This window comes from Phascolarctos cinereus, unplaced genomic scaffold (assembly GCF_003287225.1).
Source record: "Phascolarctos cinereus isolate Bilbo 61053 unplaced genomic scaffold, phaCin_HiC Scaffold_9;HRSCAF=440, whole genome shotgun sequence".
NCBI lineage: Eukaryota > Metazoa > Chordata > Mammalia > Diprotodontia > Phascolarctidae > Phascolarctos > Phascolarctos cinereus.
Window position 1 is genome coordinate 136,682,953 of NW_027556402.1, and position 72,089 is coordinate 136,755,041.

The 72,089-nt window shown below is 34.9% G+C and overlaps 3 pseudogenes; 2 read left to right on the forward strand and 1 right to left on the reverse strand.

The window, feature by feature from the left end:
* Positions 1 to 9,188: 9,188 nt before the first annotated feature.
* Positions 9,189 to 9,801, reverse strand: LOC110217406 (density-regulated protein pseudogene; annotated as a pseudogene).
* Positions 9,802 to 45,135: 35,334 nt separating this feature from the next.
* LOC144455508 (5S ribosomal RNA) lies at positions 45,136 to 45,255 on the forward strand (annotated as a pseudogene).
* An 18,499-nt stretch (positions 45,256 to 63,754) lies between these two features.
* On the forward strand, positions 63,755 to 64,172 carry LOC110217450 (ubiquitin-like protein FUBI pseudogene; annotated as a pseudogene).
* The last annotated feature ends 7,917 nt before the right edge of the window (positions 64,173 to 72,089 follow it).

Genomic DNA, 72,089 nt, shown 5'->3' on the forward strand with positions numbered 1-72,089 from the left:
GTGCTAGAAATTTTCCTCTAAGCCTTTTAACATTTGGTGTATACTTTATAATAGTCATCTCCTCTAAGTATTCCCATGTGACCAGTTACATAATTCCCTGACCACATGTTTGAAAATATATATATTATAGCCCTTTCTTTATGCATCTTATATGTGAAATAATGTGCTAATATTCTAAAACATACTTATACTCACTGTTCATTTTTCCATCATTATTTTGATCTCTGAAAATGTTGATGCTATTCTTCTATGCATCTGTGTGTGTTTGAATGTTTGTCTGTCTGCTCTGCATGTCTATATATTTATATGTATTTGTATTGCCCATATGCTGGGGCAGCTATCCCAATTTCCACTCCTGTCAATGAGGACTTATCAAGAACGTGGCAATCCTTTGAGCCTTTCCCACTGATGCAGTGGTTCCTCTCAATCTGAAGGAAACACGCAAGCCAGCCATGTCTCTATTCCTCCCTGGTCTTTCCTTCTGACTCTCTATATTTTGTCTTATCTCTATGTGGAGACAGATAGATAGATAGATAGATAGATAGATAGATAGATAGATAGATAGATAGACAGATAGATAGACAGACAGATATACATACACACATACACTATATGTACATATATTTGTGTGTGTATTCCTATATATACATATATGCATGCACAGGCACCTATAATCACGTGTGCCTATATATGAATATAGATGATGAGTATGTGTGTGTGTGTGTGTGCGTGTGTGTGTAAATATAAACATGCATATAAACCTCATATTCCATCTCACTTGAATCTCATTATAAACTGGTTAGATTAACCTGGGTAGATTAACTTGAAGGCTGAGTATTCAATTCACCACACCATACTGCTATGGAATAACAGCCCAAAATGTTACAGATTTCTTGGTACATTACAGATATTGCAACTAAGTGAAACAAAGAAAAGTATTCCTGGACTATAGCAACAGCCTTCTCAATGGTCTCCCTGCTCCTAGTTTTCCCCCACTGTAAGTAACCTGTACACAATGGAAAACTTATTATTCCTAAAACATAAGCCTAATTATATTCTTGCCCTACTCAATTTACTCTAATGGTTCCCATTCACCTGCAGAGCAATAATAAGCTAACATTTATATAGTGAATTATGGTTTCCAAATACTTTATAAATATTAACTCATTTGATCTTCACAAGAAACTGTGGGTGGTAAATGATATTATTATCTCTATTTTGCAGATGAGGAAAATGAGGCAGGTAAAAGTTTAAGTGATTCACTCAAGGTCACACAGTGTCTGAGACTGGATTTGTGCTTGTCTTCTTGACTTCAGATAGAATTCTCTATCTACTGTTCTTCCTATTTGACTAGGATAAAATGTAATTTCTTCTGCTGAGCTTTTAAAGTTTTGCTCCAAACTACCTTCCCTCACTTATTTCATATTACTTTGTTACTGTTCTTTAATTAGATAGGTGGCAGAGTGGATAGAGTGCCAGACTTGGCCTACTTGTTCCCTACAAATCCCATTACCTATCTCTGTGCCTGTGAAAAGTGTCCCCTCCCCCATGCTGGGGCTATACTTGCGATGTATTTCCCTTTTGACCTCCAAGTAGCCTTCTTTAGAGCTCAGTTCAAGTGTCATAGTCTCTGGAAAAATAATCATTTTGTCTATGTTTTCTATTTAATTTTCTATGCATTTTTTTTTATTGTTTCCAATAGAATAAAAACTTCTTGAGAGCAAGATTCATTTGGTTTTGCTTGTTTAACTCTAATACTACCTAACAAAGTACCTTATAGTAGTAGGTACTTAACAATGCTTATTGGTTTGAATTGGATTGCATTGGATTCCAGTTTATTAAGCACGCCTTCTACGGAAAATTAAAAGAAAGATGTGTATAAAATCAAAAGAATCTACTTCATAATTTTCACTAAATAAAAACTTAAAGATTGTGGGGCAGATTAGTGTAGGGTTATGCTGTTAGTCTTCTGATATGTGCAGCTGGTTAAAAGGACAAGGGAAGCTACAGAACTTTGCCCCCAAATTTATGTAACCAAGCATAATGTAACAATTCCTTTGGCCCCCTTTTCTTTACCTGTCTTTCTCTTGATTTCTCACAGGTACTATAATTGTTACATTACTGTCTTGGCATTACCCTCAACTATTTTTCAAATTGGACTCAATATTTATCTAAAAGCACTCTATCAAGCTTTTATTAAATAAATGTGGGGGCTATGATGCTTGCTTGCCCTTATCAAGGTGAGGTTCTAGTCATTATACATTAATCGGTGAAGCTGAGATGCTTTGGGCAACCCTGAAGATATGATCCCAAAAGAAAGAAGCAAGGAATAATGCTCAGAAGAAACTGCCTACATAGTAGTTACAACAAGAACAAAGGGGACTAAATGCTCAGTCATAACCTTAGGACCAGATGGTGCCAGAAAAACCCAGCAGAGTTTCAGGCTCAGTATAAGTATGAGGATGTCATCATAAATCATGATGACCATATACCTTGGCAGATTTGAGTTGCCACTTAAAACACATTCCTTATTCATAATCCTTATTTTTCACTACTCTTAACATTAATGAAGTGGTTATTTGTAGTCGAGCATGATCAAGATTTGGGGACGTGATAGGATGAGGGGACAAAGTGATGCTATCATTAAATTCCTTTGTATTGAAGTCTCTTCTACTAGATTAAAGGAGGAAAGGCTCAGAATCTCTAGATTTGGGTCCACTGTACCTTGAAACTTGGCAACTATCCTGGGGCTCAGTGTATGAGAGGGGTATACTTGAGATGCTGCATTAGAGAGTTAACAGAGTCCCAGAGAACTTAAGTAATTCCTTGCAGGTCACACAGGAAATATGTGACAGAGCCACAATTCAATTGTGACCCCTCTAACTTAAAATTCCTTGGCATATTTTTTTCCCTTACTGTACAATAGATTTCCATTTTTTTACAAAAAAATATATTCTTGCTTTATTTGTAGACATTAGGAAGAATTTTCCACCTCTCTCAGTGGCCTATTTTCTTTTTTTTTTATTAATTTATTATAATTTATCAACAATCACTTCCATATGCTTTTGAGTAGAAAATTTTTCTCCCACTTCCTCCCTCACACCCTCCCAAGATGGCACACAATCTGTTATAGGCTTTACATTTACATACCCATTAAACATATTTTTCACATTAATGGAGTTGTAAGTAAAAATTAAAACTGATAGGAGGAACCATCAGAAAGATGAAACAAAACTCAACAGAAGGTAAAAATAAGTGATAGTGATTCAACTTCCATAGTTCTTTCTTTGGATGTGGACAGCATTGGACATCCTGAGGCCTCTGGAGATGTCTTGTATCCTTGTAATTCTGAGAACGGTACAATTTAACAATCTTAGTCACTGCATAATGTGACTGTTATTGTGTACAAAGTCCTCTTGGTTCTGCTCACTTCAATTGGTGTCAGACCATGTAAGTCTTTCCAGGTTTTTCTGAAGTCAGCCTATTCATCATTTCTTATAGCACAATAGTATTCCATTACATTCATATACCACAACTTGCTCAGCCATTCCCCAATTGAAGGGCATCCTCTCAATTTCCAATTCTTTGCCACCACAAAAAGAGCTGCTATGAATATTTTTGTACATGTGGGTCCTTTTCCCACTTCTTTGATCTCTTTGGGATATAGCCTTAGAAGGGCTGTTGCTGGATCAAAGGCTATGCACATTTTTGTAGCCCTTTGGGCATAGTTCCAAATTGTTCTCCAAAATGGCTGGATCACTTCACAACTCCACCAACAATGTATTACTGTTTCAATTTTCCCACATTCTTTCCAACATTTATCATTTTCCTGTTTTGTCATGTTGGCCAATCTGATAGGTGTGATGTGGTACCTCAGAGTTGTTTTGATTTGCATTTCTCTAATCAATAATGATTTAGAGCATTTTTTCATATGACTATAGTTGGCTTTCATTTCTTCATCTGAGAACTGTCTGTTTATATCCTTTGACCATTTATCAATTGGGGAATGGCTTGTGTTCTTATAAATTTGTCTTAATTCTCTATATGTTTATAAATGAGATCTTTATCAGAGAGACTGGTTGTAAAAATTATTTCACAATTTTCTACCTTCCTTCTAATCTTAGTTGCATTTGCTTTGTTCGTGCAAAAATTTTTCAATTTAATGTAATCAAAATTATCCATTTTGCTTTTCATAATGTTCTGTATCTCTTGTTTGGTCATGAATTCTTCTGTTCTCCATAAATCTGATAGGTAAACAATTCCTTGTTCTCCCAGTTTACTTATGGTATCAGCCTTTATATCTAAGTCATGAACCCATTTTGACTTTATTTTGGTATATAGTGTGAGATTTGGGTCAATGCCTAGTTTCTGCCATACACTTTTCCAGTTTTCCCAGCAGTTTTTTTCAAAGAGTGGGTTCTTATTCAAGAAGCTGGGGTCTTTGGGTTTATCAAATAATAGATTACTTTAGTCATTGACTACTGTGTCTTGCATATTTAACCTATTCCACTGATCCACCTCCCTATTTCTTAGCCAGTACCAAGCAGTTTTGATGATTGCTGCTTTATAATACAAATTAAGATCTGGAATTGTTAGGCCTCAGTGGCCTATTTTCAAAATGAGCTTTTAATGTATTTATGAAATGTATTTTGTTGCTAACCAAAAAGTGAAATCTACAACAAATCTAAAAGCCTTCTTATAACCAAAGGAAGTATATAACACATGGAAGACTTAAGGGAGAAGCAATGATCCAGACTTTGGAAATAAGCAATCCAAATTTTTTTTAATTGTTTAGTGAATGGAAATAGCAACAGATGAACAGGGGTAGCAATCCTGATCTCAGACAACAAAAAAGCAAAAATAGACCTAATTAAAAGAGTTAAGGAAGGAAATTAAACCCTGCTAAAAGGTACCATAGACAATGAAGTAATATCATTACTAAACATATGTACACCAAGTGGTATGTCATCCAAATTCCTAGAATAGAAGTTAAGGGAATTACTGGAAGATATAGATAGCAAAACTATACTAGTAGGGGACATCAGCCTATCCCTCTAAGAATTAGATAAAATAAAATAAATAAGAAAGAAGTTAATGAGATGAACAGAATTTTAGAAAAGTTAGATACAGTTGACCTATGGAGAAAATTGAATAAGGATAGAAAGGAATATACTTTTTTTTTTTTGGCAACACACTTACACAAAAAATTGACTATATCCTAGAGCATAAAAACCCTATGCTACAATGAAGAAAGACAGAAATATTAAAGCGTTCTTTTCAGATCACAACACATTAAAAATTATATGTAATAAAGGGCCATGAAAAGATAAACTAAAAATTAATTGAAAACTAAATAATCTAACCCTAAAAAATGAGTGGGTCAAACAACAAATAATAGAAACAATCAATAACCTCATCTAGAAGAATGATAATAATGAGACAACACACCAAAACTTATAGGATGCAGGGAAAGTGGATCTTAAGGGAAGTTTTGTATCTCTAAATGCTGACATGAATAAAATAAAGAAGAGATTTACAAATTGAGCATGCAATTAAAAAAGCTAGAAAAAGAGCAAATTAAAAATTCCCAATTAAATACCAAATTAGAAATTCTGAAAACCAAAGGAGAGATTAATAAAATTGAAATTAAGAGTTATTGAACTAATAAATAAAACTAAGAGCTGGTTTTATGGAAAAAAAATTGAAACAAAACTCTTGATTAATTTTATTTAAAAAAATGAAAGAAGAAAACCAAATTATCAGCATAAAAAATGAAAAGGCTGAATTTACCACCAATGAAGAGGAAATTAAAACAATAATTAAAAGTTATTTTGCCCAATTTTATGCCAAAAAGTTTGACAACCTTAGTGAAATGGATAAATATTTACAAAAATGTAAATTGCCCAGATTAACAGAAGATGAAATAATATACTTAACCTCATTTCAGAAAAAAGAAATTGAACAAGTCGTGAATGACTCCCTAAGAAAAATAACGTACAAAGCCAGATAAATTTACAAGTGAATTCTACCAAACATTTAAAGAACAAATAATTTTAATACTATATAAACTATTTAGAAAAAAAATAAGTGAAGAAAGAATCCTACCAAAAAAAATTTTTTTTATGATACAGATATGATGCTGATGCCTAAACCAGGAAGAGTCAAAATGGAGAAAGAAAATTAAAGATCAATTTCCACAGTGAATATAGATGCAAAAAAAAATTAAATAAAATATTAGCAAAGATATTACATCAGCTTATCTCAAGGAAAATACATTATGACCAAGTAGGATTTATGCCAAGAATGCAGGTATGGTTCAATATTAGAAAAACTGTCAGCATAATTGACCATATCAACAATAAAACCAACAGAAATCATATGATTATCTCAATAGATGCAGAAAAAGCTTTTGACAAAATATAGCACCAATTGTAATTCTTACAATTCCTATTAAAAAAAAATCACTAGAGAGCATTAGAATAAATGGAGTCTTCCTTAAAACATTAGGTAGTATCTATCTAAAGCCATCAGCAAGCATTATATGTAATTGGGATAAGCTAGAAGCATTTCCAATAAGATTGGGGGTGAAACAAGGAAGCCCATTATCACCACTGTTATACAATATTGTAATAGAAATGTTAGCTTTGGTAATAAGAGAAGAAAAAGACATTGGAGGAATTAGAATAAGCAAAGAAGAAACAAAGTTTTCACTCTTTGCATATATGATGATATACTTAGAGAATCCTAGAGAATCAAGTAAAAAATAACATGAAATAATGAATAAATTTAGCAAAGTTGCAGGATATAAAATAAACCCATATAAATCATTGGCATTTCTACATATTGCTAACAAAGCCCAGCAGCAAGAGAGAAAGATAAATCCTATTTAAAGTTATAATAGACATTACAAAATATCTGGGAGTCTACTTGCCAAAACAAAATTAGGAACTATATGACCACAATTACAAAACACTTTTCACACAAATAAAGTCAGATCTAAAGAATTGGGAAAATATCAGTTGCTCATGGGTAGTCCAAGCTAATATAATAAAAATGACACTTGTACCTAAATTACTTATTCAGGGCCATACCAATTAATCTACCAAAAACTGTTTTATAGAGATATAAAAAAATAGCAAAATTCATCTGGAAGAACAAAAGTTCCAGAATATCAAGAGAACTAATGAAAAGAAATTTAAGGGAAGGTGGCCTAGTTGCACCAAAATTTAAATTTTTTTATAAACCAACAATCTTAAAAACTACTTGATATTGGCCAAAAAATAGAGTCATGTGTCAGTGGAATAGGCTATGTTATGCAAGACACAACAGTCAATGATTATAATAATCTACTATTTGATAAATCCAAAGACTCCAGCTTCTGGGATAAGAACTCACTATTTAACAAATACTGATGGGAAAACTAGAAAATAATATGGCAGAAACTAGGCATAGACCAAAATTTTATGCCCTGTACCAAGGCAAAATCAAAATGGGTACAGCATTTAGATACACTACAAGCAAACTAGGAGATCAAGGAATAGTTCACCTATCAGACCTATGGAGAAGGGAAGAATTTATGGCCAAACAAGAGATAGAGAATGGATGACTTTGATTACAGTGAATTGAAAGCTTTCGCACAAAACCAATACAACCAAGATTAGAAGGGAACCAGAAAACTCTGAAACAGTTTTTACAACCAGTATCTCTGAGAAAAGCCTCATTTCTAAAACATATAGAGAACTGAGTTGAATTTATAAGAATACAATCATTCCCCAATTGATAAATAGTCAAAGGATATGAACAGGCAATTTTCAGAGGCAGAAATTAAAGCTATCTATAGTCATAGGAAAAAAATGCTTTAAATAACTATGGATTAGAAAAATGCAAATCAAAATGACTCTGAGGTACCACATCACACCTATCAGATTGGTTAACATGACAAAACAGGAACATGATAAATGTTGGAGAAGACGTGTGAAAATTGAAACACTAATGCATTGTTGATAGAGTTGTGAGCTGATCCAACCATTCTGGAAAGCAATTTGGAACTATTCCCTAAGTACTACAAAACTGTGCGTACCCTTTGATCCAACAATACAACTTCTGGGTCTGTATCCCAAAGAGATAATAAGAATGGGAAAAGGACCGATGTTTACAAAAATATGTATAGCAGTTCTTTTTGTGTTAACCAAGAACTGGAAATTGAGGGGATGCCCATCCATTAGTAATGGCTGAACAAGCTGTGGTATATAAATGTAATGTAATACTATTGGGCTATAAGAAATGATGAATAGACAGACTTCAGAAAAATCTGGAAAGCCTTCAATGAACTGATATGAGTGAAGTGAGCAGAACCAGGAGAACATTGTACCCAGTAGCAGCCACACTGTGTGAATACTGACTTAATAGACTTAGCTTTTCTCAGCAATGCAAGGATCTAAGACAACTCCAAATGACTCATGGTGGAAAAATCTATCCACATGCAGATAAAGTACAATGGAATCTGAATGCAAATGGAAACATAGTATTTTCTTTACTTTTCTTTGGTTGTTTTATTTTGATTCTTCTCTTTTGTGATTCCTCCCATTGGTTCTAATTCTTCTTTTTCATCATGACTAATGTGAAAATATGTTTGATATGAATTGAACCTATATCAGATTGCATACTGTCTTGGGGACAGGGAGGAGAAGAAGAGGGAAAAAATTTGAAACTCAAAATCTTATGGAAGTGAAAGTTGAAAACTAAAAATTAATAATAAAAAAGATAAAAAAAAAACCAAATAGCAACATACGAGTTAAAATGCTCCCCACAAAAAGTCTAGAATGTGATGGGAAAAATAAATAATAAATGACAATGCCATATGACCAGAATATTTTTTATTCAAGTAAATCTCTATTTCATGAATAAGCATTATGGATTTACCCAGTTTATTGGACTCTGCCAGTTTAAAAGCAAAAGAAACAAACAAAAAGAAAACACAAGCAGCCTTACATAGAACAGTGAAATGCCAAGGATAAGGGTAGTTTACAGCTTTACTATAGAACATACACACACACACACACACACACACACACACACACACACACACACACACAATTCTATGTCTATCTATTTCTATTAAAGGCCTCTCTCCTTTTGACTACTTCAACTATAACTTCAGGTTCTTAAATACAGAGAAATTTTTGAAATTATTTCTTTACTTCTCTAAGATCCTCAATGTTATCATCATCATCATCATCCTCTGGCCCTTTTTCTTGAATCACATCAATAATGTTATCTGTAAAATCTCCCTGAATGATGATTTCATCCTCCCCTATAAATGAGGCACCACAGAACAATTTCTGAGCAAATAATCTTTATGCTTCTTTAAGGTCAATCCCTAAAGTTGTGAGACCACATACTCTTGTTATCTATTTGTTCTTTGCTCTAGCAATTCTGGCTATGATAAATTTTTGAGGTACTGTCTTCTTTTTGTTTGTTTTATTTAACCCCTTCCAGCTCTCTCTTGTTTTTGTTTTTGTTTTTTTCTCTTCTCTTCCTCTTCTTTTCCTTTGCCTTATCCAATTCCAGGTTCTTGATCAGGTGAATTTTCCAAAGTTAGTTTTGAAAACTCATATGGAAAAATTCCTCTCACACTACTGTCTACATTTAGGGATATCGGGCATATATTTATAATATTCTTTTGTTAATGAACACACTCAAGAGTAAAAGACCCAAAGTGGGCAATGTATCCAACTTGGTGTTGTTCCTCAGTTTTCTTTTATAGGCAGGGGCAGTGAACTCAGGAAAGTTTGTAGTCATCTCATAAATATGAGAAGCCATCTCTGCAAGGCTGCATGCAGTCTGAGGCTTGTTGCTATAGCAGATTTTCAATGGTTAGCAAATATTTAAAATTGTGGAGTGAATGACTTTCCTTCCTTTTCATGATTTGTCCTTGATAGAAACACTTTAACTTTGTGAGGCTCTACAACTAATCATAGATTAACCTAGATAGATCTACTTACAAGTTATTTCAAAGATCCTAAGCACATTTACTTTGGCCTTTAATTGGGATGTGGAGAGGGTGAACAGCTCTTCTCACAATTTAAGTGACATGCAGGATTTCCTTATGAGGACACATTCTACCAGTGCAGGTTAGTGTTTTCTCTGATATTTAGAATAGAAAGGTTAAGTGACTTTTTCCAGGATCACATAGACAGTATGTACCAGGGCAGGTTCTGAACTCAAGTCATCATGGTTCTGATGCCTACTCTCTATCCAAAACTCATACTCTCACAGATATTTCAATTGTTATTCTTCAGTCTTTTCAGACATGTCTAATTTCTTCATGACTCCATTTGGGGTGTTCTTGGCAAAGATACTGGAATAGTTTCACATTTCTTTCTCAAGCTTTTTTTAGAAATGAGGAAACTGAGGCAAATAGGATTAAGAGACTTGCCCAAAGTCACACAGATGGTGTCTGAGACTAAATATGAATTCAAGAAGAAGAGTAAAGGCCCAGCATTATATCCATTGTGACACCTAGTTGCCCACCCTTGAATTAGGACTGGATTTGTATACCCAGTTCTAATTCAAGTATGTATGTGAGTGATTAAAAAGTCACATTGGTTGTATATTTTGAATCTACAAAAACAAAACAAACAAAAGAAAAAAAACAACTGTACTATGGTTCAAAAGATGGAAATAGCTAGTAAAGCTGAAAACTTATTTCCAAGATTAAAAGTATTCTATCTATTTAAGGAAAGGCATCATTCAGTTTTCATACAAATCTCCCTCCCCCATCTAGCTGGCTAGTTTTGTTTTATCCTTTCAGACTGGTGAATTGGCAGAAAAGAAAGAGCATAGCACAGTGGGATATGTCCCCAGTTTTTTAAAAGTCTATTAACAAAGCCTGATTCGCAAAGGAGAGAGTTTAATTTATTCAGACTGCCTATGCCTACAGCTTTTAGGTTCCACACAAGATGCTGATAATTACTTTCACTACACCTGACAATGTAAACAGAAAATGAACTTGAGCAGTGGCTTTTTAAATGAGGGTTAATGCACCCTTAGATATATGGGACTGGAAGGCTTTAAACTGAGGTTAAGCATGAGAGGTAGAAGATATTAAATATCCCCTCAGACAGGATGCCCCACCAGCAGGAGAAAAAAAGCTTTGCCTATCAGACAGTTAATTATCTGCAATGTATATGCAAATATCCAGGATTTGATGAGGTCTTTACATTTCACCTCTAAGCACTGCATTAGTAATTCATGAAGCCACTACTAATGCTGGGGAGCCCAGACAGCAATGAAAAATTAAGCAATAACGACTTCAAAGGTGGACGAACCACAAAATAACCCTGCACCTTTGAGGTCATTTTTACCATTTGAGTACAAATTATATGAGTGCACTTCATGGGTTTCTGCATTTGCTAAGCATTGCTAATGAATAGGGAGGTGATTTGGGAAATGGGAGAGCAGGAGGTAGCTATCTACCAGCACACTGAAGCTTAACAGTATTGATTCCAAATATAAAGAAACATTTATTGCTTAAAAATGACACCTACTCAAAGGCCACTGTTGCAAAGGACTTTGAGAAAAAAAAGTAAGGGATACTGTAATGATGTCTAATTTCTGGTGAACACTCCTCATGAATCTTGATTGGAAAGGAGGGGGCTCCCAATAAATGATTAATGTGGCCAAATTGTATCCTCATAGTTTCTAATCTTGTAAGGCTCTGAGGGATGCTGACTTAGAAAGGTAAAAAAAAGTGACTTTCCTCCAGTTGTTAGAATAGCAAATTGATTCTTGGTGTCAGAGATATTTAAAGAAAGCAACAATGGGTTTATGGAAAATAAATCTTGGTCAAAAACCCATCTCTTCCACTATTCATGTTATCATTTCAGTTTTGTACAACTGATGAGAAAAATGTTACCTTGCAAGGTTGCCAAGATTTTTAGAATTTGAAATCATTCTGCAAGAATTTTTAGAAATGCTAAATTCAAACAAGATCTTATTTTAAAAGTATGCAGTACTATTTAATTCCCTTCACTATTAATGTCATGATGTTAATTAAGCCTCTTAATGGGATGTATTATGACAACTTGCTTCATTTGCCACATTGTTCTGTCTCACATAGCAGCATTCTACATTAGCAAATTAAAAGGAAAAATAATAAATCCTGCTAACTGAAACCAGGAAAATGAGCTTAACATATATATTACTCCCAATCTGCTTATCACCCTGAGCTTGCACCATTTGTTATGCTTTTTTGTTCTGTTGAGTTTTATTACAATCTCTTAGCATCTAGCACTACCACTTAGGAGTCTATCAAACAACAACAACAACAGCAACACACACACACACACACACACACACACACACAGAGGACTAATTCTGAGGACTTTTATAATTCAATTGATTTATAATTTCCTTCATTAATATAGTATTCTGTCTACTGATATCTGCATATCCCTAATACAGACATTTCTACGTGTGTTTGTATTTTATGCAAGAAGAATGGATAAGTAATTCACATACTATGCTTGCATAAAAAGTAGTCATGATTAAGTAATAGAGATTTAATAAAAACCATGTACCTTTATCTGTGTATCCTTTAATATTCAATTGGAACTGTGATCTTACTTACCACCCTTTTAAACAATTTCATATTCTGTGACTCTTGCCTATGTTCTCCCAAAAGTTTACCAAAGGTGGATTGCTTAATAAGCTTCCCTTAACAGATTAAAACAAATACTAATCTCACAAAGTTTTGATCTCTAGGTGAAATGCAAGATTTCGGAGACTGGAAAAAATTCTGACATTCAAACATTTTCATTAACCATTGAACACTGAAGAAAGAAAAAGTTTCATACCTAAATATAATCATTGAAAAGAGTTTAAAATAAACAAGGTGTTCTTGTTCTTAGTTCTTTCCTGACATAGGCATCATTATTATTAGTAATGATATTGATGATGATAAACTCAGCCTCTTATATTAATGACTCATCTCTTCTTTCTGTACACAGGTACAGAATTCATATTCCTAAATCACAGATATGACTATGTTATTCCATTTCTCAAAATCTTTCGATGTTTCTTGATTATATATGGAACAATACAATAAAACCTGAATCTGTCATTTAAAGCTCTTCTAATCTGACTTTCACCTAACTTCCCTGCCTTATGTCTTATTACATAGATATTCTAATATTCTAGTTAACTTAGCTTACCAGTTTTCTGCAAATGACCTTCTATCCCTTGCTTGGTGCATGTATAAGTGGTCTACCATATCTGCAAGCTGGTATTTTGTCATCTCTTCCTCTTACAATACTCAGTTTCCTTTAAACTACAGCACAGAAGCCATCTTTCCTGATCCACTAGATATGAGCATTCTCTCCTTATTGAATACATTTTTGGAAACTTTGTGTATATGTTGCTTTTATTTGCTTATGTACATTTTGCATTCTCTTCGGTAGCATATAAGCTCCTTGAGGTCATTAACTGAGTCATTTTTGGGGGCTCTTTGTATGCTCAGGGCTTGGGCATAATGTCTTCTGCATCATAGGTACTTATTGAATTGAGATGAGTTAAATTTCTATAATATTACCGAGTGTGATTGATAGGAAGAGATATTTATTAAGTACTATCAAACACATGGATTTTCTTCTATATTTCTTTATGAATATAAATATATTTTGCCTTGGTCTATGATTTCATCACTGATGGGCAGCTCCTAATATGAATGATTCCTTCATAAATACAGTGAAGCAAATCACCTATAACTTGTATTAATAATAATAATAATAGCTAGCATATATTGATCACATATCATCTCATCTAATCCTCAGAATACCACTGGGATGTAGGTGCAAATATTATCCATATTTAGCAGATGAGGAAACTGAGACAAATAGAGACTAAGTGACTTGCTTAGGGTCACCCAGCTTGTAAGTGTTCAAGGTCACATTTGAACTCAGGTCTTCTTGATTCCAGGCTCAGAATTTTGTGATCTATGGCACCACGTAGCCCAACTGATTTGGAAAATCTCATCAGGTATTGCAAGAGACAAAGAACCTGTCAATGAGAAATAACTATCTCCTAGTGGTCAAAGCGATTCTCTCTCTCTCTCTCTCTCTCTCTCTCTCTCTCTCTCTCTCTCTCTCTCTCTCTCTCTCTCTCTCTCTCTCTCTCTCTCTCTCTCTCTCTCTCTCTCTCCTCTCTGTCTCTCTCATCCAGGTGCATATAAGTAGGAAGTATCTGTTTGCTTTGAACTGAAATCTTTTCTTCCTAACTTCAGATACAGGGCTCTAAATGCTCTACCTGCTGCACCTTGTGGTGTTTGACAGTAGCCTGAGGCACAGAGAAATTAAGTGACTTGCCCAAGGGTAGACATTGAATAAATGGAAATAAAAGTCAGGGTTTTTATTCCAGGTTTTCCAAATTAAAAGCTTATTTCTCTACCTACAATTGCATGTTAGGTTTCATATAAGAAAACATTCTTCTAGTAGCTTCTATGACATATCATTATACCTCTTAAAAATAAAACATATTAACGGTTTCTAAATAGAATGGAATTTGGTGAGCTCTTCTGGGCCTTGGGACCTCTGTTGATGAAACCATGGGATTGTCCTTGAGAAAAAAAGAGATAGTGCAAGAAAGTTCATACTACATACTCTCCTGTCAAAGTGAGAAGGGGTAAGGGTTGGAAAGATATATTGAGAGTATTGTTTGTTTCTGTGTATAACAGGAAATATTTAAAGTGAAAACAAAATGCAGTAATTTTGCTTAGCTCTCCTTGGCCTAATAGAAGGGCTTCCCATGGGAGATGTTGTTCTCTGCTACTCTGTCTTTAAGAAGAAGAAAGAGAAATGTCACTTAGGAGATACACTAGGACAAGCATTTTCATTGTGCAGTTTTCCTGACTTCTCTGATCTCATTGATTTACTCTCCTCTACCTCCCTTAGAGTCTGATTAAGGCTAGCTTCCCTGATGCAGCTTCCTGGCCTAGAGACATAAGAGTATAACACAGCTGTATGTAGTCAGTCCCTGTATGATTTGGTAGGTGACTGACCTACATAAGAGTTACCATACCCTAATGATCTATTGACTACACACATTTCTACAAGGAGACAAAAGGGGGCTTTGTACAGAGATGCTAAACATCACTGTATCTTTCCTGTATATATTTCTTGTATTTCAAGAAAGTATACCTCCTTTATTTGATTTTTCATGAATGCCTCATTTCATCCTAACATTGAACCTGAGCTAAGAGAGAGCTGAGGTTAGAGCTATGTCTATAGTGGTAGACTTGCATCTGTCATTGAGTTCTACTTTTGCCCTGTGGCCTTAGAAGTATTCCTTGTGTCACTTATCTTTGACTCTTCCTTAGCTGCCCTGAAGGCAAAAAGCAACATCAAATTTTTTTTGTGTGTGTGTATTTAAGGCTTCAGCCAGATCCTATAGTTAATGGAGTTATGTTCCTAAATTCTCAAGGGACAAGTCAATCTTAAGGTATTCTTATAAATAGCAGAAAGCCATCTCCTCATTGAAGAACCTTGAATTATGGTTGTAACCATATTGGGATGGGGCAATATAATCTCCACTCATACAGTGAGAAAATAACTGGGTATCAGTTGTAAGCATGCGTATTTCTAGTGTAATGGAGGATTGGTGTATGCCCAGAGTCCTTATGATGACCTCATCCATTTGGGAGATGCTGGAACATCTACACCTGAGAGCTTACCTTCAATGTGTTTGGGAGCAACCTGTTTCCACTGGCTGCAGGGATAGAACTGTGTGTATCTGTAAAATTTCCTAGAAGGTCACCGTTAAGCTTTTAGTGACATTCCTGTCTGAGAATGAAGGACTTCTTTATTAAACATGTAGTAAGTGGGAATAACCTTAGATCTATATACTTCCTCTTCTGCTCCAGGCCATATCACTTTATAAATGGATATAGGGCTTTGGATTTTTCATTTTCTTTTTTACATCTTAGTTTCCAGAACTGGAATACAAACCACAGAGATCTAAGTACTTCTGTGTTAGAACTGAGCATGGCCAGAAAAGCCTAAGGTATATATTTCACCCTGTTTGAAATCTGTAGTTCTGGCAAATAGGCAGGAATGTCTTGTCTAACACTGTGCTCATCTTAAATTTAGAATATGATCTATGGTCTCTGAGAAGGAATAAGTAATGTCTATTCACTTCCTTCCCTAGTGTCATACTGTAAAGTCTATAAATTGTATATATATGTATATGTGTGTATATATATATATAAACTTTTTTCCATCTGAGTACACACACTCTTGATTTCTATCTACTAATCTGTGGACCTCAGATTAAAAACTTCTGGTTTAGAGAGAAAATTAAATCATAGAGAACAGCTCTCCAAAAACACAGTAACTAGAATTACCAAAGAGTTAATACCCCTTGAACTGGAAAAGAATATAAATCATAAAAAATAGCCCTCCATGAATATAGAGTGCCTTGAATGCCACATAAATAAGGGTCTCTTGATCTATAGAGGAAGCTAAATCACAGAATACTGCTTTCCATAAAGATAGAATGGCTAGTCCAATTATGCTGTTAGTCAGAACTGTAAGAAATAGGAGCTTTATTTGTCATGGATATAGAATGTGGTTAGATGAAGAAATTGGTGTATTAGGGTCCATTGCAGGGACTAAAAAGGCTTCACAGAAAAAAAATATGACAGTCAGTAAGTGAGAAAAGAAATGCTGTTGTTGATGTTGTAATTACCTGGTAATGAAGTTAATCTAGAAGAGACTCAAATGTTAAATGACAGAGATACTTGGAATTAAGATAATAGCTTTGCAAAACTGCATCACTGGTAATCACATTGGTAACTGGTTGTGACCAAATTTTGTGAAAATAAGATAATATTTGTAAAGTGTTTTATTAACAATAAAGCACTATATCAATGGTAGTTATTAATACTAGTCACAGAGTATGTAAACATCATTAGATAGCATAATTTAAGATTATCTTCCCTTGCTTTAAGGATTCTATAGGAGTATAGAATCCCATCCTCCCCTAACATCTACCTTCAGTGCATTATTATGGCACGAATTTTGTCTGGCATCTCTAGGATTATACCAGTAGAGCATAAGCTCTGGAGCTTCTTAGCAAATTAGCAAACTTTTGGGTATGGGCCCAGGGTTAGATAGATATCTGTTGACCAAGGACCAACATCATCACTAAGTAGAGAGTAAAATGATGGTTTGATTGGACACAGTGGCTTTAGTAGCTAATAGTAACCAATCTACTAAAATACAGAGGTTATGGTCAGTTTCACTGGAGGGGATGACCCAAATAAATGAAATTCCAGATTCTTGAAATACTGAAACAATTAACCCCTTGGATATCCACGGAAATTACCATTTTTCCTTGTATGATGCAAATAGTCATTGAAGTGGCACTGTTCACTTATACAATACAACATATTGCTTTCCACTTTTCCATGTGTGTGTGTGTGTGTGTATGTCTATATGTCTATATGTATATGTATGTGTATGTATATGTACACTATAATTCCTTATTAAGAAACAGACATTTAATACACAAAGTCAGAAAGTATTTAGAAGAATTTACAGCATTTACCTGCATTATGAACTCAATAATAAGTGCAGAAACTGGGACATTTCCATTTCTTTATCAGGAAGATTTGAGTTCTTTCACATGTCTGATTATAAGGTAATATTGCTTTATAAATAATACAAGTTGAAGTATTCACTCTTGTTTTTAGCTCTTAACATAAAATAATGCATTTTTATATTCCGGGGAAAAAAGCAAATCCCATTAAAAAAATTAGTAAAGGCAATGAAGTCTTGCATTTCAAGGAAGACTGGATAGAATGCAATGCAGCTGGTGGCTACACAATGCCACATATGTTAATGGACAAAGAATTTGTAGTTTGCCTTTTTTTCTTCCTTCCTCTCTAAATATCCATCCAGATTCATGAATTTAAAAAAAAAACTCTCCACTGACTACCATAAGAATTTGCTACTTCAAATAGAATTTTACTAAACTGCTCTCAAGTTGTGTAGCATACATTACTTCCTTCTAGCAAAAGCTTTCATTTTAATTTATTGTCCAGACAATAAAGCTTTTAGCAATGGGATATAAACCTTTGAAATCCTATGAATATGTTTTTCACAGAGTGAAAAAGAGGCTATGCAAAGTTGCATTCTTTCAGTATAAATAGTCCTTTTTGCTAAGGGAGGGATCCTTTCCTCCAGAACAGTGGCTCTATTCATAATGCATATTTTTCAAATACAAAAGCATATATGCATATGTATACACACATGTAAATACACAAACATACATACCTAAGTTTGTGTATATGTATGTATACACACATACAAATGTGCATCTAGCATCACAAGATACACTATGAATGCATCAAGCACTTAATTCATGTCAGCAGGGACATAAGCAGTATAGAGTGCCCTCATCTGACAAATAGAGAATAGATCCCCATGTTTCCCTGTTTAGTTGTCTGATGCTAACACGAGTCAAAACAGAAAGAGGGAGCTGTTGGTATTTGGACTGGAAAAAATGCTATCGAATAGCAGATTAAATCTCTCATATTCAAACACTTTAAATATCTTAACATAACTGACATTGAGGAATACAGTACCTCATTTACTAAAGTTGATGAGAAAAAGCACATTTCTCTCCCCTCCATCTCCACCATTTGCTGGCAGAGTTCTAAGCAGCTTCAGCAAAGAACTCTTACCTGACTGATATTTTTAAACAGTATCTAAAGTAATATAAAATAAAAATATATCTCTAGAATCTCATTTAATTAATCTTTCATGCCAAAGTGGAAAGTCTTCTCCATGAAGACTGACTTGGTAAAATTTCAGAAAAGCCTTAGATCTGTCAGTGAAATCTGGTACATAATTATTTATTCCTTTCTGAAGAGATCATTTTTTATATTAGGGATGGTGTTGTGCAGTACATAAGGAAAGACACATGAAATGAAAATATGTTGAAATGAATAAAAAAAATTAAGCATATAGTATATGTATACAGCAAATTTAATAATACAGAAAGTAGAACCATGTTATTTGCATAGATCATCTAGCATAATGGTAGCCACATTATAAAAATTGTCCTGGTTCATATATATTTAGAAAGCTTGATAGTTTTCCAAGTGATTTGTCTGTAGCAATTCTGCTGTGTAAGCGATGCAAATATTATTGCCCGATTTTTACAGAAAGGGAAATAGACTCAGAAATATAAGAGCCTTGCCCAGAGGTGCACAGCTGGCCAATGTCAAAGCCAGTGTTCATATCCAGGTATTTTGTTTCCAAGTTGCAGTAAAGTGCAGTTGCGTGATTCTCAATCTCTCTCATCACAACTTAATGTTTGTCCTATTCTTTTCACCAAATCATATCCTGTTATAATTATATATTACTGAGGGGAAAAATGCTTCTTTTTTTGAAAATAATTTCTAAAAATATAAAGTCGAATCACTGTTTGATGTGACAGTTTGCTTAAAAAAGAGTTGAACTTCATGAGCTTATGATTATTTTTTTAAATATATTTTATTAATGTATTTTGATTTATCAACAATCACTTCCATATGCTTTTGAGTTTAAAATTTTTCTCCCCCCTCCTCCCCACTATCCTCCCCAAGATGGGGCACAATCTGACGTAAAGTATACATTTACATTCCTATTAAACATATTTTCACATTAGTGAAGTTGTAAGTAAAAATTAAAACCAATAGGAGGAACCATCAGAAAGATGAAACAAAATTCAACAGAAGAGAAAAAAAAAAGACAGCGATTCAACTTCCATAGTTCTTTCTTGGGATGTGGATAGCATTTTCCATAATGAAGTCTCTGAAGATTACTTAGATCCTTGTACTGCTGAGAAGGGTTAAGTTTATCAATACTAGTCATCGCACAACGTGGCTGTTATTGTGTACAACGTTCTCTTGGTTCTGCTCACTTCAATCAGCATCAAAAACACACAAGTCTTTCAAGGTTTTTCTGAAGTCAGCCTATTGATCATTTCTTGTAGCACAATAGTATTCCATTACATTCATATACCACAACTTCTTCAGCCATTCCCCAATTGATGGGCATCCTCTCAATTTCCAATTCTTTGCTGTCACAAAAAAAATTTGCTATGAATATTTTTGTACATGTGGGTCCTTCTCCTATTTGTATGATCTCTTTGGGATATAGCCCTAGAAGTGTTATTGTTGGGTCAATGGGTATGCACATTTTATATAGGCCTTTGGGCATAGTTCCAAATTGTTCTCCAGAATGGTTGGATCATTTCACAACTCTACCAACAATGCATTAGTATTCCAATTTTTCCACATCTTTTCCAACATTTATCATTTTCCTGTTTTGTCATGTTGGCCAATCTGATAGGTGTGATGTGGTGCCTCAGAGTTGTTTTGATTTGCATTTCTCTCTCTAACCAATAATGATTTAGAACAATTTTTCATTTGACTATAGATGGCTTTAATTTCTTCATCTGAGAACTGTGTGTTCATATCCTTTGACTATTTATCAACTGGGGAATGGCTTGTATTCTTATAAATGTGTCTTAATTCTCTACATATTTTAGAAATGAGGCCCCTATCAAAGAGACTGGTTGTAAAAATTCTTTAGCAATTTTCTACCTTCCTTCTAATCTTAGGTGCACTGGCTTTGTTTGTGCAAAAACTTTTCAATTTAATGTAATCAAAATTATCCATTTGGCATTTTGTAATGTTCTCTATCTCCTGTTTGGTCATGAATTCTTCTGTTCTCCATAGATCTGATAGATGCCTGTTCTCCCAGTTTGCTTATAGTATCAGCCTTTATGTCTAAATCATGAACCCATTTTGACTTTATTTTGGTATATGGTGTGAGATTTGGGTCTATGCCTAGTTTCTGACATACTCTTTGCCAGTTTTCCCAGCAGTTTTTTTTTTTCAAAGAGTGGGTTCTTATCCCAGAAGCTGGGGCCTTTAGGTTTGTCAAATAATAGGTTATTATAGTCATTGACTGCTGTGGCTTGCATATTTAACCTATTCCACTTACCCACCACTCTGTTTCTTAGCCAGTACCAAGCAGTTTTGATGATTGCTGCTTTGTAATACAATTTAAGACCTGGAATTGATAGGCCACCCTCCCTTGCATTTCTTTTCATTAGTTCCTTTTATATTCTGGACCTTTTGTTCACCCAAATGAATATTGTTATTATTTTTCCTAACTCTATAAAATAAATTTTTGGTAGTTTGATTAGTATGGCATTGAATAAGTAAATTAGCTTAGGTAGGATTGTCATTTTTATTAGATTAGCTTAGCCTATCCATGAGCAACTGATGTTTTTCCAATTATTAAGATCTGATTTTATTTGTGTGAAAAGTGTTTTGCAATTGTGTTCCTAGAATTCCTTGGTTTGTTTCAGGAGGTAGACTTCTAAATATTTTATAATGCCTGCACTAAGTTTAAATGACACTTTTCTTTCTGTCTCTTGCTGTTGGTCTTTGTTGTTAATTTATAGAAATGTGGATGATTTATGTGGGTTTATTTTATAGCCTGTAACTTTGCTAAAGTTATTTATTATTTGAAATAGTTTTTTACTTGATTGTCTAGGATTCTCTAAGTATATCATCATGTCATCTGCAAAGAGTAATAGCTTTGTTTCTTCTTTGCCTATTTTAATACCTTCAATTTCTTTTTCTTCTCTTATTGCTAAAGCTAATGTTTACAGTAAAATATTGAATAATAGTGGTGATAAAGGACATCCTTGTTTCACCTCTGATCTTATGGGAAGTGTTTCTAACTTTTCCCCATTACATACAATGCTTGCTGAAGGTTTTAGATAGATGATATTTATTATTTTAAGGAAGACTCCATTTATACCTATGCTTTCTAGTGTCTTAAAAGGAATGGGTATTGTATTTTGTCAAAAGCTTTTTCTGCATCTATTGAGATGATCACATGGTTTCAGTTAGTTTTGCTGTTGATATGCTCAATGATGCTGATAGCTTTCCTAATATTGAACCAGCCCTGCATTACTGGTATAAATCCTACCTGGTCATAGTGTATTATTCTTGTGATAAGTTGCTGTAATCTATTTGTCAATATTTTGTTTAAAATTTTTGAATCTATTTTCATTAGGGAAATTGGTGTATAATTTTCTTTCTCTATTTTGACTTTTCCTGGTTTAGGTATCAACACCATATTTGTATCATAAAAAGAATTTGGTAAGACTCCTTCTTTGCCTATTTAGTCTATATAGTATTGGAATTAATTGTTCTTTAAATGTTTGATAGAATTTGCATGTAAATATATTTGGCCCTGCAGTTTGTTTTGTTTTGTTTTTTCCCCTTAAGGAGTTCATCAATGGCTTGTTCAATTTCCTTTTCTGAGATGGTGTTATTTAAGTATTTTACTTCCTCTTCTGTTAATCTGGGCAATTTATATTTTTTGTAAATATGTATCCATTTCACTAAGATTGTCAAATTTGTTGGCATATAGTTGGGCAAAACAATTCCTAACTATTATTTTAATTTCCTGTTCCTTGGTGGTAGCTTCACCCTTTTCATTCTTGATACTAGCAATTTGGTTTTCTTCTTTCTTTATTTTAATTAAATTAGCCATAGCTTTATCTACTTTATTGGTTTTTTCATAAAACCAGCTCTCAGCTTTATTTAGTAGTTCAATAGTTTTCTTAATTTCAATTTTATTAATTTTTCTTTTGGTTTTCAATATTTCTAATTTGCTGTCTAGGTGAGGATTTTTAATTTGTCCTTTTAGTAGTTTTTTATTTAGTTGTATATCCAATTCATTGATCTCCTCTTTTTCTGTTTTATTTGTGTAAGCATTTAGAGATATAAAACTTGCCTTAAGAACTGCTTTCACTGCATCCTATAGGTTTCGGTATGTTGTCTCATATTGTCATTCTCTTGAATGAAATTATTGATTGTTTCTATGATTTGTTGTTTGACCCAATCATTTCTTAGGATCAGATTTTTTAGTTTCCAATTATTTTTTTAGTCTGTCTTTCCATGACCCTTCATTACAAATAATTTTTATTACATCATGGTCTGAAAAGGATGCATTTAATATTTCTGCCTATCCACATCAGATTGTGAGGTTTTTATGCCCTAGTGCATAATTTTTTGTATATGTGCCATGTACCGCTGAGAAAAAGGTATATTCCTTTCTATCCCCAATCAGTTATCTCCAGAGGTCGATCATACCTAACTTTTCTAATGTTCTATTCACCTCCTTAACTTGTTTCTTGTTTATTTTGTGGTTAGATTTATCTACTGCAGAGAAGGGAGGTTGAGGTCCTCCACCAGTGTAGTTTTGCTGTCTATTTCTTCCTGTGACTCCCTGAAATTCTCCTCTAAGTATCTGGATGCTATACAATTTGATCCATACATGTTATTAATGATGTTACTTCATTGTTTATGGTGCCTTTTAGCAGGATGTAGTTTCCTTTCTTATCTCTTTTGATTAGATCTATTTTTGCTTTTGCTTTGTCTGAGATCAGGAATGCTACCCCTGCATTTTTTACTTAAGCCGAAGCATTGTATATTCTGCTCCAGCCTTTAACTTTACCTTATGTGTGTCACTCTCAAATATGTTTCCTGTAAACAACATATTCTAGTATTATGTTTTTTTAATCTACTTTACTATGCCCTTCAGTTTTATGGAAGAGTTCATCCCATTCACATTCACAGTTATGATTACTATCTGTGTCTTTTTCTCCATCCTTTTTTCCCCTGTTTATGCTTTTCTTTCTCCTTTCTCCTTCCCCCCCCACTAGTGTTTTGCTTTTGATCACCTCCTTCTTCAGTTCGTCCTCCCTTCTGTTATCCCTTTCCTTTTTCTTCCCCTTTACCCTTACTGTTTCTTCCCTCCCTTTTATCTTCACTCCCTTTTCTTTCCCCTTTTCTCTCCTACTGCATATAGGGCAAGTTAGATTTCTATACCTAACTGATTATGTTATGCCCTTCTTGAGCCAAATCTGAGGAGAGTAAGGTTCAAACAATGCTTCCCCCCTCCTTTTTTTTCTCTGCTGTAATACAATTTTTTGTCTTTTCCTGTAATGTAATTTACCCTTGTCTGCCTCCTCCTTTCTCAGTACATTTTCCAAGATCAGACTAATCCACTTACTTGGATCTATTTAACCCACTTGATTAGATATTTTTTAATCATTACATCAGAGTCAACAAATATCCACCCCCTTTATGTATACTCCTTAAACATGGTGTAATAACAATACAGTTCTCAAGAGTTGGAACTGTCATCTTCCCTTGTAGGGATGTAAACAGTCTGCCCTTATTAAGAACATATTTTATCTTTGTGTCCCATTTACCTTTTTATGTCTTTCTTGAACCTTGTACTTAAAGATCAAATTGTTTGTCTTTTTATCAGGAAGGTTTGGAAGTCCCCTATTTCATTGAATATCCATCTCCTCCCTTGAAAAATCATGCTTATTTTTGCTGAGTAGCTGATCCTTGGCTTCAATCCAAGTTCCTTTGCTTTAGAGAATATCATGTTCCACGCCCTGCAGTCTTTTAATGTAGAAGCTGCAAGGTCCTGTGCAATCCTGAATGTGATTCTGTGATATTTAAATTGCTTCTTTCTGGTTGCTTGCAGCACCTTCTCTTTCATCTGGTAATTTTGGAATTTTGCTGTTATTCCTTGGCGTTTTCAATTTGGCCTCTCTTTCAAGTAGTGAGCAGTGTATTCTTCCTATGGTTATTTTATATTCTGATTCTAGGACTTCAGGGCAGTATTCCTTTATGATTTCTTTGTCCAGGCTCTTTGTTCATTATGATTTTCAGGTAGTCTGATAATTTTTAAATTGCCTCCCCTGGATTTATTTTCCAGGTTGGTTGTTTTAATGATAAGATATTTTACATTTCCATCTACATTTTTTTCCATTTTTTTGTTTCTGTTTGACTTATTCTTGCCCTGTCATAGAGACGTTACTTTCCATTTGTCTAACTCTAGTTTTTAACAGATTGTTTTCTTTTGCTAATTTTTGTACTTCCTCCTACAATTGGCCAATTATATTTTTAAGGGATATGTTTTCTTTAGTGTACTTTTTTTTTTCCAGTTTGCCAATTGTGTTTTTTAGGGACCTGTTTCCTTCAGTGTACATTTTTTCCAATTGGCCAATGGTATTTTTCAAGGACTCTCCTACCTCTCTCATTTGACTTTTAAAATCCTTCTTGAGCTCCTCTAAGAAAGCTTTCTGGGTTTCAGACCCGTTCATATTCCCTTTTGATGTTGCAGATGTGGGTTTGTTGACAATGTTGTCTTCTTCAGAATTCCTTTCTTGATCTTCACTCTCCTCATTATATGACTCTATGGTACATTTCTTTTTACTCAGCATTTCTTTACTCCCTTGCCTTTAAAGAGATTGAGCTCTCCTGCTGGGAAACAGAGGGCACTGAGCCAACCTTCAAGTGTTGGGAGCCTAGGTCTTGGTCACTGGCTTTGTGTGCTGGGGCCTCTTATGTTGGCAAATAGAGGCTGTAGGGTTCTGGCAGCTTGCCCCATGTTGGGCTGGAATTAGCAAGGCTGGAACTTTCAGGCAATTCTAGGCTGCCTGCTTTTCCTTTCCTTTCTTTAGCTTTCTTCAGCTCCTTTTAGATGGTTGCTTCATTGTGTTTATCTGTCTGGGGCCCTTTGCAGTGCTGTCTCCCTCTTTTCTGCTAATGTACTGTGAGATTCCTTTTTGGTAGAGTGCCGATGCACCTGGTGGTTTTCTGAGCTGATTTCCACTGGTTCTCCTGCCCTCACTGAGGCACTTGGAGGTCCATGTGTTGGTGTTTGCCTGTTCTACCACCTGGGCTTCAGGATCTCTTCCTGGTTGACAGTTGGAGTCTGTAGGGTTCTGACAGCTTACCTGGTGTTGGGTTGGAATCAGCAAGGCTGGACTTTAGGAAGACTCTAGTTGCCTTCTTCAGCTCCTTTCAGATGAATGCCATAGGGTACTTATCCTCCTAGGGCCCCTCCTAGTTCTGCCTCCCTTAGTTTTTCTGAGGCTCTGGGAGACCTGTTTGCTGGGCTGCTGCACTGCTGTTCCCTGTCTGTCTTCTAGTTCAGATGTTCCAGGTTTTTTTTTTTTCTGGGGTGATATTTTCTGGGTTTTCAGAGGTTGATAGGGGAGAGTGAGAGTGAGTACCTTTTTACCTGCCATCTTGGCTGCCAGAAGAGGAACTGAGGTTTTGATTTCTAACACACGTGCATTTATTTATTTATTTATTTTTAGTGAGGCAATTGAGGTTAAGTGACTTTCCCAGAATCACACAGCTAGTAAGTACTATGTGTTGAGACTGGATTTGAACTCAGGTCTTCCTGACTCCAGGGCCAGTGCTCTATACATTGTGCCAAATAGCTGACCTCTCTAACACATGTTCAGTTACACCTATTCTGAATAGGCAGCATTCTCAAACATAAACGCTCTTGCTCCTTAGAATCAGACACCAGCATTAAGACTTTGCCAATTTGTATTTTCTGGATTGCTGCATAAAGCATTTTTGCTAAGTTCTACTCCCCCAATAAATATATACGTTTCATTAATATTAAAGATAACATCCATTCTGGGTGCTAGCAAAACTTTCTTTTTTGTTTGCCCCAGGTAACAATCCCCAGAATTGTGGGATGACTAAGTGTGCCTCATTGTTCTTATGACAGACAAGGTTAATATTTAAACATATCAACTTTTTTAAAAAAAAAGAAAGTTACTTTAGACTCTGTTTCTAATTAACATTCAACTTGGTTTTAAGAGAGAAATTTACAACTTCAGAATCTCATCTAAGACTGTTCTTTCACTTAGCTTTAATACTTTGATTTATGGTCTGATTTGCAAGGGGAAATAGCACCTATTAAAACTATTAGAGATAATTTTAGCAGTAATAGCAAATGATATGAGTAGGAGTAATGATAGCAGTAATGATAAAAATTAATAACTATTCATTATTTTAATCATATGTAAAATAGAAATGAAAAATCAGAAAATAAACAGTTCGTTAAAAATGCATTTAATATCAGCAAAAGAGTGGGAGCTATTTAAATTGTAGTTGTCCAATTCATGGCTTCCTAATAAATAAATGAGCCCATAGATTTTAATATTCTTATTAAATATTGAATTTGTCTCACAATTTCAAAATCGGAAGAGCTTGCCAGAAATTGCGCAGGCTTAGTGCTAGGTGGAAAGCCAATGTCTCTGTTGGGACCCAAGATTATCTCTTTGGATGCCCATTCATAATCTGACTGAATCTTGCCAGTTATCTTAGAGTTCAGCAACTGGTCCTGAACTACAACCATCACAAAAACCTGATCTCTAGGGCACATTGATCTGCCTATCTCAAGTTTTCTTTTTTGTTTTGGCACTGGGTGTTGGAGGGTGGGGTTGGATCAGGGAAAGTGGTTTCCATGTAGTTCAATAGAGATGGAAGCTCTTGGGTTTATAATTCCAGGTTGTCTCCATCAGGTAGACAGAGGAGACATTTAGATAAGGTGGTGGTAGTGATTTTACTTGTTTGGCATATACTCCCTCCTCTCTCTCTCTTTCTCTCTCTCAAGTTGCTTTCCTGCTTCAACTACGTAGGTTTGTCTGCCTTGTTATAAAAATGAAAATATTTCCTAGGGCTTGAAATATCTAATATCTACTTGCATATTTTCATAATTAAATGTTACTTTTAATATTACATGTGGGAAGATAGATGAAACAAGAATAATATGTTTTAATGATTTCAACTCATCACTTTTGCCAACAAATAACAAATGGAAATAAAACTAATAATTGGGAGACCAGGGTTACAGTGTATGCTCTGACATTAATTGTCTTATAGAATTGGATCATTCAACTAAACAACTCTGGGCCTCAACTTCTTTAACTATAAAATGAAGAGGTTATAACAGATAATCACCAATATCTTACTTCCCCAAACTATATGAATCTATTATTAAAATTAGCTACAATAGAAATATAAAACTGCATTTAAATGATTTTTCTGTGTTTCTAATATCTCCCATTTTTATTCCCCATATAAACTATCCATTCTTGAATAAGAGGATAATTGAATTGAAATATCTTAATATTTATGCCAAATAATTAAATGCATTGTAAGTGGTATTCCAGGATGCTAGAATATTCACAGAAGATGAGTACCTCTGGTGTAAGGGCTGCTAAACCATCTTCAGGGCTGCTTTCCACCTTTGATGTCTACCCAGTTCTCCCAAATCTCATCTATGGCTCCAAGTTGTAGTAAGCTCAGCAGCCACATCCCAGTGAATTATTTTAGCAGATGGGCTAAATCACATTTAGAGTAATTGAGGGGTCTCAAACCCTTTGGTGAATTAGGGAAGTGACACCTCCAAGCGTGTGAATGGGTGGATGAAAACAGTTTGTTCCCATTGCCATGAAGGCAGATGAAGCAGGTGGTGTGGAGTGCTTAGAGCTTGGTTAGACATCAAACGTGCCAACATCATCCACTGGATCCCAGGCCATCCCCTGCCATCTTGACTGTCATCTTCCCAGTGAACTTTGTTGACTCTTGAAAAGAGAATGAGGCTGATGACTTTATGCAACTCTGCTTCACTTGAATCCAATTATGTACAAGTCAAACTACATCAGCCATGTCATTTTACCATTTACCTCAAAGTCCTGTGGTGACAGGCAAGTGACAAAACAGCAGGCGTGGATAGATTAGGAGCTGTAGTTACAACCCTGCATGCAGGTGGTCAAAACCAAAGTCCATAGTCAAAGCCATAGACTGATACAGCAGTGAGATTCAGCAGCCTCCTAGGTATATGAGCAGCTTTTTCTGAGGGCTCACCTCTGGACATTAGAAAGGGGCTAGAAAAGATGTCCTAAAATTGTCTGCTTCACCCAACCCTGGACTACTTACCATAGCAGGTGGGGATCTCAACCTGTGGACAAAATATACACACCCACACAAAAAAAGTACAAAAACTTTTGTAAAGATGATTTCACTCACCATCAGTATATGTAATATGTGTGTGCTTATAGACAATATGAAATCCAGTAGTTCTGAAAAATGAATAACTTTTATTATGAGAGAATTTGGCAGGTATCACATTCAAATAATAGTTATAAGTGAAACAAAGCTAGCAAACAAAGGCCAGCTTAACTAAGTTAGGGCTAAATACACTTTTTTTGTTTTGTTTTGTTTTTTGTTTTCTAGAGTGGCTTCAGTGAAGGGGAGTGTCTTGAATGTGGCATAGGCTTTGCAATCAAAACTAATCTATGTTTAGTGAATGATGAGCCCGATGGACTTAAAAAAAAAGATAGACTTGTATGAAATAGCAAAGATCAAAATGAGCAGAACCAAGAGAACATCGCATACAGTAACAGCAATGTTGTTTTAAGAAAAAATGAGTAAATAAGCCATTTTTTCTATTATAAACACTGAAATTAAATACAAAGGAAATATGAAGACATCTGCATCTAGAGAAAAAAACTGATAAATAAAAGTATGTTTAGAATGGTTTTACATATATGTATATGTGTGCATGCACACACATGTGTATATACATACACACATATGTATATTGTATATACACACATATTTGTGCCTAATGGTAGTCATTTCTAGAAGAAGGGGAAGGAGAGAAAAAAAGGAAAAAATATTACATAAATTTGTTAAATATTTAAAATGAATAACAAGTTGTACAAAATAGATTTTCAGTTTCATGTAAAATTATTTTTCTATTCTGTTATAGAAATGCTTATTTTATTTCTTAAGTTCATAACAAGATAAATAAAATTTTTAAAAAAATGAATTTAGTCAACATACTTGTATGCCTCCCAAAAGAAGTGAATGATAGTCTCATAAGGATGTGATTAATTAATGCCATTTTCAGGAAAGAACCATCCCACCCTCATCAGTGCATGTGCTTCCAACCTAATAACCCTGTTAAAGGCAAAGAAAAATTTTATGAAGACTTAGAGACCCTCATCATCAATGTACCAAAAAAGACCAAAATTGCAAGTCTGGGTCACTTCGATGCCAGAGTAGACAGAGTCTATCAGGTATGGCAAGGAATACTTGGATGAATGGAGTTAGAAATAGCAACAGCAATGGTTACCTACTACAGAAGACTTGTCAGTCTCACAGCAAACATTAGCATTTAATAGATTATATCTTCATAAGGAGAGGAGACAGAATATGAGAGTGATGAGGTGATGTGTGGTGCAGACGTGGACCAATCATAGACTGATCCTCTCTAAGCTAAACAGTCATATTCAACAGAAGTTGCAGCCCCAAGGCAAGAAAACTACCAGAAGACTTAATGTCAGTAGATTATAATACTTCTCCTAATGTGAACAGTTTGTTGTTGACTTAGAAGGAAACCTGAGCCAACACTTAGTTGGTAACAGTGGATCAGAAAAGGAATGGACAGCTTTCAGAGATTTGTTGTACAGCATCACATTTACTCATCTGGGACAGATCAGTTGCAAACATCAAGAACAATTTGACAAAAATGATGGGGAAATTCAGAATCTGCTAAATGAAAAATGTGAACACCTCAGGGTTTACCAGGATAGTACATCTAGCTCTAAGAAGGCAATATTTAACTCCATCAAAAATATAGTGCAAGCAAAGCTTAGAGAGATGCAGGATTCTTAGCTCAGTGAGGAGATAGTTGAAATTCACTTTTATGTTGATAGTAGCAAACCAAAGCACTTTTATGTAACCCTGAAGGCTAATTATAGGCTAAAAACTTAGGTGATTCTCAGCTACATGAGCATATGATCCTGGAGAGATGGGCTGAACACTTCCATAGTATTCTGAACAACATCAATCAATACTGAAATCATTAACTGTCAGGTTGAATTCAATTTCTCTCTAGCCAAAACTTTAACTGAAGAAGAGATGTTAAATGTCATTAGGCTCCTCTCATGTGGCAAAATTCCTGGTGCTGATTCTATTTCAGCACAGATTTACAAAGAAGGGAGTTCACTGTTCATACAAAAGCTGACTGACATCTTCAAGGTTATAGGTTAGGAGGAAGTTATTCCTCAGGAGTTCAAAGATGCCTCCATTGTCCACCTCTGTAAAGGAAAAGAAAATAGGTTGTTCTGTGACAACCACAGGGGGATCTTTCTCCTAGTCATTTCCAGCAAGATTCTTGGTAAAATCCTCCTTAATAGACTGATCCTTCACCTGGAAGATGGTCATCTACCCGAGAGATAGTAGTCAGGAGTGACAGACCTTTTAAGTTGTTGTTGGAGTCTGTGGGCTGAGAGGTCTGGAATCCGCCACTGTTGCCACAGATTCAATCACCCCAAGGCCTGCTCTTAGTTTGCTAGCTACCAGTCTGCTGGTGTGATCTGCATTGGACTGTGCTCTTCTCTTTCACCCTGGTGCAAGAGACCTTTCATCCTGACCTTCTAAGTTATCTTGGGCTGCAAAATTGTTTCACTCTGTCTTTTTGTGGGTTTTGCCACTCTAGAATTTGTTTATAATCATTATTTAAAGGTATTTGGATGGATTTGGGGGAGAGCTCAGGTGAGTCCCTGCCTTTGCTCTGCCATCCTGGCTATGCCTCCTCTCCTATGTTTTTAACATGTCTTTTCAGCAATGTTGTTGGACAAGTTAGACAAGCATGAAAATTTCATCAAGGTCAACTACCACACTGATGGTAAATTATGTAACTTGAAAAGACTATACAAGCTAAGACTAAAGTTGAGGGAAAGTTGGTGCATGACTTTTTGTTTGCAGTTGATTGTGTACTCATTGCAGCCTCTCAAACTGAGATGTAGCAAAGTAGGGATCAATTCTCTGCTGCTTGTGTTAATTTTACTGAACAATTGACACCATACAAAATCGTTCTACCTCAGCCAGCACTGCACCATCCATACCATCAGTTACAGCAAATGGAGGAAATCTGAATGCTGTGGATAAGTTCTCTTACCTTAGCAGTATGCCTTCCAGGAATGTACACATAGTTGATGAGGTTAAAGCATGCATTGCCAGAGGTAGCTCATTGTTTAAGTGGTTCTGAAGGAAAGTGTGGGAAAGAAAAGGCATTAGACTGCTTACTAAACTGAAGGTCTGAAAAGCTATTGTGCTGACCTCATTATTGCATGTCTGTGAAACCTAGACAGCATACCAGTGCCATGACAAGAAATTAAATCACTTCCATTTGAATTATGTTAAGAAGATTCTGAAGGTCACCTGGCAAGATAAGGTACCAGACATTCAGGTCATTTCTCAGTATTCAAACTAAGTATTCAAAGTCTACTGCAAAGAGTGCAACTATGATAAGCTGGCCATGTTACCTGAATGACAAATGTATGATTACGAAAAGTTGATTTTATGGATAACTCACACAAGGCAAGTGTTCACATGGAGGTCAGAAAAAGAACATACTCAAGGTCTCTCTGGAGAATTTTGGAATTGATTGTGAGACATGAGAGACACTACCACAGGAATGCACAGTCTGGCATGCCCACATCAAAGAGGAGTTGTGCTATGTGAACAAAGTAGAATTCCAGTAGCTCAAAAGAAACATGACAAATTTAGAGACATCTCTGACCTGTGATAGAGACTTTGCAGCTTGTATTGGCCTAATTAGTGGCAGTCAGAGAAACTGTACATTGACATCGACATAGTGAAGACATTTTGGTCCTCTTTGGGAATGAAGAACAACACCCAAGTAACATAGTGTTCCATAGGTATTAGTATATTTTTAGGCTACGAAACACACACACATACACACGTACATATGTATGTATGTGTGTATAGGTGTATGTATAAATACACACACACATATGTACACACACACACACATAGAAGGACATACCTGTGTGTATACATGTTTAAAATATATACACATATCTACATGCATATTATATATAAAACTATTTAATATCCATGTATATGGTTCATGTATATATGTGTATTGTGTATGTGTATCTGTGTATATACATAGATACATACATATATATGCCTACACACATATGTGCATGTGTATACACACATATACATAAATACTTACACCTACCTATATACACACACATGCATACACACACACACACACACACACACACACACACACACACATATATATATATGCACACACATATAGATAACCTTTACTATTGTTCTAAATTCTTAAATTTATCACTGATGAAACATGGTGACTAATATACTTATTTATTTACCTTTATGATTTATTACCCTTAGCTTTCTTCAAAGTCCATTTGGTTATTCGGATAGAACTCTCCTCATCGATGTATATTAACTGCTTTGTATTTTGCCTGCAATAGTGTTGAGTATATGGAAACTAGAGGAAAGAGAGATCCAGTCACTTTTAGCTTCTAGCTTTGAAGAATACAGATCCTCTTCTTCAGTTTTTAACTTTGAGACAGAAAATGCACCGTTCTACACTCTTCAGGTCCCTCAAGGGAAAGGAAGACTGGGAAGAAGTCAACATTTAGAGAAGCTGTCAATCTCTTTTATGTCCCTGTCTCCAGTTTGCTACACTAGAGACTTCGTGAAATTCCCCTTTGGGGTAGCATCTGCAGTTCTCTCTCAAGGTTTAATTGAATTATCTCATTTCCAATGGGAGAACTTATTCACTCTTTGAATTGACTGCTACATAACCTCAAATGTATACTTTCTCTTACTTCTGTTCTCTTTGTCTTGATAAATGGGTTCATCTTGTATTTATTATTTATCTTCACTGTGAAAATATCATCTAGTGAGAAGGAGATCAAGTCTGAGATATATGGCTTGGATCTCTCATTCCCTGTTAAACGATTGTTATCAGGAATGAGCTTGAGCCTAAAAAATATTTCCTATATTTCAACAATAATTAATGGATCAGAGAGATATAATTCTTGCCCTGTATATCCTTTCTTTGTGGCAAGCAGGGTGGCCAGCCTCTGGATCTAACTTCCTGCTTCCTCTCCTTGAAGAAATTTATTTCCCTTTGGGAAAGGTGGAGGAAAGTGACTCTAGAGATTTCTATTCTCTCATCCATGTGAACCAAATCTAGAAAGACACATGTGGACACATATTATCTATACAGGCAAAACAAAACACCCACAGATACCACTTATACACACATACACACGTATGCATATATTGTATATAAATTCAGATCAATAAATTAAATGTGTGAGCATGAGCACATCTAGACTCACACAAAAATTCATGAACTTGTGCGTTTCTGGAATACTCACCACAACTTATAGCTACATATAAATATGAAGTATCTTGACACGAATAAGGAATTTATACAGTATAGGTTGTTGTTTGAATTTGCTGACATTCTTTGATTGAAAAAACAAAACAAAACAAAACAACACAACAGTTTATTTTGTTAGCTAGATATACTTTTTCTATTGTTTTAATTATTATTTGGGTTATTTTCAAGTCATTTATCCTATTATAATCACTACAAGATTAATTACTCAAACCAATTCCATCATAGATAACTTTACTGTTTTTGTTTTTGTTTTTCAAAAGGGAAAGTCAAAGAGGGTTATATTTTTGTTGGGAAATCAAAGTCAGTAAGAAAGGTTGTAGACTCTTCAGATTTTTAAAAACTCACCTTTGTTTAGGAGATTCAAAGGATAATTCTTCCTAATGAAAATTAAATACTTAAACTCTGACTTTTCTTTCCTTCCTATAGTTCTAAATTCTCTAAAAATTATCACTGATGAATCATGGTGGCTAATGCCCTCCTTTTATTTTACCTCTAGATTTTTGGACCCTTAGCTTCCTTCAGAACTCAGCTCATAGACCAACTCCTACAGAAAACCTTTTGTTATTTCCTAGTTATTAGTTCTCTCTCTGTTTCTCTCTCTCTCTCTCTCTCTCTCTCTCTCTCTCTCTCTCTCTCTCTCTCTCTCTCTCTCTCTCTCTCTCTCTCTCTCTTTCTCTTACTATCGCTTTTTTTCTTCCAACAAAATCTCCTGGAGGAGGGGGAAAATAAAACAAAAGAAGAAAGAGAAAAGAAAAAAAAGAACAGATTGTAGCTTCAGGTGGTAAGAGAGGCTACAGGTTCAGAGGATTTGATAGCTCACGATCCTTTCATACTCAGATTAGTAACAAATGTGCATTATTAAAATAGCCAATATCTATATTCTGAATATCAAACTAAAATTGATAGTCAGATATAGTCTAGAAAATATAATTTCAAAAACGAAATCAAACGTTTTAGAGAACCAAAAATTATGGTACCTAAATAAATAACCAGATAGTGACTCATACTTAGGAGGTTTTTAAAAACCTTTTAACCCTTTTCCTAAACTTGTTTAATTCAAGTTAAAACAACAACAACAACAAAAAAAAGGGAAACAACCTTCATGTATTTTGGGTAAAGATACAATGACAAAGCATTTTATAAAATAGAGTTATAAGTGACTGGAATATATTTGCCTTTTGGAAATATTTTAGTCTGAATTAAGACTCATTACTGTAGGTGACTTTTTCTAATAAGCACTTATTCAATCAATGGCTACTACATAAAAGCTATGTAAGGTTTACTTATTAATTTCACCTTAAGTTCTAATATAAATGTCTTTTTTACTTAAGTTTCCAAATATGTGTATAGTTTTTTTCACAGTTCCAACCTTTCCATATTTCTTTTTCCTCACAAATAGTTGTTAGTGCACATAATCAGCTCCATACTATAATGTGGAGGGTGGTTATGGTAACAAATAAATCCACCTACCCAAAAGTTCAAACTCCTTTCTAGAATAGAGGAACTGGATAATTGTATTTCTTTTAACTTCACTTTTGTAGAGACAGAGACCTATACCAAACAATATCCACCCAGGCTCCCATTTGAAAAAAATCATAGAAAAAAGCAACATTAATTTTAAATCTTGCATCATAATTAGAAAGGAGACTGAAAATATCTCATAAGACTAAAGGCAAGGCAATAGATAAAAACAAATATACATATTTCTAATCCATCAGGTCTTCAAATAAATAGTTACTGTTTTTTTTTCCCAATATTGAAAGCAAATTCAAATAGCAGACAGACCCAAGTGACCCAAGAGAATGTGCTTTATTTTACTACATGTTAACAATCTATTTCGAAACAACATCAAAAATGCTGAATTTAAAATTTAAATTAGAATAAAAACATTGTTAGACCTCCAATGTATTTCCCAATGATAGGAAGCATGACTATAATAATCTACCCAGTCACTAAAAGCATGGAAGTATTTACATTACCATTCTTCAGCTAAGTAAAAAGAAATATGATCATGGGGGGGAAAAACAGTCTTTCTACAGAGTTCTTCATTGTAGGACTCGGTGCCATGTTGCATGGTTCTGATGTATTCCTGGTCCCTGTAGTTGCTGCAGTGAACACAAATATCTGTATGTTCTGTGTAAGTAGCAGTCAAACTTGGACCAAGAATCAGGATTATTAATAATTCTGTCTATCCACTTCACCCTGGTGAGTGGAAGCTTCATATATATCTGTCATATTCAGTGGCTTGTAAGCTGCCAGAATCAACAGTTTAATTAGAAAATTTTTTTAAAAAGCTTATATGAATTATTTTGCATTAAAAAAGGTACAGCATCCAGCATGAGGAAGTTCCAGTTCTATACTCTTCTAGTCACCTCACATTTAGTATCATACCTAGTTTTGGGTGCTATATTTTAAGAAAGACAGTGATAATCAGGGAAATAGGGCAGACTATTACCTAGAGAAGAGGGCAACTGTGATGATCAAGATCCTCAAGATCACATGTGAAGATTGGTCAAAGAAACTGGCCTTAGTCTAGAGAAAATGAAATTGATGTATGATTTTTTCCAAGCATTTTAAGTGATATCATGTGGAACAAGGATTAGAATTTTTCTATTTAGTTCCAGAGAGAAAACTATCAGTAATGGGGACACACTGCAAGGACATACATTTGGGTGTGATACAAGGGGAAAATTCCTAATAGAGAAGATCTTCAAACAAAGATTGAATGGACATTTGTAAGGTTGTTGAGAGGGTATTTTTTTTCAAGAATGTATTGGAATAGAACTTCTCTGAGATCACTTCCAACTCTCTGGATACTCTTGGAATCTCTCCCCAGATATAAGTTCATCTAACATATTTCTACGTGTCCATAAATAGCATGTATTTTTCCAGTGTGTTATTGAAGTCAAGGTCATTTAGATGAATAGCATTCCTTTCTCTTGAATTCTTATCAAAATTAAAGTGAGGTTAGTTTATAATTACCTAATATTGATGAAACTATTATCACTCTTTGTGATAACTTTGTTTAAATTTTCTAGATGTTTACTGCCTTTTAATAATTAATTTTGGAATTGTTCCCAATAATCAAAATTAAATTCACTGGTATATAGGTTGTAGATACTTCTCTTCTATAAAAATTAAGATAATAATCTTTATATAATACAGAAATACCTCCTGTTTTCTCAACACTTTTTAAAAGGCCACTGAAAGTGTCTCAGGAATTCCACCATTAGCAATTGCTAGTTCTTCCATCTTCTAGGATGTAGTTCATCTGATAACTAGAATTGTTTATGGAATCTTTGTTCTATTTTACTAATTTTGTATATGAACTAATAATTATGAATTTTTGAGAAATTAGCCTAACCCTACCAAGCCTCAGTAATACCTGTGACATCATATTTCTCTCCTTATGTTATAATCTCTAGCTTACTCTAGTGTTGTTGAAAATTAAGTTTTTTAAACTTTTCTGTTTACTAAATTAATGTATTCAAGAGTACTAAATTAATTATTATTATTATTATTATTATTATTATTATTTTTGGTGAGGCATTTGAGGTTAACTGACTTGCCCGCAGTTATATAGCAAGTAAGTGTCAAGCTGGATTTGAACTTGTCTTGCTGACTCCAGGGCCAGTGCTCTATCCTCCACCTAGCTTCCTCACCCAATTTATTTATTTTTTAATTAATTTATTTTGAATTATCAACAATCGCATAAGCTTTTGAGTTTTAAATTTTTCTCCCCTTCCCTCCCCACCTCTCTCCCCAAGATGGTGCACAATCTGATATACTATGCATATACATTCCTATTAAACACATTTTCACATTAGTGATATTGTAAGTAAGAATTAGAACCAATAGGAGGAACCACCAGAAAGAGGAAACAAAACAAAACAGAAGAAAAAAATAGCAAATAGTATGCTTCAATCTGTATTCAAACTCCATAGTTCTTTCTTTGGAAGTAGATAGCATTTTCCATCATGAAGCCTTTGGAGATATATTAGATCCTTATATTCCTGAGAAGGGTTAAGATTATCAATATTAGTCATCATATAACATGGCTGTTACTGTTTACAATGTTCTCCTGCTTCTCCCCACTTCACTCAGCATCAGACCATATAAGTCTTTCCAGGTTTTTCTGAGGTCAGCCGGTTCTTCATTTCTTATAGCACAACAGGATTCCACTACATTCATATAGCACAACTTGCTCAGCCATTCCCCAATTGATGGGCATCCTCTCAATTTCCCATTCTTTGCCACCACAAAAAAAGCTGCTATAAATGTTTTTGTACATGTGGGTCCTTTTCCCATTTGTTTGATCTCTTCGGGATATAGCCCTAGAAGTGCTATTGCTGGATCAAAGGGTATGCACATTTTTGTAGCCCTTTGGGCATAGTTCCAAATTGTTCTCCAAAATGGTCGGATCATTTCACAACTCTACCAACAATGCATTAGTATTCCAATTTTTCCACATCTTTTCCAACATTTATCATTTTCCTGTTTTGTCATGTTGGCCAATCTGATAGGTGTGATGTGGTACCTCAGAGTAATTTTGATTTGCATTTCTCTAATCAATAATGATTTACAGCATTTTTTCATATCACTATAGATGGCTTTAATTTCTTCATCTGAGAACTGTCTGTTCATATCCTTTGACCATTTATCAATTGGGGAATGGCTTGTGTTCTTATAAATTTGTCTTAATTCTCTATATATTTTATAAATGAGGTCTTTATCAGAGAGACTGGTTGTAAAAATTATTTCCCAATTTTCTACCTTCCTTCTAATCTTAGTTGCATGTGCTTTGTTTGTGCAAAAACTTTTCAATTTAATGTAATCAAAATGATCCATGTTGCTTTTCATAATGTTCTCCATCTCCTGTTTGGTCACGAATCCTTCTGTTCTCCATAGATCTGATAGGTAAACTATTCCTTGTTCTCCCCGTTTACTTATGGTATCAGCCTTTATATCTAAGTCCTGATTTTGGTATATAGTGTGAGATTTGGGTCTATGCATACTTTCTGCCATACTCTTTTCCAGTTTTCCCTGCAGTTCTTTTCAAAGAGTGGGTTCTTATCCCAGAAGCTGGGGTCTTTGGGTTTATCAAATAATAAATTACCACAGTCATTGACTACTGTGTCTTGCATATTTAACCTATTCCACTGATCCACCTCCCTATTTCTTATAAATTTAACTTAATTCTCTGTATATTTTAGAAACAGGGCCCTTGCCAAAGAGACTGGTTGTAAAAATTATTTCCCAATTTTCTGCTTTCCATCTAATCTTGGTTGCATTGGCTATGTTTGTGCAAAACAATTTCAATTTTATGTAATCAAAGTAATCCATTTTGCATTTCATAATATTCTGTATCTACTGTTTGGTCATGAATTCTTCTATTCTCCATAAATCTGATAGGTGAATGATTCCTTGCTCTCCCAGTTTGCTTACATTATCAGCCTTTATACCTAAATCATGAACCCATTTTGACTTTATTTTAGAATATGGTGTGAGATTTTGATCTATGCTTAATTTCTGCCATACTCTTTTCCAGGTTTCCCAGCAATTTTAGTCAAGTAGTGAGTTATTAACCCAGAAGCTGGAGTTTTTGGGTTTATCAAATAATAGATTACTGTAGTCATTGACTACTGTGTCTTGCATATTTAATCTATTCTATTGATCCATTATTGTATTTCTTAGCCAGTACTGTGCTATTTAGATGATTGCTGCTTTATAACACAATTTAAGATCTTCAATGGCTAGTCCACCTTCCCCTGCATTTCTTTTTATTAGTTCCCTAGATATTCCAGACTTTTTGTTATTCCAAATGAATCTTGTTATTATTTTTTCAAACTCTACAAAATAATGTTTTCATAGTCTGATTGGTATGGCACTGAATAAGTAAATTAGTTTAGGTAGAATATTAGCTTGGCCTACCCATGAGCAACCGATGTTTTTCCTATTATTTAGATCTGGCTTTATTTGTGTGAAAAGTATTTTGTAATTGTGTTCATATAATTCCTGGGTTTTCTTTCAAGAGGTAGATATTTTATATTTTATTATATATACATATATATATATATATATATATACTATATATATATAACATATATAATATAATAAATATATGTAATATCTTATTATGAATATTATACATATTTTATAATGTCTGTAGTAACTTTAAATGGAATTTCTCTTTCTATCTCGTGCTGTTGGGCTTTGTTGGTAATATACAGAAATGCCTATTGTTTCTTTTATAGCCTCCAACCTTGCTAAAGTTGTTTATTATTTCAAGTAGCTTTTTACTTGATGTAGGATTCTCTAAGTGTATCATTACATCATCTATGAAGAGTGATAGCTTTGTTTCTTCTTTGCCTATTCTAATATTTTCAATTACTTTTTCCTCTCTTATTGCATAAGCTAATGCTTCCAGTGTGATATCAAACAACAGCGGTGATAATAGACATCTTTGTTTCACCACTGATCTTATGGGAAATGCTTCTAACTTGTCCCCATTACATACAATGCTTCCTGAAGGTTTTAGGTAGATGGTCCTTATTATCTTAAGGAAGACTCCATTTATTCCTATGCTCTCTAGTGTTTTTAATAGGAATGGGTGGTATATTTTGTCAAAAGCTTTTTCTACATCTATTGTTATAATCATGTGGTTTCTGTTAGTTTTGGTGTTGATATGATCAATTATGCTGATAGTTTTTATAATACTCAGCCTTGCATTCCTGGTATAAATCCCCACTGGTCATAGTGTATTATTCTTGTGATAAGTTGCTGTAATCTCTTTGCTAAAATTTTATTTAAAATCATTACATCTATATTCATTAGGGAAATTGCTCTATAATTTTCTTTCTCTCTTTTGACTCTTCCCGGTTTAGGTATCAGCATATTTGTATCATAAAAAGAATTTGGTAAGACTCCTTCACCTATTTTCCAAATAGTCTATACAGTGTTAGAAGTAGTTGTTCTTTAAATGTTTGATACAATTTGCTTGTAAATCCATTTGACCTGCAGATTTTTTTTTCTAGGGAGTTCATCAATGGCTTCTTCAATTTGTTTTTTTCTGAAATAGGGTTATTTAAATATTTTACTTTCTTTTCTGTTAATCTGGGCAATTTATATTTTTGCAAATATTTATCCATTTCATTAAGATTGTCAGTTTTATTGGCATATAGTTGGGCAAAATAGTTCCCAATCATTATTCTGATTTCTTCTTCCTTGGTGGTGGATTCACCATTTTCAGTTTTGTTACTGGAAATTTGTTGCTCTTCTTTTTTTTTAAATTAAGTTAACCAAAGTTTTGTCTATTTTATTGTTTCTTTAAACAGCTCTTAGTTTTATTTATTAGTTCAATAGTTTTGTTAATTACAGTTTTATTAATTTCTCCTTTGGTTTTCAACATTTCTAATTTGGTGTTTAATTGAAGATTTTAATTTGTTCTTTTTCTACTTTTTTAGTTGTATGCAAAATTCATTGATCTGTATTTTTCTACTTTATTCATGTAAGCATTTAGAGATATGAAACTCCCCATAACAACTGCTTTTGCTACATCCCATAAATTTTGGTATGTTGTCTCATTGTTGTAATTTTCTTGAATAAAAGTATTGATTGTTTCTATGATTTTTTGTTTGACCAAATCATTTTTTAGGATCACATTATTATTTTTTCCAATTATTTTTAATCTGTCTTTCCATGGCCCTTTAATACATATAATTTTTATTGTATCATGATCTGAAAAGGATACATTTAATATTTCTGTCTTTCTGCATTGGATTATGAGGTTTTTGTGCCCTAGTAAATGGTCAATTTTTGTGTTATGTGCCATGTATGGCTGAGAAAAAAGTGTATTCCTTTTTATCCCCATGCACTTTTCTCCAGAGGTCTATCATGCCTAACTTTTGTAATATTCTTTTCACCTCTTTAACTAATTTCTTGTTTATTTTGTGGTTAGATTTATCTAGTTCAGAGAAAGGGAGGTTGAGGTCCCCTACTAGTATGGTTTTGCTGTCTATTTCTTCCTGTAACTCCCTGAACTTCTCCTCTAAGAATGTGGATGCTGTGTCATTTGGTGAATATATGTTTAGCAATGATATTACTTCATTGTCTATGGTGCCTTTTAGCAGGATGTAGTTTCTTTCATTATCTCTTTTGATAAGATCTATTTTTGCTTTTGCTTTGTCTGAGATCAGGCTTGATAACTCTGCTTTTTTTTTTTTTTACTTCAGCTGAAGCATAATATATTCTGCTGTAGCCTTTTGCCTTTACCCTGTATGTGCCTCTCTGTTTCATTTTTTTTTCCTGTAAATTACCTATGGTAGTATTATGGTATTTAATCCATTCTTCTATCAGCTTGCATTTTTCCTGGGTAGTTGATCCTTGGGTGTGATCCAAGCTCCTTTGCCTTACAGAATATCATTTTCCATTCCCTATGGTCTTTTAATATAGAAGCTGAAAGGTCCAATGTAATCCTGACTGTGGTTCCATTATATTTAAATTCTTTCTTTCTGCCTGCTTGCAGTATTTTCTCTTTGACCTGGTAATTTTGTAATTTAGCTAATATATTCCTTGGCATTTTCAATTTGAGATCTCTTTCAGGAGCTGATCAGTGGATTCTTTCTATAGCTATTTTACCATCTTGGTCTAGGACCTCAGGCAGTTTTCGTCGATGATTTCCTGAATGATCCTGTCCAGGCTCTTTTTTCCATCTTGATTTTCAGGTAGAGCAATAATTTTTAAATTGTCTCTCCTGGATCAATTTTCCAGGTTAGTTGTTTAACTAATGAGGTATTTTACATTTTCATCTATTTTTTCATACTTTTGTTTCTGTTTGACTGATTCTTGTTCTCTCATAGAGTCATTAGCTTACTTTTGCCCAATTCTAATTTTTAACAAATTGTTTTCTTCTATTAGATTTTATATTTCTTTACCCATTTGGCCAATTGTATTTTTTAGGAACTTGTTTTCTTCAGTGTACTTTTTTTGTTTCCATTGGGCCAATTGTATTTTTTTAAATACTTGTTTTCTACAGTCAATTTTTGTCCTTCTTTTCCCAAGCTATTGACTCTCTCTTGCATACCTCTCATTTATTTCCCCATTTATTCTTCTATCTCTCTCATTTGACTTTTAAAATCATTCTTGTGGTGCAGTTGATAGAGCATTGGCCCTGGATTCAGGAGGACCTGAGTTCAAATCCAGCATCAGACCCTTGGCACTTACTAGCTGTGTGACCCTGGGCAAGTGACTTAACCCCATTGCCTACCCCCCAAAAAATGAAATCCTTCTTGAGTTCTTCTAAGAAGGCTTTTTTGGCTTCAGAACAGTTCATATTCCCTTTTGAGGTTCCAGATATGGGTTTGTTGACAATGTTTTCCTCTTCAGAATTTCTGCCTTGATCTTCACTGTTCTCATAATATTGTAAGTTTCTTTTTGCTCACGGTGTTTGCTTATTTCCTGTCCTTTAAAGAGACTGAACCCTCCTGCTGGATAACAGAGGGCACTGACCCAAGTTTCTTGTGTTGGAAGCTTAGACTCTGGTCATTAGCTTTGTGTGGTGGGACATCTGATGTTGGCAGTTGGAACCTGTAGGATTCTGGCAGCTTACTTGGTGTTGGATTGTCATCAGCAAAACTGGAACTCTAGGGGTAGAATTGGGTAGTGTGGCCCCTTGAGATTTCCTGCTCTCCTGAGCCTTTCCTTCCTTTCCCTTTCTTCAGCTCTGTTCAGATAGATGTTGAAGGTGTTTATCTGCCTGGGGCCCCTTGGAGTTCTGCTTCTGTCAGTTTTGCTGAGGCACTGGGAGAGACATTTGATGTAGAATACTGGGGCACTTGGTGGTTGTCCAAGATGGTTTTTCTCAGTTCCCCCACCCTCACTGAGGTACTTGGAGGTCAAGGGGTTGGTGTGTGCCTCCTCCACTACCTGGGTTTCAGGATCTCCTCCTTGTATGCTGAGGTGGGGCTTTGTACTAACTTGTTGGGCTGCCTCCTGTTCTGTACTGTTCCTCTTTCCCCAGGGCAATTAGGGCCTTTCCCATTAATCCCTCAATCCACTTGGGCTACTGGACTGCTCCACCCCATCTTTTTTCTGTTTCAGCTGTTTTAGGGATTTACCTTGGGTGATATTTTCTGGGCTTTCAGAGGTTAATAAGGGAGGATAAGAGTGACTTACTTCTTACTTCATCATCTTGGCTCCCAAAAGCAGAACTCCCTATATTTTGTTTTAAAGCTGATCTCTCATTACAAAAAATACTGACTACTTAAGTTCCAGAGATCTGGACTCTGTAGGGAACACTGTACTTCTTCCTTAAAGATTGATAGATTAAATGTATGTGTATAAGAGCCAGATTCAAGAAGGAAGAATGAGAGATTTTTTCTTAGCTTTCATAATACATGTCTTCCACAATAAACTAAATAATAATAATAATAATAATAATAATAATAATAATAATAACAACAACAACAACAACAACAATAATAATACTTTTCAGAAAAGCTAAAAACAAGTAACAATGAGTCATTTACCAGGGCTCCTGAGGAAGGCATACAGCAAAGTCTGCAAATGCTGGGGTGGCAGTTAGCCAGAAGTACAGAACAAGGTAAACATCAGTGTGACTGGCAGCATTCTAATACTCAGAAATAGAAAATGAACCAAGATAGAGCACTAAGGCAAGAAACACTAAGAAAAAAAAAAAGAACTTCAAGGGACCCCTGAATTTGTGCTGGGAGCAGAAACAGGTGCCAGCTCATAGGTTTGCCCCACATTATTCAGTTCTGAGTCCCATATATAGGACATAGAGAAGTAGCCATGACCAAGTACAGAACCCTAACTTAGTACTGAGCAAACAACAAATTCTAGAAACTTACTTATATCACTCTGAAATCAGGAAGAAAGTAGTGACTCAGTCTACAGCCATGCCACCCTGAATGCTCCAGATCCTCATCTGATCTCAGAAGCTAAGCAAGGTCAGGTCTGGTTAGTACTTCATTGGGAGACCACCTGGGAATACTGGATGCTGTAGGAGCAGCTAGGCAGTGCAGTGGATAAAGCACCAGCCCTGGATTCAGGAGGAACGGAGTTCAAATCCAGCCTCAGACACATAACACTTAGTAGCTGTGTGACCCCTGGCAAGTCACTTAACCCCATTGCCTAACCAAAAAAAAAAAATACAGTAATGACTCATTTCTAACTTTTATGCATGAACATAAGCCTGCAGTAGAAAAGCCAGAGAAAAAGACCAAAACCAAAGGGGAGTCAACTGTTCAGTCATTCTGAGCCTGAAGAACCCCAGAGTAGGCTAAGAGTGACAGAATCCAGGAGTAATCCATTGAAACTCATCTACATACACTCCAGCAGACCCAAACCTGAGTCAGGAACTTACAGAGCTCTCACCAGGAGGGCAGGGAACAGTCCCAATATGATGTCACTTTGGAAGCATTGAAAAATTGCAGGCACCCAGAATGAACTCTGAAAGCCTCAGAAGCTTAGACCAGATACCCCCTACCACCAACCAGAAGTGAACAGAGACCAATACTAACATAGAGTCCAAAGACAAAAAAAGTAAGCTAAAAAAATGAGCAAACCAAAAAGAATAAGACCATTAAGAGCTGCTACGGTGACAGAGAAGCTCAAGACACAAACAGAAAAAAAAAAATTATATCATGATTTAAAAACAATGATAAGCAAAGCCTCAAAGGAAAATGCAAAGTAAATACAGGAAGAAAAAGATTTCCTAGAAACATTAAAATAAGATCTAAAGAAAAAGAAAAAATAGCAAAAAGAAAAAAAAAGAAAACAAATAAGAGCAATATGTGGGGAAGTGGTTAAATTTTTTTTTTGAAAAGAAATGAAAGCTATCCGAGAAAGTTAAGAAAAAAATTAACAGTTTGATAAAAGAGGTGCAGAATCTTAATGAAGAAAATAGCTCCTTAAAAAATAGAACCGGCCATAAGGAAGCTAATGCCTCCATGAAACATCAAGCAATAATAATACAAGGTTAAAACATAGAAAAAAATATGAAATATCTGTTAGGAAAAAGAAATGACTGGGAAAAAGATTGAGAAAAGGTAGGATAATGATAATTGTTCTATTAGAAAAACATGGATAAACAAACCAAAAAGAACCTAGACATACTTCACGAAATTAAAAAGGGAAATTATCCACATATCCTAGAACCACAGGGCAAAATGTAAACTTAAAGACTCTTTTCGCGTCACCTCCTGAAAGAAACCACAAAATGAAAACTCCCACAAACATAGTAGCCAAAATTTAGAACTCCCTGGTGAAGCAGACAAAACTTCAAGAAGCCAGGAAAAAAATTAAAATCCTGTAGCAACATGGCCAGGATCATATGAGATTTAGCAGCTGCTACTCTAAAGGAATGGAGTGCTTAAACAATGATATTGCAGAAGGATTAAGGATTACAACCAATAGCAACCAAGAATAACATCAGAAAATGAGTATAATCATGCCAGGGTAAAAGTGGACATTTAATGAAATAGAGGACTTTAAAGAATTTTTCACAAAAAGAGTAGAGCTAGAAGGCAGAGCCAACAAAGCAGAGAAAAGTCAAGTACTCATCTGAGCTGTCCCCCATACTCCTCCAAACAACTTTCAAAATGCCTCAAAACATATTCTGAAAGAGCAGAACCCCAAAAAAGGATGAGATGACATAATTTTCTAGCCAAAGACAACTTCAAAGATCAGTAGGGTAGGTCTGTCAGACCAAAGTGAGAGTGGAGCACAGTCCAGTGCAGGCCTTGACAGCACAGAACCAGGCCACAGCAAACCATGAGGAGGCCTTGCAATTGATTAAATCAGTAACAGCAGTGGCTGCTTCCAAACTTACCAGCCCCTAGACAATATGGTTGTCAAACAACTGGTCAGAAGGAGATTACAGGGGTTTCTTTGCTGGCATTGGGGGCAAGACTTTCTTGATTTATTCATAGTCAGCTCTGTTTTTTTGCACTCATGGTTGGCATTCCCAGAGTAAGGTGCAGCATTAGCACACTGGAACTTGTAACCACAGTGGAACAGGGACCCTCATCACAGTTCTAAGTTAGAAAAGGGTGCTTATGATTCCTCACAGACAAGAAATCAGGCAGTTAGAAAAGTTAACAAAGTTTAGATCAGACTACCTTGGAAGAACTGAAAACAGGTACCTAGAAGTATCTCTGAAAACAGCTTTATAAAACCCCTGAAACTTGGGACCCTCCACACTGGAATCAGAGCACCATCTTAGTGAAGACTTAAGAGTCAAGAAATAGGCTAGAAAAATGAAAGACAACAGAAAAAAAATCTGACTTTAAAAAGTTAGCTTGATGACAAGAAAGAACAAAACACACACTCAAAAAAACCCTACCAAAGTCAAATTTCCAATGTCCAAAGCCTCCATGAAAAATATGAATTGGTATCAGACCATGAAAGAGTTAAAAAAAAAGAATTGTATAAATCAAGTAAGAGAAGTAGATGAAACATTGGGAAGACAAATGAGAGCGATGCAAGAAAGCATGAAACGGAGCAGCTAGATGGCACAGTGGATAGAGCCCAGGCCCTGGAGTCAGGAGGATCTGAGTTCAAATCCAGCCTCAGACACATGATACTCACTGGCTCTGTGATGCTAGGAAAGTCACTTAACCCTAATTGCCTCAAAAAAAAATAAATAAAAACAGAAAGGATGAAAAAAGTGTCAACAGCTTGATGAAAGAGGCACAAAAAATTAGTGAATAAAATGATACTCAAAAAGTGTAATAAGCCAAATGGTAAAAGAAGTGAAAATAATCTGAGAAGAATGCCTTGAACAACAGAATTGGCAAAATGGAAAACGATATGCAAAAATTCACTGAAGAGACCTCTTTAAAAAGTAGAATTGGTGGGGGCAGCTAGGTGGTGCAGTGGATAGAGCACTGGCCCTGAAGTCAGGAGGACCTGAGTTCAAATCTGGCTTCAGACCAAACACTTGGCACTTACTAGCTGTGTGACCCTGGGCAAGTCACTTAACCCCAACTTCCTGAAAGCAAAATTAAAAAAAAAAAGTAGAATTGGCCAAATGGAAAAGGAGGTGCAATAGCTCACTGAAGATGACTCTATGAGATATCAAGAAATAATCAAACAAAACAAAAAGAATGAATAAAAAAAGAAGACAATGTGACTATCTCATTGAAAAACAAAAACAACAACAACAAGTGACCTAGAAAATAGATCCAGGAGAGATAATTTAAAAATTGTTAGACTACTTGAAAGCCTTGATTAAAAAAAAAAAGAGCCTAGACATCATCTTATCAAGTAAGATTGTCATGATATTCTAGAACCAGAAGGCAGAATGGAAATTAAAAGAATGTACCACTCACTCCCTGAATGAGATAGCAAAATGAAAACTTCCAAGAATATTATAGCCAAATTTCAGAGCTCCCAGGTCAAGGAGAAAATACTGCGCACAGAAAAATTTAAAAAAAAATCAAGTATCATTAAGCCACAGTCAGAATAACACAAGATTTAACAACTTTGACCTTAAAGGATAAGAGGGCTTGGAATATAATATTCCAGAGTGCAAAATACTAAGAATGCACACAAGAATCACATACCAAGCAAAAATGAATGTAAGCCTTCAAGAGAAAAAATTGATATTCAATGAAATAGAGGAATTTCAAGTATTCCTGATGAACAGAGCTTAACAGAAAGTTCAACTTTCAAATACAAAACTCAAGAAAAGCATAAGAAGGTTAACAGCAAAGGTAAAATCATAGAGGACCTCCTGAGGTTAGACTGTTTACATTCTTATATGGGAAGATCATATTTGTAACTCATCAGAACTTTCTCATTATCAGGACATTTGGGGGTATATATAGACAGAGGGCACAGATGTGCATTGAATATGATGGGATAACTGAAAATTGAAAGTAAAGGGTGAGAAAAGGAATGCACTGAGAGAAGGGGAATGGAAGAGGTAGAATGAAATAGATTATCTCACATAAAAGAGACAAGCAAGAGCTTTTATAATGGAAGAAAAGATGTAGGAGGTGGTAGTTAACACTTGAACCTTACACTCATCAGAATTGGCTTAAAGAGGAGAAAACATGCAGACTCAATAGGGTATAGAAATCTATGTTACCCTACAGGAAAGAAGTAGATAAAGGAAACAATAGTTAAGGAGGCTGCTGATAAAAGGTAGGGTAGATTGGAAGAGGTGGTGGTCAGAAGCAAAGTAACTGTGAGAAACAACAGAGTGAAAGAAGAAAGAATAAAATAAATGGGGAAAATAAGGTGGAGGACAATGTAATTAGCATTTATAACCAAAAAAATAATTTTGAAGCAAGTTTCTCTGATAAAGGTTTAATTTCTCTAATATATAGAGAACTGAGTCAAATGTACAAAAGTAAGAGTCATTCACCAATTGAAAAATGATCAAAAGATTCGAATACTCAGTTTTTAGATGAAGTAATCAAAGCGATCTATTGTAATATAAAAAAAAGCTCAAAATCAGTGTTGATCAGGGAAATGCAAATTAAAACAATTCTGAGCTATTACTTAATACACATTTGATTGACTAATAGGACAGAAAAGGAAAATGACAAATTTTGGATTGGAAATGAGAAAATTGAGACACTAAAGCACTGTTGTAGTTGTGAACTGATCCAACCATGATGTCTAGCAACTCAGAACTATGCTCAAAGGACTATAAAACCATTTGTGATGTTTAACCAAGCAATGCCACTACTAGTTCTGTAACACAAAAGAAACAAAAATGAAAAGGACATAGATGTATAAAAATATTTAAAGCTCCTCTTTTTTGTGGTGGCAAATAATTGGAAATTGAGGGGACACCCAACAATTGGAGGATGGCTCACCAAATTTTGGTGCATGATTGTGATGGAATACTATTGTGCATAAGAAATTATTATCAGCATGCTCTGAGAAAAACCTGGACAGACTCAAATGAGCTGATGCAAAGTAAAATTAGCAGAACCAAGAGAACATTGTAGTCAGTAACAGCAACATTGTACAATGATCAACTGTGGATGATTTTAGTGAGTCTCAGCAATAAAACAATCAAAACAACTCTGAATAACTTATAAGGAAAAATGCTATCCATCCCCAGAGAAGGAACTGATAGGGTCTGAATACAGATTCAAGCATACTTTTTAAAATTTATTTTTCTTTTTCTTCCTCTGTTTTCTTTTACAACATGATTAATATGAAAATATGTTTTGCATGATTACATGTGCATTATCTATATTAAATTCCTTGTCTTTTTAATGAGGGGGACATGGAAGGAAGGATAGAATTTGGAACTCAAAATTTTAAGAATGAATGTTAATCAACATTTTTACATGTAATTTAGCCAAAATCAAATACTAAAAAATGAAAAAAAAAGAGCAGAGCTGAATAGAAATTTTGACATTTAAGAAGAAGACTCAAGAGAAGCAGAAAGAGCTAAATATGAATGAGAGATCTTTAGGGACAAGATAAGGTTATACTCTTCATATTCTTATAATAAGAAAGTATACATTAACACCCCACCACAATACTATAATTACCAGTAGTCTTAAAAAGAGTCTATTTACACAAAGAGCATAGTTGTTACGCTCTTTTATCAGCATGATCTCAAAAGGAGTATGAGAGAATAGAAAAAATAAATGCACTGGAAGAGAGGGGGAAGGGAGATGAAGAACGGGGAGGATATATATTGAACAAATAGGGTACACAAAGGAAAGTTTATAAAATGAAGGGAACAGTGCAATCAGTGAGTAGGCAATACTTGAACCTCATGCTCTTCTGAACTGGTTCAAGGAGGTAAGAATACAGATATAAAAACAGTTGGGTACAGAAATTCTTACCCACTATTGAAGAAGAAAAAGATTTTAAGAGAATGGTGATGATGAGGGAAATTAGAGGGAGTGAAAATTAAGGGAAGCAGCAGTCAGAAATAAAATAGATTCTTAAAGAAAAGACATGATTAAAAGGAGGATATTATAATAGAATGGGATGAAGGGAAATACACAGAAATCATAACTGTGAAGGAGAATGAGAATAAGATGAATTCATACATAAAATGGAAGAACATATCACTATGGTTTTAAAAATCAGAATTCAATACATTTTTACAAAAAACACACTTAAAACAGAAAGCTATTTGTAGTGTTAAAATAAGGCTCTGAAGCAGAATATATTCTGCATTAGCCAATGTAAAAAAGTCAAGGGTGGCAATCTTGATCTCAACAAAAAAATTAAAATTAAACCTGATTAAGAGACAAACAGTAGAAATTCATTGTACTGAAATGTACCATAGATAATGAATTAATATCATTGCTGAACATGCATTCACTAAATGGCATAAAATCCAAATTCTTAAAAGAAAGGTGAAATGAGTGATAATAGAAAATAGGCAATAAAGTAGAATGTTGGGGGACATCAATGCATCTCTCTTGGACTCAGCTACATTTCACCATAAAATAAACAAGAAAGATGGTTAGAAGTTAAAAATAATTTTAGAAAAGTTAAATATCATAGACCTATGGAAAATACTGAATAACAATAGAAAGAGATATAGCTATAATCTACTGTGGGGTACCTTTACAAAAACTGACCTTGTATTGAAGGATACAAATTTCACAAATGCAGAAAAGCTGGATATTAAATGTACCTTTTTCTAGCCATAACTCAATAAAAAATACATTTAATAAAGGCCTGCAAAGCAGAGCTTGAAAATCCTTTGGAAATTAAATAGCTCAAATTTTAACAAGTGACTTATCAAAAGTAATTAAAATCAACAATTTTATTAAATGTAAAGACAACAATGAGGATATACTCTTCATATTCTTATAATAAGAAAGTATATATTAACACCCCACCACAACATTATAATTACCACTAGTCTTAAAAAGAGTCTAACTAAATGCACTGGAAGAGAGGGGGAAGGGAGATGAAGAATGGGGAGGATATATATTGAACAAATAGGGTACCCAAAGGAACATTTATGGAATACAGTCAAAGTATTTAAGGGGAGTAGTTAAATATATAGATATGTGAGAAAAAAAGCAGATCAATAAATTAGGTATATGACTGAAAAATAGAAAATCAGCAAATTAAAGTACCCAGGTAAGAACAGAAATAGAAATCCCGAAAAGGAAAGGGGAGATTAACAAATTGAAAGTTAACAACAATAGTATTGAACTAATAAATAAAATAAGGAGCTTTCAACACAAATGATAAAATAAATTATTTGCTTTTAACTAATTTTAAAATACTATTTAATTTGAAAAAAGAAGGAAGAAAAGCAAATTGCCAGTATCAATTTTTTAAATGACGATAAATAAAGATAAAAGTAATTACTAGGAATTATCTTGCTCAACTATCTGTAAACAACTACTTCCTATGTCACTGCCTTGTCATAGCAAAGGACTTGTATAGCTAAATAAAACTGTGAGTTATACTGTGAAGGGTTAACCAAGATGGACAGGTCATAGTGGAAAGATCTAAGAGAAGGTGATTCACTGCAGAAGGAAATTGCAAACCACTCTAGTATCTTTGCCAAGAAAATCCCATGGACAGTATTAAAATGATAAAAACATATGACACTGGAAGATGAGCCCTTCAGTTTCAAGGCATCCAACGCACTAGTGGGGAAGAGTGGAGGACAGCCACAAGTAGTTGCAGAATTAAGCTGCAGGAGTATCTGATGATGAAAGGAAAATCTGATCCTGTAAAAATCAATATTGCATAGGAACCTGGATCTATGAATCAAGATAAGTTAGATGTAGTCAAAAAGGAAATAGAAAGAATAAACATCAACACCTTGGGTGTCAATGAACTTAAATGGATGGTATGGTTGAATTTAATTCAGATGATCATACCATATACCACTGTGGACAAAAATACCTGACAACAAATGGAATAGCCATCATAGTGAATAAAAAGGTAAGAAAATCAGTACTGGGATATAATTTCAAAATTGACAAAAAGATATCTGTTTGAATCCAGGGAAAACTGTTCAACACACAGTAGTATAAATGAATGGTCAGCTAGGTGGCACAGTGGATAGAAAGCCAACCCTGCAGTCAAGAAGACCTGAGTTCAAATCTGGTCTCAGATACTTATTAGCTGTGTGACCATGACCAAGTCATTTAACTATTTTTGCCTCATTTCTTTATCTTTAAAAATGAGTAGGAGAAGAAATGCCAAGCCACTCCAGTATCTTTGCCAAGAGACCCCAAATGGGGTCATGAAGAGTTGAATATGATTGAAATGATTGAAGATCAACTATATTACAAGTCTATGCTCCAACAATTAATGCCAAAAAAGACCAAAATTGTTCAGTTCTAAGAAGATCTACAGCATCTTACAAAAATAACAACAACAACAAAAGCTGTCCAATTCATTATTAGGAATTGAAATGTAGTAAGTCAGAAAATAATTGCAGTAACAGACATTTGGTTTTGGGGTACCAAATAAAACAGGACAGAGTCTAATAGAGTTTTGTCAAGATAACTCACTGGTCATAGGAAACATTCTTTTGCAACAACTCAAGAGGAAACTCTATGCATAAACATCACCAAATGGTTAATTTATAAATCAGATGGATTATATACTTTGCAGGCAAAGGTGAAGAAGCCGTATACAGTCAATTAAAATGAGAGCTGGTACTGACTGTGTTTCAGATCATAAGCTTCTTTTCACAACATTCAAACTTAAATTGAAGAAAGTAGGGGAAACTGTACAACTGTATAAGTGTCACCTAAATAAAAGACATTAGGAATATGTAGTGGAGGTGATGAATAGATTTAAAGGATCAGATCTGGTAGATAGATTACCTGAAGGACTATGCACAAAGGTTTGCAATATTTCTATAAGGCAGTAACAAAAAAAAAAAAAAACTTAAAGAAAAAGAAGAGCAAGAAAGGAAAATGGCTGTTTGATAAGGCTTTACAAATAACTGAAAACAGAAAGAAAGAAAAGAGAAAAGGAAAGACATATGCAAATTAATGCAGAATTCCAGAGAATAGCAAGGAGAGATAAGAAAGTTTTCTTAAATGATCAATGCAAATAAATAAGAAAAAAACCAACAACAATGAAATAAGAAAGATGAGATCTCTTCAAGAAAATTAGAGATATCAAGGGAAAGATTTGTGCAAAAATGGGCATGATAAAAGACAAAAATGGTAGGGACTTAACAATAGTAGAAGAAATTAAGAAGAGGTGGCAGGTACATAGATAAGACATGTACAAGAAAGATCTTAGTATCACTGATAACCATGTCAATATGACTGTTAATCTAAGACATCCTAGAGAATGAAGTCAAGTGGGTCTTAGAAAATATTGCTAACAATAAGGCTAGTTAGGATGATGCAATTCCTACTAAACTATTTAAAATCCCAAGAGATGATGCTATTTAAGTGCTGTATTCAATATGCCAACAAGTTTGGAAAATTCAACAGTGACCACTGAATTGGAAAAAATCAGTCTATGTCTCATTCCTAAAGAAGTACAATACCGAAGAATGTTCAAATTATTGTTCCATTGTGCTCATTTCACATGCCATAATGGTTATGATGAAGATTCAGTAAGCTAGGCTTTAGAAATATGTGAATTGAGAATTACTAGAAGAGTAGGCTGGTTTTTTGAAGAGGCAAAGGAATCAAATTGCCAGTATTCACTGGATTACGGAGGAAGCAAAAGAGTTCCAGAAAAAATCCACTTCTTTTTCAATAAAGCCTTTGACTGTGTGGGTAACAACAAAATGTTTCAAGTCTTTGAAGAGGTGGAAGTACCAAATTATCTTACTTGTCTCCTGAGGAACCTGTATGCATATCAAGAAGCAACAGTTAGAACCAAACATGGAAAAGTTGATTGGTTTAAAATTGGAAAAGGATTATGGCATGGCAGTAAATTGTCACCTTATTTATTTAACTGATATGCAGAGTACATCAAACAAAATGTCATGTTGAATGAAACAATAGCCAGAATTAAGCTTACCAGGAGAAATATCAATAATTGTAGATGTGCAGATGATACCACTCTGATGGCATAAGTTTAGTAAAATTAAGAAGTCTCTTGATGAGGGTCAAAGAGGGGAATGTAAATGCTGGCTTGATGTTTAACATAAAAAAAACCCTAAGTCTTGACAACGGCTCCCATAACTTCCTCGCAAATAGAAGATGAAGAAGTAGAAGCAGTGTCAGATTTTTTTTTATTCTTGGGCTCAAAAACCTATGCAGATGGCAACTGTGTCTATGAAACTTAAAAAAAAAAAGAATCTCTTGCTCTTGGAAATAAAGCTATGGTAAATCTGGATAGCATATCAAAAAGTAGAGATATTGTCTTGCCAACAAAAGTCTGTACTGCCAAAATTATGATTTTTCCAGTAACAATGTATGGCTATGAGAGCTAGATGATATGTTGCACACTGCAGAATTGTTGCTTTTGATTGTGGTTCTGGAGAAAACTTTTGAGAGTCCCTTGGACAGCAAGGAAATCAAGTCAGCTGATATTTAAATAAATTAATTCAGATTATTCATCAGAAGGACGAACACTGAAGCTGAAGCTTAAATACATTGGCCACATAATGAGAAGACAGGACTCATTGCAGAAAACCTTGATGTTTGCAAAGATTGAAGGCAAAAGGAGAAGGGGATGGAAGAAAATGAGATGGATAGATAAGTGTCATGGCAGAACCAAACATGAGCTTAGAGAGACTTCTGGTTAAAGTTGAGGATAGAAGGGCTTGGAAAGTTATGGTCCATGGGATTGTAAAAATTCAAACATGACTGAATGACTGAATAACAAAAGGTCAATGACAGAGAATTTCAATGAAATAGATGATTATTTTTTAAAATATATATATATATGTATATATATATATACAAATTTCCCAGATTAATAGAATAGGAAATAGAATACATAAATAACCTATCTTAGAAAAAGTAATTGAACAAACCATCAATGAACTCCCCAAGGAAAAAAAATCCTAGGACCAGATGGATTTACAAGTCAATTCTACCAAGCCTTTAAAAAAAAGAAAAAAAGTTAATTGTAAGACTACATATGCTGTTTGAAAAAAATATATGAAGAATCCTACCAAATTCCTTATAAGACGTGAATATATTCTTGTTACCTAAACCAGAGAGAACTGAAAGAGGAAAAAAAAATTACCAGTATCACAAAGGAATATTGATGCAATTATTTTAAATGCTATCAAAGATATTGCATCAATATATTAAAAAGATCATACATTGTAACCAGAGTAGATATATACCAGCAATGATGGGCTGGATAAATATTATGGGTAAATGATCATTCATGAATAAAACCCAAAAATTATATGAATGTTTCAATAGATACACAAGACAATAATGTCTCTATTGGAAGGGAATCTCTGAAGAAAGTTTCCCTGATAAAAGCTATTATTTCACAGATAGATAGATACATGGCATAGATAGATACATAGACAGATTGATACATGGAGAGATAAATAAATAGATAATGTGTGATGCTAGGCAAGTCACTTAACCCTATTTGCCTCAGTTTCCTCAACTGTAATGTGAGCTGGTTGTGTGGTTTGCCCTTTGTTTTTGAAGAGGACCATGGCATCAGTAAGATGATTCCATGACTTGCAAATAAATTAGATTTGAGTGAGGGAGGGCTGTAAAAAGTCAACAGTCTCATTTTCTCCTCCAGAGCCATGTGAGTACAGTGGCCAGATATAGATCAGGACAACTGGAGATGCCCCAAGGTGCAGTGGGAGACTTTGGTCTTTTTAAGCTAAGTTCTTTCTCAGTTGGAGAAGGAAATGGAAAACCACTCCAGTACCTCTGCCAGGAAAATCCAGAAAGGGGTCATAAAGAGTCAGACATAACCGAAATGTCTGAACAAAATATATATATATATATATATATATATATATATATATATATATATATATATATATATATATATATATATATATATATATATATATATATATATACATATGTATATATATATGCATATATATATATATATATGTAAGAGAGTGAAATTTACAAAAATAAAAATGAATCATATTCCAATCAACAAATATTTATTAGTTACAAACAGGCCATTTTTAGAGGAAGTTTTTTTTTAAGTGCTCTGAAAGAGGCAGAGCCAAGATAATGGAGTGAAAGCAGGGACTCACCTGAGCTCTCCCCCAAATCCCTTCAAATACCTCTAAAAAGTGACTCTGAATAAATTCTGGGAGCAGTCCAACACTCAAAGAGACAGAGAGAGGCAGATTTCCAGGCCAAGACAACCCGGAAGGTCAACAGGAAAGGTCTGTTGTACTGGCCTAAGAGAAGAGCTTCCAGCATGCAAGGTATAGTACAGACCTAACCTATGCAAAGCCTGGGCAGGCATGAGGGGACTGAATTACCAGCAGCAGCAGTGGCAGTTTCCAGTCTTTTCAGCCCACAGATGCCAGAGACAAGATAGAAGGTCAGCAGGAGAGGTCTGTTGGAACTGGGTAAGGGAGAAGTGAAGTCCAGCATAGGGCTACAGGGCATGGCAATACAGACCTGGCCCTAGCAAACCAGAAGCAGACCTCGGGAGTGATTTAATCACCAGCAGAAGCAGCAGTGGCAGTAGCAGTAGCGTAGTAGTGTAGAAGCTGCAGCAGTAGTGGAGGCAGTGGTAGCAGTGGCAACAGTGGCAGCAGCGGCAGTGGCTGCTCCTGGAGCTATTAGCCCACAGACTGAATGTTTGAAAGTCACCTATTTAGATTGTTTAGATGCCAGAGACAATTTAGAAAGTCAATGGGAGGGATCTGTCAGAACTGGGTGAAAGAGAGGCTCAGTCCAGCACCAGGCTACAGGGCTTGCAATACAGCCCCAGCACCAGCAAACCAGGAACAAGCCTTGGGAGTGACTGAATCAGCACCAGTAGCTTTGGCCGCAGTAGTTGCAGCTGCACATGTAGTTTTTAGCCCATTGAACGAATTTTTGAAATCACCTATTTTGACTTCCAGGAGCCAAGTTGGCGGAGTAAGCAGTTAGTCGCTCTCACCCTTCCTTATTGACCTTGAAAAACCCAAAAAAATATTGCCCCAGGAAAAATCTTGAAATGGTAGAGTCAGCGGAAAGATGAGAGACAGTAGTCTTTTAGCTTGAGAGGCTAGGGGGATTAACAGGAAAGTTTTCTCTTGCTGCAGATGAAAGGGACCAGTACAGAAAAGGAAGCATTCCAGTAAACCAGTGACAAGCCCCACCTCAACAAAGAAGCCTGAAACAGTGCCCCCTGTTGCCCCAGAAGCAGAAATCAACTTTAAAAGCAAGAAGAAGGGCAAACAACACAAGCAAAGAGCAAGACAGGAAAATGATAACAATAGAGAACTATCTTGCTGACGGAGAGGATCAAAACACAAATTTAAAAGAGGACAATATTGTCAATATGCCCACATCTGAAACATCAGAGGGGAATTTGAACTGGTCTCAAGCCCAAAAAGCCTTCTTCGAAGAGCTCAAGAAGGATTGTAAAAGTCAAATAAGAGAGGTAGAAGAAAAATTGAACAATTAATTTAAAAATACAGAAGACAAAAAAAAAGTATGCTGCATAAAAGAACTTCCTAAAGAGTAAAATGGGCCAAATGGAAAAAGGAAGTACAAAAGCTAACTGAATAAAATAATTCATTAAAAATTAGAATTGGGTAATTGAAAGCTAATGACTCAATGAGACATCAACGATCAGTCAAACAAAATCAAAGGAAAGGACAAAATAGAAGAAAATATGAAATACCTCATTGGAAAAACAACTGAACTGGAAAATAGATCCAGGAGAGTTAACTTATTAATTATTGGTCTATATGAAAGCCATGATGAAAAAAAAAAAAGCTTGGAAAGTATCTTTCAGGATATCATCAAGGAAAACTGCCTTGAGGCCCTAGAACCAAAGGGTAAAATCATCATCAAAAGAATCCACCAATTACCTCATGAAAGAGACCCAAAATTGAAAACACCAAGAAATGTTGGAGCCAAATTGTAGAATTAGCAGGTCAAGGAGAAAATCCTGCAACCATCCAGGAAAACAACAACAACAACAACAACAACAATAACACCTCAAATATTATGGAACCACAGTCAGGACTGCACAAGACCTTGCAGCTTCTACATTAAAAGATTGGAGGGCTTGGAATATGATATTATGTAAAGCACAGGAGCTTGGATTACAACCAAGGATCAACTACCCAGCAAAACTGAGCATAAGCTTTCAGGGGAGTAAATAGACACTCATTGAAATAAGAGACTTTCAGACTTGCCTGATGAAAAGACCAGAGCTCAATGGAAAATTTGATGTTCAAATACAAGTCTCAAGAGAGGCATAGAAAGGTAAACAGGAAAGGGAAAAAAACCATGTTATTTAATAAGGGTAAACTGTTTATATACCTACATGAGAAGATGATACTTATAACTCTTGAGAACTGTATCATTATTATGACATTTGCAAAGGATGTACATAGACAGAGGGGGTGGGCTTAAATTGAATTAAATGTGATGATAAAAAAGAAACTAATGAAGGGATGTAAAGGAACTATAATGGGAGAAGAAGAAAGGAGGAGGGAGAGAAAGATAAATTACACCACATCAAGAGGCACAAAGACATATTACAGCACAGTGAAACAAGGGAGGGAGATGAATATTGTTTGAAATTTACTCTCTTCATATTTGCATCAAGGAGGGAATAACATATCCAGTTAAATATAGAAATCTAACTTGCATATAGGCAGTAGGAGTGGAAAGGGGAAAGAAAAAGGAGGGGGCTGATAGAAGAGAAGACAGTTTAAGGGAGGTGGCGGTCAAAACCAAAACTCTAGTGAAGAGGTAAAGGAAGAAAAGGAGAAAGAAAAGAAAAATGTGGAAGAGGGGAATAGGATGGAGAGAAAGACACAGATAGTAATCATAACTGTGTATGTGAATGGTATGAAGTCTCCCATAAAATAGAAATGGTTAGCAGAATGGATTAGAAACCATAATCCTAAAATAGGTTGTTTACAAGAAACACATTTGATGCAGAGGGATACACACAGAGTAAAGGTAAAAGGCTGGAGAAGAATACATTATGCTTCAGCTACAGTAAAAAAAAAAAAAAGCAGGGGTAGCAATCCTGATCTCAGAGAAAGCAAAAGCAAAAATAGATCTTATCAAAAGAGAAAAGGAAGGAAACTATATACTGCTTAAAGGCACCATGGAAAATGAAGTACTGTTGTTACTAAACATATATGCTCCAAATGTTATAGTATCCAAATTCTTAGAGGAGAAGTTCAGGGAATTACAGGAAGAAATAGACAACAAAACTATACTAGTAGGGGACCTCAAACTCTTCCTCTCTGAACTAGACACATTTAACCACGAAATAAACAAGAAATAAGTTAAGGAGGTGAATAGAATTTTACAAAAATTGAATATGGTAGATCTCTGAAGAAAATTAAATGAGGATAGAAAGGAATATCCTTTTTTCTTTTCTCAGTGGTCCATGGCACATATGCAAAAATTGACCATGAACTAGGGCATAAAAAAAAAACACCTCACAATCCAATGCAGAAAGGCAGAAATATTAAATGCATCTTTTTTCAGATTTTGATATAATAAAAAATGTATGCAATAAACGGCCATGGAAAGATGATTAAAAATTAATTAGAAACTAAATAATCTAATCCTACATAATGAGTGGGTCAAACAACAAATCATAGAATCAATAACTTCATCCAAGAGAAGGACAATAATGAGATAACATATCAAAGCTTATGGGATGCTGCCAAATCAATGCTTAGGAGAAGTTTTATGTCTCTAAATACTTACATGAATAAAATGTATGAAGAGGAGATCAATGAATTGGGCATTCAACTAAACTAGAAAAAGAACAAATTAAAAATCCTCAATTAAACACCAAATTAGATATTGTACCAAAAATGGTAGGTTTAGCAATAAAAGAAGAAAAACAAATTAAAGATATTAGATTAGGCAAAGAAACAAAGCTATTACTCTTTGCAGATGATATGGTGGTATACTTAAAGAATCCTAAAGAATCAATTGAAAAAAAAAAGCTTCTTGAATTAATAAACAACTTCAGCAAAGTTGCAGGATATAAAATACACCCACACAAATCCTCAGCAGTTCTATATATTATTAAGAAAGCCAAGTAGCAAGAGATAGAAAGAGAAATACCATTTAAAGTTACTGGAGACATTATAAAATATTTAGGGGTCTATTTGCTGAAATAAACTCAGGAATTATATGAACACAACTGTAAAACACTTTTCACACAAATAAAGTCAGATATAAATAACTGGAAAAACATTAGTTGCTCATGGGTAGGCCAGGTTAACATATTAAAAATGACAATTCTACCTAAACTAATTTACTTTTTTAGTGCCATACCAATCAAATTCCCAAAACAATATTTTATAGAGCTAGGGAAAAAAACAGCGATAACAAGATTTATCTAGAAGAATAAAATGTCCAGAATATCAAGGGAATCAATGAAAAGAAATGCCAGGAAAGGTGGACTAGCTGTACCAGATCTCAAATTGTATTATAAAGCAGCAAACATGAAAACTAATTGGTACTGGCCAAGAAAGAGTGGTGGATCAGCAAAATAGGTTAGGTATACAAGACACAGTAGTCAACAACTACAGTAATCTACTGTTTGATAAAGCCACAGGCCCCCACTTCTGGGATAAGAACTCACTATTTGACAAAAGTTGCTGGGAAAACTGGAAAAGAGTATGGCAGAAACTAGGCATAGACCAACATCTTACACCATATACCAAAACAAAATAAAAATAGGTACACAATTTAGATATAAATGCTAGTGTTATAATCCAGCTGGGGGGGCAAGGAAGATTTTACCTATCAATTATATGGAGAGAGGAAGAATTTATGACCAAAGAAGAGATAGAGAACATTACAAAATGCAAAAAGAGCAATTTTGATTACATTAAATTGAAATGTTTTTCACAAACAAAGCCAATGCAACCAAGATTAGGAACAAAGGAGAAAACTGGGAGAGAACTTTTACAACCATTCTTTCTAATAAGGGCCTAATTTCTGAAATATACAGAAAACTGAGTCAGATTTGTAAGAATACAAGTCATTCTCCAATTGATAATTGGTCAAAAGTTATGAACAGGAAGTTTTTAGAGGAAGAAATTACAGCTATCTATAGTCATATGAAAAAATGCTCCAAATCACTATTGATCAGAGAAGTGCAAATCAAAACACTCTGAGATACCACATCACACCTATCAGATTGGCTAACATAACAAATAGGAAAATGATAATTGTTGGAAGTATGGGAAAATTGGAACACTAATGCATTGTTGGTAGAGTTGCAAAATGATCCAACCATTTTGAAGAGTATTTGGAATTATTTCCAATGGTGTATAAACATGTGCATACCTTTTGACCCAGCAATAGCACTTCTATAGCTGTATCCCGAAGAGATCATAAAAGTGGGAAAATGACCCACATCTACAAAACATATTCATAACAGCTCTTTCTGTGATGGCAAAGAATTGCAAATTGAGAGGATACCCATCAATTGGGGAATTGCTAAAAAAGTTTTGGTATGTGAATATAATGGAATACTATTGTCTTATAAGAAATAATGAGCAAGCAGACTTCAGAAAAACCTGGAAAGACTTGTATGGACTGATGCTGAGTAAAGTGAGCAGAAGCAGGGGAACATTGTATACAGCAACAGCCACACTGTGTGGTAACTGCCTTGGATAGATTCAGCTCTTCTCAGCAATGCAAGGATCTAAGACAACTCCAAAAGACTCACAATGGGAAATGCTATCCACACCCAGAAAAAGAACCATGGAGTCTGAATGTGGATGGAAGCATACTATTTGCTCTCCTTTTCTTTTGTTATTTTGTTTTATTTTTTTCTTCCTCTTAGCTCCTCTCATTAGTTCTAATTCCTTCTATACATGAAATGAATGTATAAGTAGAGTCTATAGCACATTGCATGTTATCTTGGGGAGGGAGAGAGGAGGGAAGAGGAGGAAATTTAAAACTCAAAAACTTATGGAAGTGAATGTTGAAAACTAAAAATAAATAGATTAATTTACAAAAGAAAAAGAAGAAAAGGAGAAAATGCTTTGATCAGAAATAACTAGAAAATATAGATTGAAACAACTCTGAGGACCCCCTCATTTCTATGACATTGGCTTATATGACAAAAAGCAAAATGACAAATGTTGAATGGGATATGAGAAAATAGTACATTAATGCACTGTTAGTGGAAGAGTGAACTAGTCCAACCTTTTTGGAAATCAATTTGCAATTATGCTCAAAATGTTATTAAACTGTGAATACCCTTTGATGCAATGATACTGTTATTAGGTCTATAAAGAGAGCAAAGAAAGAGGAAAAGGGGCTAAGATGGCAGAGTAAAAGCAGGAACTCACCTGGGCTGTCCCTCAAACCCTTCCAAATACCTTTAAAAATGACTCTAGCTCTTTCTGGTATCCATCTTCGCTGCAGTGGAAAGAGGACTAGCATGTCCAGGTCACCACCATGCAGCTATTTGTCTGTGTACAGGCTGTGCACACCCTGGAGGTGACCAGGAAGGAGACCATCACCCAGATCAAGGCCCATGTGGCATTCCTGGAAGGCATCACTCCTGAGGACCAGGTCGTGCTTCTAGGTGGCTCCCTGCTGGAGGATGAAGCCATCTTGGGGCAGCGTGAGGTGGAGCCTCTGGATACTCTGGAAGTGGCTTTTCAGATGCTAGGATGACTCCTTGGCCCCAGCTGGAAAAATGAGAGGTCAGACTCCAAAGGTGGCCAAGCAGGAGAAGAAGAAGAATAAGACTGGGCATGCTAATAGGAGGATGCAGTACAACTAATGCTCTGTCAACATAGTGTCCACTTTTGGCAAGAAGAAGACCCTGGTGCCAACTCCTAATCCCCTGGTACTTTCTGTCTGTCCCTAATAAAGCCTCTATGACTCTAAACAAATTACACAGCAGCAGCACTCATAAAAAGACAGAGTGAAATGAATTTCCAGCCCAAGACAACTTAGCAGGTCAGCAAGAAAGATTTGTTGTGCAAGGGTGAGAGAGGAGCATAGTCTAGCACAGGCTGCATTAGCGCAGATGGGGCCAGTGCAGACCAGATTCCTGCAAACCCAGAGCAGGCAACTGAATCACTGGGAGCAGTGGCAGTTTCAGTTCTTCTAGCCCACAGACACCAAAGACAACTTGGAAGGTTAGCAGGAGTTCGGTCACACCTAGATAAGAATGGAGCACAGTCCTGAGCAGGCCATACCATCACAGCCCCAGTACCAGCAAACCAGGAGCAGGCCATGGGAGGGACTGAATCTGCAACAACAATAGTAGCTCCTACAGGAGCTCTCAGACCACAGATGATAACTTGGTCAAACATCTGATCAGAATGAGATTGCAGGGATCTTTTTGCTAGCACTAAGGCAGGACATTGTTGCTATGCCCATACTCAAATCCAAGTCCCAGTTCTGGGTGGAAGTCCCAGGGTGAGGTGGAATACTAGTATATGAGAGCTTAAGGCCACAGTTGAGTGGGGACCCTCCTTGCTGTTCTAGGGCAGAAAAGAGTGCTTGTGACTGACCACTCACAGACCAGAGCACAGTTCCTGAGAGTAGTAAACACCACTTCTCAGATAAGACCTACCCAACATATGGCCCTCAGTCCCCTTGCAGCCTGCCAAAAGATTTCTGGTGTTCTGCGAAAAATGTAGAAGATATAAAAGAAAGTAAAGATATGAGTGATTTGTCTGTGCCCTGCTTAACTTGCTTTCCACTACTCACTATTGTGCTCATCATGTAACTCGGTGGGTGGGTTGCCACCGTGCATTCTGTTCTGTTTATCACTTGACACTGTGGCAAACAAGCATTGTCTATCTGTCTCTAGTCTGACAGGAGCAAGAGTCATATTTTCTTGCTGTGTTTTTGGTCATTACTGGTGTTGAACAGGGACAAAGACAGTGCAGCCACTAGGCAACACAGCTGATGCCCACTACGTGATGAGCAGCAACAATGCAAGAGCTTCTTCCCTTGCCTCACTACAACAACACCCTCCAAGTTAAACGAGTGTCTGTCACTCTCTTCAAGGTCAGATACTCAGTTTAGTATTTCTTTGTATGTGAGCAGTTGCTGTGGAGATTTTTTTTGGTTCTAACATTAAAGTTTTTGGGGTGACTTTGTAAAATGGATTATCAAAAAAAATGTAAAATCAAAGCAGAACATGTAGTGTTTAATCTGGAGTGGACAAATAAATACTTATTTGCTTACCTGTAAGACAGAATATTTTGCCGTGTTTGCTGAGAAATAATAGCCATTCTGAAGAGATACAATCTTTGTTGCCATTTTGAATCAAAACATCCTGACTAAAGCAAACTGGACGAATTAATGAAAAACAAATTAAAGTGTCCAAATTGTTGAAAATATCAGTGGGGAACAATGGGCTTTCAACAAATTAAACTCAGAAAATGAGGCAACTACTTAGGTTAGTTTTCAGATTTGTAAAGAAATTGATTTCAATCAAGGTTCTGGATTACAATACACTAATTGGTGACAAGAAATGCAATACATCCCATTAACTAAATATAAACAGCAAGAAAACCTGAAAAATGTTCCAAAACTTATACCATTTTGTGAAGTTTTTTTTAACATTAATGCAATTTAATGACAAAAATTGAAAGTAATAAGTGTAATTAATTGATATTAATTGAAATTTATTTTTTTAATATGGTTTATTTGCAAAGTACTTTAATCATTAGTTATGTCTTTATTTGGAAAATAAGCCACTAAAAACTTATCTGTGACCTGAAGAAGTTTAACCTATTTTAATTTTGGCCCCCACCTGCTGCCAAGTTGTACAGATCTACCTTAGATTATACCAACTTGGAAGAACAGAAAACTTACAGGTCCATAGTAGTATCTCTGAAAACAGCTACACAAAACCCTTGAAGCTTGCAACAGCATGCCTTCCACCCTGGAAGCAGAGCCCTACTTTGATCAACAGTTAGAGGTCAAGTAATAGGCTGGGAAAATGAGCAAATAACTGAAAAAAAATGTGACAATAGAAAATTACTACAGTGACAAAGAAGATAAAACACTCTCAAGAAGAAGACAGGAAAGTCAAAGCTTCTACATCCAAAACCTTCAAGGGAAAAAAAAAAATTTGAGTTGGCCTTAGGCCATGGAACAGCTCAAACAGGATTCTGAAAAACAAGTAAAGGAAAAATTGGGAAGAAAAATGAGAGTGATGCAAGAAAATCATGAAAAATGAGTCAATAGCTTGGTAAAAGACACACAAAACAATATTGAAGAAAATGACACCTTAAACATGCATTAAACCAAAAGGCAAAAGAGGTCCTAAAAACTAAGGAGGAGAAGAACACCTTAAAAAGCAGAATTGGCCAAATGGAAAAGGAGTTCCAAAAGCTCAATGAAGAAAATAATTCCTTAAAAATTAGAATGGAGCAAATGGAAGCTAATAACTTCATGAGAAATCAAGAAACAAACAAAACCAAAAGAATGTAAAAGTAGAAGACAATGTGAAGTATCTCATTGGAAAAAAAAAACTGATGTGGAAAAATAGATCCAGGAGAGATAATATAAAAATTATTTGAGTACCTGAAAGCCATGATCAGAAAAGGTCATAATCAGAAATTATTAAGGAAAACTGCCTTGATATTCTAGAACAAAAGGGTAAAATAGAAATTGAAAGAATTCACCAATCACCTCTTGAAAGAAAACCCAACATGAAAACTGCCAGGAATATTCTAGCCAAATTCTAGAGTTCCTAAGTCAAAGAGAAAATATTGCAAGCAGCCAGAAAGAAACAATTCAAGTATCAAGTCATGATAACACAAGATTTCGCAGCTTCTAGATTAAAGTATCAGACTGCTTAGGCTATGATATTCCAGAGGACAAAGGAGCTAGGATTGCAAAAATTATTCACCTACCCAGCAAAACTGAGTATTATCCTTCAGGGGAAAACTGGATATCCAATGAAATAAAGGATTTTCAAGCATACTTAATGAAAAGACCAGGGCTTAATAGAAAATTTGACTTTGAAATAGAAGACTCAAGAGAAACATAAAAATGTGAATAGGATAGGAATATCATAAGGGACTTAATAAGGTTATTTTTTTTTTACATTCATACATGGAAAGATGATGTTTGTAACTCATAAGACCTTTCTCATTATTAGGGTAGTTAGATGGAGTACATATAGACAGAAGGCACAGATAGGAGTTCAATAAGAAGGGATGATATTTAAAAAATAAAATTAAGAGGTGAGAGGGAAATGTACCAGTAGGAAGAGAAAGGGAGAGGTAGAATGAAGTAAATCATCTCACATAAAAGAGGCAAGAAAAAGTTTTTTACAGTGGAAGGGTAGAGGGGAGAGTAGAGAGGGTGTGAATGAATCTTACTCTCATTAAAATTGGCTTAAAAAGGGAATAATGTACACACACAATTGGGTATAGAAATCTATTTTATCCTACAGGAAATTAGGAGGGCAATGGGATAAAAGGACAGATTTGGTGATAGAAAGGAGGGCAGATTGGAGGAGGAGGTAGTCAGAAGGGAACACTTTTGAGCAGCGACAGGGTTAAAGGGGAGGGATAAGAGAATAAATGTGGTAAGAGAGGGGAATTGGATTGAGTTAGTAATGGTTATTGTGAAAAAAAATTGAAGCAAGTTTCTTGGATAAAGGCTTCATTTTTCAAACATAGAGGGAACTACTTCAAATTTATAAAAACAAGAGCCATTCCCCAATTGATAAATGATTAAAAGATATAATGAGTTTTCAGATGAAATAATATAAGCTATCTATAACCACATGAAAAAATATTCTAACTCATTATTGATTGGGGAAATGCAAATTAAAAAATTCTGAAGTACTGGCTCATATCTTTTAGATTGTCTAATATGAAAGAAAAATGACAAATGTTGGAGGGAATAAGGGAGAAATGAAATGTTAATGCACTTTTCATTGAGTTAATGGATTCAACCATTCTGAAGAGCAATTTGGCACTATGACCAAAGGACTATAAAACCAGGCATGCCTTTTGACCTCACAATACCATTATTAAGTCTGTATCCCAAAAGAGATAAAAAATAACAAGGGAAAAGACTTTTGGGTACAAAAATATTTATAGCAGCTCTTTTCTGGGGACAAATGATTACAAATTAAGGAGATGCCCATAAATTGTATAATGGCTGAACGATTTCTGGTATATGATTATGATGGAATACTATTGTACTATAAGAAATGATGAGCAGGATGCTCTCAGAAAAAGCTGGAAAGACTTGCATGGGCTAATGCAAAGTGAAAGGTACTATGTACAAACTAACAGCAATATTGAATGAGCATCAGATGTGAATGACTTAGCTATTCTCAGAAATACAATGATCTAAGACAACTATGGAATTATGATGAAAAATACTATCTATCCCCAGAAAAAGAACTGAATACAAATTGAAGTATACTTTTTTTTTTTACTTTCTTCGTTTTTCTTCAGGTCTTTATTTATTTATTTATTTTTGGGTGTCTGTTTTCTTTCATGAAGTGACTATTGTGGGTATGTTTTGCATGACTACACATGCATAACCTACATGGAATTGCTTGGCTTCTCAATGAGGGGTCCTAGGGTGGGAAGAAGGGAGAGAATTTGGAACTCAAAGTTTTAAAAACAAATGTTAAAAAATGTTTGTTTTACATGTACCTGGGGAAAATAAAATACAAAATGAATTTGAAAATTTTGAAAAATTAAAAAGAGGAAAAGCATCCATATATACCAAAAACATGTTTTTAGCAGCTTGTATGTGTGTGTGTGTGTGTGTGTGTGAGTGAGTGTGTGTGTGTGTTTGTGTAGTAGGTAAAAATTGGAAACTCTTTGGGACTGCTGAAGTTATGATTAGAAATGATAAAGGGGATGATTTTGCAAAAAAAAAACACAGAGGAAGTCTTATAAGAATTCATGTAAAGTGAAATGAGCAGGATGAAGAGAATAATTTGTGCTGCACCAGCAATACTGTAAAACTAATCAACTTTGAAAGATTTAGCTACTCTAATCAGCAAAATAATCAATCATAATTCCAAAAGACACATTATGAAAATTATATCCACCTCCAAAAAGAGAACCAATGGACTTGGAGCACAGACTGAAGTCTAATTTCTTCTACTTGTTTTTGTTTCTTATTTTTCTAAATTTTTGAAATATGGCTAATGCACTAATTAATTTTGCATGTCTATAAATATTTGCAATTGGTTTCATTTTTTCTTTCTTCCTCAATGGTTTGGAGATTGGGAAAGAGAAAAAAAATTGAAAATAAAGATAAATAAAATTGAAATATATGTAATATATACATCATACACATAATATATAAATATGTATGTATATATATATTTATAGTATATGTAGTATGTGTATATACCTACAGTGTGTGTACTCATATACCTTAATTGTATCAATATATATGATTATGTGATTTTTAATAGTAATATCATTTCAAGAAATATATTATTATTTTCTCAGTTAACTGACACAATGGATGAAGCATCTGGCCTGAAGGCATGAAGTCTAGTTTAAATCTAGCCTCAGGCACTGACTTTCTGTATGAACCAGGCAAGTCATTTAACTTCTCTCAGCCTCAGTTTCCTCATCTGTAAAATTGAGATAAAAATCACATGTTATCTTCTAGGGTTGCTGTGAGGACCAAATGAAATATTTATCTTTAAGCATTTTGTAAGTGAGAACTATTGTTACTCTTATCACCATCATCATCATCATTATTGATCGATAACTTGTGGGTTAAATGATTTTGACAAATGAAATAATTGTGATCAATAACATTGTTTCTTATATATCTAATTATGACATTCACTCCATAGCTTTGTGGGAAAATATGCAGCCAAACAACCCATTATTCAGTTAAATATCAATGGAATTCCTTTATACTATATTAATAGAATTTTGGAATTAGATGAGCCTTTGAGATTATGTATACCAACATTTCATTTTACAATGAGATCTTGATAACCCAAGAGGTGTGATATAAATCGTCTATTAGCATGTAACCAGTAAGTGACAATAATATCATTAAGATAGCATTGCAGACTCAAAACAATTTTCTTTCTGATTTATGGATACCTGACATTTAAATGAGCATCTAATCAAAGTAGTCATTCTCAATACTCTACAATTCTCCTCATGAATGAATGGATGAATGAGTCATTTATTATCCCTTGATATGTGCCAGACACAGCTATGAGATCTGGATGTACAGAAGTGAGACAATCACTATCCACAAGGAACTTACATTCTAACAGGGAGGCAATGTCCATATAAGAGTAGAAGACAGAGAAAGGAATCTTGAGAGTGTCCATCATATGACACACACTTTTTAAGAACAATGATGTCATAGTAGTGATTTAATAACTTAGTCTAGAAAAAGATATTGAATGGAGGAGGGAATGGGGTACAGCAGGAGAACAGATGAAAGATGACTAGACAGACTGCTGGATGGAACTTGACATGGAGTCTTATCTGAAGGTTTGGGGTAGGTTAGATACACTCTGGTAGTAGAGCTCATACTCACCAATCAATAGAATTTGATACAGGGATAGAATTCCAAAGTTGAGTAGAATTAGCTCCCCCAAAGACTAGGGGTATTTTTTCCCTATCTCTTGTCTGATAATGCTATTCCAGGTAGGAAGAAACATGGGCTGGGTGGTTGACAAGATGGCTTTTGTAGATGGTTGAATGACATGTTGAAAAATGCATGTTTAAATTTTAATACCTTCTATTTGGAAGAACCTCTATTAAATTGCTTTCACAATACTTCACCCTAGTATAGATATGACTTTGGATTCTCAAAGTCTATTCCATTAGAAGGCAACTTTTAGCAGGTTCTACCAAAGTTGTAAATACACATGGACAGAAACACACACACACACACACACACACACACACACACACACATTTTCCAATTTAGAAGCTGTGTGACCCTCATATTTCCTAGTTGGCATAAAATAATTATCTAGCTAAGTTCAATTGCCCTATTAATCAGATGAGTTTCCATATGGTGACTAAAGGGCAGAATCTACTCAAGCCAACTGTTGGAGAATCCTTCTTAAATATACTTCCCATCCTATGATTAAATAAGCTTCTGTTTGTTAACTGATCAATAACCTATGAGTACACTTCATTTCATCCCAACAGTGATTTAAACCAGCAAACAATGACATAGGCACTGGTTGAAATCATACTGAATTTGGGGCCAAAACAATTGGTTTCAATTCCTGATGCTGTCACTAACATTGTGACACATGTGTCATCTGTAAAATGAGTGAATTCAGACTAGATGATTTTTAAGGTCTTCTTTTGACTATAAATCTATGCTCCTTTACCTCAACAAGTGGATTTACATTGTCTTTTGAATATGAGTTGAGGGCTTTAGGCCCTTTAGCTATTGGGAATCCTTTAAAGAAACTTGAGTGAAAGAGTGATGTGTTAAGAGTAGAATTTAGAGGAGATGAATCTGAAAGGAATACACAAGATGGACTAGAAATAATAGAAATTAATAGAGAGAAGTAATAGTCTATGATGGTAATCTAAGAATAAACAGAAGAGGGTCACATAAAGACAAAGTTATTGGTTTGGGAAATGGATAAATAATCCTAAGGCTACCTCAGATATAGGAAAATAAGAAAATAGAAAAATAAAAGGTGAAGTGATTAGGGAGAAGAAAAGGTAATAAGCATCTATTGAGCACCTACCACATGTTAGGCACCATACTAAGCAATTCACAAATTTTATCACATTTATCCAAGAGACTAGGATAATGATGGTGCCACAGA